At 48.5% G+C, this 71,530-nt stretch overlaps 1 protein-coding gene, 2 non-coding genes and 1 pseudogene across 4 annotated transcripts; 3 read left to right on the top strand and 1 right to left on the bottom strand.

The window, feature by feature from the left end:
* Nucleotides 1-15,115: 15,115 nt before the first annotated feature.
* Nucleotides 15,116-54,070, bottom strand: LOC123354935 (zinc finger protein 501-like). Of its 2 annotated transcripts, none has more exons than XM_044997343.1 (3): nucleotides 53,836-54,070; nucleotides 44,967-45,101; nucleotides 15,116-17,849 (listed from the first exon to the last, which is right to left on the bottom strand). In XM_044997343.1, the coding sequence occupies exon 3, from the start codon at nucleotides 17,839-17,841 to the stop codon at nucleotides 16,741-16,743; it is 1,101 nt and encodes a 366-aa protein (XP_044853278.1). In that variant the 5' UTR covers nucleotides 17,842-17,849; nucleotides 44,967-45,101; nucleotides 53,836-54,070; the 3' UTR covers nucleotides 15,116-16,740. The 2 variants fall into 2 exon arrangements, 1 of the variants encoding a protein (XP_044853278.1); XR_006574969.1 differs by lacking the exon at nucleotides 15,116-17,849 and adding an exon at nucleotides 25,224-25,670.
* On the top strand, nucleotides 28,981-29,183 carry LOC123354997 (annotated as a pseudogene).
* Nucleotides 29,608-29,806, top strand: LOC123354982. The gene has a single exon (XR_006574986.1). It is a non-coding gene; the product is annotated as a U2 spliceosomal RNA (small nuclear RNA).
* Nucleotides 30,594-30,779, top strand: LOC123354994. Its single transcript, XR_006574997.1, has one exon. It is a non-coding gene; the product is annotated as a U2 spliceosomal RNA (small nuclear RNA).
* Nucleotides 54,071-71,530: the final 17,460 nt, after the last annotated feature.

The raw sequence follows: 71,530 nt of genomic DNA, 5'->3' as shown, positions 1-71,530 counted from the left end.
TCAATCCCAGCCCTGGCCCTCCTTTCTTCAAGCACCATGTGGGCCAGAGGAAAAGTGTGGTGGGAAGCACAAGGGCCAAACTTGTGGGCATCAGGTGAAGCAGCAAGAATCCCAACCATCAAGTGAAACTGCAGACAGCAGTAGCCAAGGTGGCAAGTTCTAGAGCCCCAACCCATTACAGCCATCCTGACCAAACACCTGGCTCCAGTGGGTGTGAGTCACCCAGCAGCAGGGAACAGACTCACTCTTGCACAAATGGAGACAGGAAAGAGGAGCACTTTGAGCTCTAGGGCTTTACTGCAAACCAACACAAGGTCTCACTGAGATTTGAACTCAGATTGCAGGATTCAGAGTCCTGACTGTTACATCATGGGACCAGCTTATGTGGCCTTCTCTGGCCATCAGTGACCCTCACAGGGCTGGCTTGTGTAAGGGGGCTGCTCTTGGCCCTTTACTAAAACTTGGTGGGGGGCGGGTTGGTTGGCTAGTTCCCAGCACCAATAGAAGGGGGAAGGGCCAATGGAAAATCAGGACCCTGAGACTGACAGTCCCCAGGGGCAATGGGGAGAGGCCAAAGCTCCAAGTTAGCCGGACTGACAGGCCAGGCAATCAAATGAGGGAGTCCCATCCTCTGTGTGAGCTGCAACTGTCTGGGCCAGAGTGGGGCGGAGCTAAGGAGAGAGCAGGAGCCCAAGAAGAGTCAGGGAGCAGAGCTGCACAGGTGTAGTGCCAGAAACTGCTACATGTAGAATTTGCAACCTGTAGCAGTTACTGATACCTGCGGTTGTTTTTATTTGCTGACTTGTCCTAATTGGCTAAAACTTGACAGTGGTTTCTCTAGCAAAGACCATTCCCTGGCCCCTTGGTCCAGACATTCTCATTCACATCAGGCTTCAAGCTGAGAATCATTTTCCATTCTCACTCTGTGGGAGGGGAGACTTTTAAAAGCTCTCTCTATGCTACTGCACATGGCTAAGCAAAGAGAACAAACCCCAAATCCCCCCCTGTGCTTTGGGAGCCAGGTTTGCTGTGGGAAATCTTCAAGCCTGGGCATCGTGATTATTTACCAGTTCATTGTGATTATTTATTCTGTGGTATTGAAGCCTTATTATGCTCACAGCTGTGATGGCTGAGTGGTTAAGGTGTTAGAATTGAAAATCCAATAATATTCCCCTCTGTAGGTTTGAATCCTGCTCACAGCTTCTCACCCAGGCAATACCTTTATACAAACTGATGCTCTCAATTCTCTCCCCACCCCAAGTAAATCCTGCTCTGCTCCTTTCATAGAGATGCCTGGGACACCACCTCACACTGTGTCCCTGAGGTGTCAGGCAAACTCTCAGCACCTGAAGTCTCTGCCACTCAGCTGGTGCCCCATAGATCAGCCATAGCCTTGGTTCTGCTCCTCTCTTTAGAGTGTGAAAGGAGCCGAGTCAGTGAATGCATGGGTGCTATGGGGCTGCAGAACCAACAGGGGAAAAAAAAAGGTGCTCAGCACCCACTGGCAGCCAGCTCTGCCCCTGCTATGGGCTTTGTGGACAAGCTCCTGCTCTTCCCCTTCAGCACCTCCCCCTGCCAGTGATCAGCTGTTCAGTGGTGTGGAGAGAGAGGAATAGGGCAGGAAGGGGTGGGACTTGGGGGAAGGGCAGAAAGGGGGGGGATTTGTCCCAGGTCCTGCACCCCTCTAGGGCCAGCCCTGAAGGGAAGCACTGACTATTACAGTGGCAATAAAACTGACCAGCATTGTGGGGGAGACTGAAGATTAGCTCTCATCAGGTCTCTTCTCTCCACCAAGGTGAGCCAGACACTGCTCTCCCCTGGCTCTCATTCTAGCAGCTGGATGCCAAGGAGCCATTTCCCCACAGGAAGTGCATTGAGTGTCCCTGTGGTGCTGGGGTGGGGGGCTGGCGCTGCTGCTGTCTGTGGGGGCTGGCAGGGGGGGTTGATGTCTGCACAGACTCTCAGCTGCCAAGCCGGAGGAAACACTTGGAACCTTACCAGACTGGCTTAGTGAAGATGGGGGGTTGACAGACCAATACAGACTTTCTCCAGAGCCCAGAGCAGCATTCACCCACGCAAGCAGCATTCGCCCACGCAGTCAGGCAATGAGCATTTACCACAGCGTGGAGCCAAGGGGGAGGTGGCAGCTGCTGTTCCAGCCCGAGGACAGGCCCTGTCAGCCAACAGACACTTCTTGCTCACCACAGCTAAGGGCGTCTGGTTCCTCGGGTGGGAGGAGTATGGAGCAGCCCTTTGTTTTCCTGTTTGTGCTCCTCTGTGATGTGAAAATTGGAGAGGGGAGGCAGAAGCCCCACTTCCCTTCCTAAATGACGTCCAGTGGGGGAAGCCAGGACAACAGGGTGGGGCAGCAAGTGGTGGCCAGACTCTTACTGCCAGGGTCTAGTCTAGCTCAACTTCCTCCCTGCGCCACTGGCCCCCAGTCCCCTTCTGCCATCAGGTCAACCTGGGAACTAAGGCAGGAAAGGGGTGAGGAAGCAAGTCAAGCTGAGCAAGGCAGGCAAAAGCGAGTCTTGTCTTCATGGGCCACTCACAATGACATACTTTTTGTGTGCCATGGCCATGGCTGACAAAAACATCCCAGACAGAGAAGCAGCAGGCCAAAATAGCATCATGCAGGTGCCAAAGTAGCTCAGCTGGGCAAGCAGTAGAGTGAAAATCTAAAGGTACCTGGTTCAATCCTTGGCTTTAACAGCCCTTTTGTCTTTCTTGTGCGGTGGTGGCTTGTTTTCTTGGAGCGCAGCAGCACCTTTACCTGAGGTAAATCCCTGATTTTGAGATCCCCAGCAGGACAACGGAGCATGGACTTCTGCCCCAGTTGTCTCACCTGACCTTTTAAAATCAGAGACGGGACCTGTATTTCCCATGCGACTTATCACTGGTCTACAATTTTTGAGAAGTCGTCTGCTTCAGAGATAAAATGTGCTATTTATTATGTATTTTGATGTGCTGAATTCAAATATGACAATTAAAACAACTGATTGGCCTCTGTTTCTAAGGTATTTACGTTTTTACATTTTATGTCTATGTATATTGTGTAGATAGTAGAGTTTTAATCATAAATTGTAAACCTAGGTCTTTTCATGTGTTTATGGTTGCTTTACATGATAATAGTTCACCTGTCCTGTTTATGTAACACTTTAAAAATCAGCAAAAGGGTTATATACCTAACATTTATTATGAAACAAAAGGCAAAAAACTATTATGTACATAGTTTAGTCCTATTCAGTGTCTACTCGGCGCTTCTTGGCTTGTCTCTTGTATTCATTAAATGGAGCATCTCTTGTCACTGTCCAGCAATATTCTGCAAGCATTGATGGACTCCATTTGCCCTGATAGTGTTTCTCCATTGTTGCAATGTCCTGGTGAAATCACTCGCCGTGCTCGTCGCTCACTGCTCCGCAGTTCGGTGGGAAAAAAATCTAGATAAGAGTGCAAAAAATGTATCTTTAGTGACATGTTGCAACCAAGGCTTTTGTATGCCTTGAGGAGGTTTTCCACCAACAACCTGTAGTTGTCTGCCTTGTTGTTTGAGAAAATTTATTGCCACTAACTGGAAGACTTTCCATGCCTTCTTTTCCTTGCCATGCAGTGCATGGTCAAATGCATCATCTCAAAGAAGTTCACGAATCTGAGGACCAACACAGACACCTTCCTTTATCTTAGCTTCACTTAACCTTGGAAATTTTCCATGGAGGTACTTGAAAGCTGCTTGTGTTTTGTCAATGGCCTTGACAAAGTTCTTCATCAGACCCAGCTTGATGTGTAAGGGTGGTAACAAAATCTTCCTTGATTCAACAAGTGGTGGATGCTGAACACTTTTCCTCCCAGGCTCCAATGACTGTTGGAGTGGCCAATCTTTCTTGATGTAGTGGGAATCTCTTGCACGACTATCCCATTCGCAGAGAAAACAGCTGTACTTTGTGTATCCAGCTCTTGTGCAGACCAAGCAAGAGAGCAACAACCTTCAAATCGCCACAAAGCTGCCACTGATGTTGGTCATAGTTTATGCACCTCAAAAGTTGTTTCATGTTGTCACAGGTTTCCTTCATATGGACTGCATGACCAACTGGAATTGATGGCAAAACATTGCCATTATGCAGTAAAACAGCTTTAAGACTCGTCTTCGATGAATCAATGAACAGTCTCCATTCATCTGGATCGTGAACGATGTTGAGGGCTGCCATCACACCATCGATGTTGTTGCAGGCTACAAGATCACCTTCCATGAAGAAGAATGGGACAAGATCCTTTTGACGGTCACGGAACATGGAAACCCTAACATCACCTGCCAGGAGATTCCACTGCTGTAGTCTGGAGCCCAACAGCTCTGCCTTACTCTTGGGTAGTTCCAAATCCCTGACAAGGTCATTCAGTTCACCTTGTGTTATGAGGTGTGGTTCAGAGGAGGAGGATGGGAGAAAATGTGGGTCCTATGACTTGATGGTTCAGGACCAGAAGTTTCATCCTCTTCCTCATCTGACTCAAGTGAGAATGATTCTGATGCATCAGGAACCGGCAGTCCTTCTCCGTGGGGTACTGGGCGTATAGCTGATGGAATGTCTGGATAATGCACAGTCCACTTTTTCTTCTTTGACACACCTTTCCCAACTGGAGGCACCATGCAGAAGTAACAATTGCTGGTATGATCTGTTGGCTCTCTCCAAATCATTGGCACTGCAAAAAGCATAGATTTCCTTTTCCTGTTCAACCACTGGCGAAGATTTGTTGCACAAGTGTTGCAGCATATGTGTTGGGCCTACCTCTTGTCCTGATCTCCAATTTTGCAGCCAAAATAAAGGTGATAGGCTTTCTTAATCATAGTGGTTATACTGCGCTTTTGTGATGCAAAAGTCACTTCACCACAAACATAGCAGAAGTTATCTGCACTGTTCACACAAGTACGAGGCATCTCTGCTCACTTTGGCTAAACAGAAATGTGTCCCTTTGCAAAATCAAACACTGACAAATAAAAGAGCACGACACTGTATGATTTCTAGAGCTGATATAGGGCAATTTGTTCAGCAGAGTGAGGTAAGCTTCGTTATGATTGCATCATCCATGACTTCAGATTGCATCATTCATTGTTTTGCCTAAAAAGCCAGTACTGTCCAAACCCAATCATAGATTTATTCATAGATCCAGTCAAAGATGTATTTTAGTCATTTCTGGTTTAAATTGAGATCCCTTCCCTTTATAACTCACTTATCCTCTGCTATTCCCAAGTCAAGGGTCATACATACTGACCCAATAGCATATCTTGAAAACTAGAGCCAATCAACAATTTTAAGCATCATTTTCGTTCTCAGTGACCCAGAATTAGTAAAGTTAGACTACATTTATTTCAGAAGCATTTTGGCTGTAGAGCAGTGTTATTGGTTGACCCAATATGGTGGGAAGAGAGTGAGGCAGGGTGGCCCTCGGAGATGGTGCCAGAGGGGGCAGGGACTGGGGACAAAAGCTCCTCTCCACAGCTGAGCGAGGGCAGTACTGGGGAAGGGGCATCTGTAAAAGTGTCCACGTGGAACGTGGCAGGGATTCGAGGGCCCAGGAAGAGATTGTAGGATGTTCAGTGACTTGGAGAAGCTGGACTTGGACATGGTGTGCATTCAGGAAATGCACATTAACAGCTTTAGGGTGGCTTGATGGGCAGAGGATGATTGGAGGAAGGGCCTGTCTTTCTGGCCCTCCTGGCCAGGGAAGAATGATGGGGTTGGAGTCTTGTTCTTCACATTTGCAGTGCTCCATGGCACTTGTTACCGCTATATTAATGTTTATGGTCCCCAGTTTAGGTGTGAAAGGAACTGGCTCCCTTTCTCTGGACTACACAGTGTTTGGTGTAGGGGGTGGATTTTAATTGTGTCAGACAGCCTGAGGACCACTGGTCCCATTTTCCCAACTGTCAGAGGAAACTCTTCTATGATGACCACTACCTGGTGCAGGGTTGTAGCGAGGTCGGTTTAGAGGACATGTCTCTCCATAGTGGAACCAGTGGAGGGCAGGAGGTAGCCTCCAATTCCTCTGATCTGAGCTCACACCAGACGCAGATGCGGTACACCTTTCTGCAGGGATAGGCCAGGAGTGACATTGATTTACGTGAAAGAGAGCACGTTGACAGCCCAGTTGCCACCCTCTTCCTCTTGCCCAGGTTTAATAGTCATGGATAGGCAGGAGGGAGGAAGAGTCCCAGGCTGGACCCCAGCACCCCTCTCCTCCTCTGGGCATCTGGAGCAGAGGCAGCAAGTACTGACAGCTCCAAGGGAAGGCTTAAAAGCCACAGATCAACTGAGGGTGGGGCAAGAGGAGGGGAGGATTTCCCTCAAGGGGCTTTTCCCTAGCTGCTGAGAAGCACACAGGGCTTGCTCTTGCTGGTTGTTTAGCAGGCTTCCTGCTTCTGATGTACTTAAAAACATTTTGTGATTACCTTTTGAGTTTTTGGCTAGCTGTTCTTCAAGCTCCTTTTTGGCTTTTCTTATTACATGTTTACACTTAATTTGGCAGTGTTTATGCTCCTTTCTATTTACATCACTAGGATTTACGGTTCTGAGACAAAAGTCTGTCTGGGGATTGGTCCTGCTCTGAGCAGGGGGTGGGACTAGATGACCTCCTGAGGTCCCTTCCAACCCTGATATTCTATGACTATTTCCCTTTCATGGTATGCCTTCATTCTGTTAATATGCACTGTCTGCACACTTCCTTTACCATGGGGTTTCCTCACATCATAGGTAACCTCATTAACCTTATCACCTCAAAGGGTCCATTAAAAATGCCTTGCAGTTTATTCTTCCTCACAGGATCTAGCATCAACACCATGCCCCCTAATTCAAACGCTCTTGCCTCAGCATCTCTATCATGCCACGCCTCCTGAGCTTCCTGGCTTTCCTTCAGATTCTGCTGAAACAAGTCCATCATCTCCTGCAAATTTTCCCTGAACTGGGTCACATACTCAGCCACTGGCTGTGCTGTCTCCTCAACATTTTCTTCCCAAGAATCACAAACCAGATCCAGGGGTCCCCTGACCTGCCTTCCCTAGAGCAGTTTAAAGGGAGAAAACCCAGTAGATTCTCGGGGCACACTCCTGTAAGCATACAATAGATATGGCAGCATAACTTTGAAGTCATTCTGGTGCCTCTCTGCATACATTTTCAGCATAGACTTCAAAGTTCCATTGAACCATTCCACCAGACCATTTGTTTGTGGGTGGTAGGGAGCAGCTTTTAGGTGCTTTATTCCCACACCATTCCCATAATGGCTTAGAAACAACAGCCATAATATTGGACCCACAGTCAGACAACATTTCCTTGGGGAAACCCATGCTCCTAAAAATAGTGAACAAGTCTATTGCCACCATCTCTGCCTCAATATTAGATAATGCTACTGCCTCAGGACATCCGATGGTACATGCTACCAACCCAAGGATATACTTCCTCCCATTCCTGGAAGATTTTGGAAGTAGTCCCACAATATCTACAGAAACTCTGGCAAATGACTCCCCAATAATAGACCTTGCTAGGCCCCCTTAACCCTTTATGCTTCTGGCACAGCTCCAGCAATAGTCTCTCACTATCTGAAAGATGAGGCCAGTAGAAATTTTGCTTCAGCCTGTCACATGTTTTGTCTACACCAAGATGTCTTGCAAATGGACCATCATGCGCTAATTTAAACAAGTTACTTAGATATCCCTCAGGTACCATGAGCTGTTTGCAAACCCCTGCCTGGGGATGCTTTCTCCCCGCAGGAGGTTCTCTATACAACCACCCATTCTGCATGAAAAACTTGCCTCTCCCTTTCCCAGCTAGGACTTGACCCTGAGCATCATTCCGGGCCCTCTCTAGGGACACATCATTCTGCTGCACCGTAATGAATTCCTTCTGTGTTTCATTCAAGTTCAGAACCACCTCTGACAAATTCTCAATTGGCCTAGCCTGAGAGACAATCTCTGTCTGTTCGCAGTCTCCCTCACTGCCATCAGTCAGAGTTACTGCCTCAGAACCATACTTCCCTTATGACCTGGTTATGACAGTAACCTGGTCAGGCATATCTACTATGTTATTCCCTACCAAAACATCAGCCGGAATTAAGTTTCAGACACCAACCAATACCTCACCTTTAAATCCTTCCCACTCAAGGTGGATTTTATCCATCAGCAGTTTTACACAGTACTCAGCGAGAGCTACTATAGATACACATTTCCTGGAAGCCTATATTCTGACCAAAGTAATATCAGAGCTCGTATTTCACCATCTCCTACATTCTACCTGTAACGGGTTGGGACTCACCCCAGCAGCGCCTCCTACTGGTTCCTCTGGGAATTAGCTCATTCCAGTGGAGTGCCTCCTCCTGGTGGTGTCCCGTCCGTCATTCTGTCCTCTGTTATCTCTGGACCCGTGTTGCTGCGTGCTCGGCGGTGTCCTCTTCGAGGCCACTGCCCTCCGGCAGTGCCCCTTAGTCCATCTGCGCCCCCTTCCGGGGGTCAGTGCTCAGCAGTCCCACACCTCAGTCACTCTGTCCAACCGCCCTCTGAGTCTAATCCCTCTTGTCAGGGATCTGGCGTAGCAATATGGCCGCTCCCTACGGCCAATGGCTGGGTGCACTGCAAGGGGTGAAGGGGGGGACCCAGGCCCGCCCTCTACTCTGGGTCCCGGCCCAGGGACCCTCTGGCATCTGCCTCGCTGTCCTTCTCTCCCCTTCCACTGTCTGTTTCCCCTGGGCCGCTTCCCCTACAGCCCCTTGCACCCGCTAGGCCCTTCCCTTCAGGGCCTGCAGCCTGGCAGGCTATGGGTTCAAGCTCCCTAGCCTCCCCGAGCCTGGCCAGCACTGCGCTGTCCGCGGTGCTAGTCTCCTCCCTTGGAGACTGACCTTCCCCTGTCAAAGGCCTGGGACAGACTGACTGCTCCGGCTCTGGGCAGCCTTTATATATGCCTGAGCCTGGCCCTGATTGGCTGTCTCCAAACTGGGCCCTGATTGGCTCACAATAAGCACCTCTCTGATTGGCTCACTGTCTGCGCAGGCGCCCTGGCCTGCCACAGCTCACTCTCACAGGGAGTGGGGCAATCCACCCCACTACACTACCCCTTTGACCTTTGCACCCTTTATACATTTCTTACTTTCTTTCCATGCCTCAGTCCTAAAATAATTTGAAGGCTCAATTCCTTCTCTTACACCACTGGAGATTATTGAGTTAGCATAATTGCAGTGCTTGCACCAGGACATAAGGTGGCCTTCTTGGGGTTCATTTGGCCAGCCCTGGTGTTCAGAATAAATGGGTTGGCATTTACTGAGGAAGTTGGGATTGTTGGCTTTGGGGTGCTCTTCAGGTTTGGGCAATCTAGCCTTATGTTGCCGGACATACCACAGAGGTGGCATCTAACCTGTTTATCTTTGGGGTAAGAGTTCCTTCTTCCTGGGCTCCCCTGAGCGCTATTAGACTTGGGGTTGGGTTTATTTCTAAATCCCTCCCTTCTTAAACTGGGGAGAATAGTGATTACTCTTCTCATGGGGTTTACATCCTTCTCAAACCCTATTTTGGATATATGCATCCACAATTTCTGCAGCATGTAGGACTGATTCAGGTTCTCTATCACAAACAGCTGCTCTAATATTTTCAGGAACAATGTCTAAAAATGGTTACAAAGGGATTAAATCCAACAGTTTTTCAAAAAACTTTCATGCGCCTTTGCTCCCAAAACCCACTTTTTAACAAAACCTATCAGCTTATGAGCACATTCTGCAAAAGTACAATCATTAGACATTTTAAACTTTCTAAACTTAATCCTGTAAGATTCAGGAGTGACCTTGAATTGCCTTAACACAGAATCTATAAACAGGACATAATCTAAGGCTTCTTGTTTCCTTTAATTCATTAAATATTGCCCTGGTTTTTCCAGTCAACCTGGTTAGCAGGACAGGCATTCACTGTTCATCCGGGACCTCGTGCAAAACACATAGGCATTCAAAGGTGGACAAAAATTCCTCTATGTCTTCAGCATCTTTCATCAGAGGAGTAGCCGTGTTAGTCTGGTTCTGCAAAACGTCTGTTAGTCTATAAGGTGCCACAGGATTCTTTGCTGCTTCAGCATCTTTGTAAATGGGGCAAATCTTTTCCCAGTTTTTACTGTTGTGGCGGTGAAGTTGAGTTCCAGGCTGCAGCAACTTCCTTTGCTCTTCCAAGACTTGAAGCTGAAATCTGGCAGATTCCTGTTGCATCTGGTGAGCCCTCTTCTCATCAGCCAACCGCCATGTGCCTTGCATGGGCTTCTTTCTCTCTTTCAGCAGCTTCCTTCTTTAATTCAGCCATTTTCTGTTCATGTTCAAGTTGCTGCTCATTTGCTGCTTTTCTGCATTTTAATTGCTTCTGCAGTATCAGGTGAGGGTAGTGCCCCTGCCTTCTGATCACTGGCCACTAGCAGGGATTTCAGTTCTTGTTCCCAGGCTTTCTTTTTTTTTTTAAAGGATAGCCCCTTTTGTAAACACAAATCTTCCAGGGTTTTTCTGTCTAGGCTCTCATATAATTGTTGCTCACTCATTTTAACTGCTTTTAACCATCAAAACTCTCAATATCAAAATGAAAATTTTGAATAGCGTGGGGTTCTGATCCAAAACTTAATTGACCTGGTTCTGTGGATCCTAGCCAGACTACGGTACTGTAACCGTGCCTTTGTGAGTCACAACCGAGAATACCAAATTCAGGACAAACTGCTGAGAAATAGGGCAGACACATCTCAAAACTGGGGGTTATTCTCGCATAAAATATGCCAAACCAGCAACAAAAGTAAACTTCTGTTTCACTACATTCGCTAACAAGAAGGTCAGGAATGCAGTTTCCTTAGGCATTCCAGTTGTTTTATCATCACCAAAAACACTAGACTTAAAGATCAGTGTGGTTCTTTAAAACCAATTTAATCAAATGAAAGGTTCTTCTGATCCCAAAGGACTAGCCACACACCCAGGTAAGTATATAACTCAGATCTTACCCAATAATCATGTGGTTGCCAACCCTTTAGTATCTAAAATCTAAAGGCTTATTCATAAGAAAGAAAGAAAGAAAGAAAAACTTAAAATTGGTTAAAGAATTGAATAAAAACAATAAATGCAAAGTTCTTGGATCAGGCTTGTAGCAGTAATGGAAGAAGCTGTTGGTTTAAGTCAAGTCTCTATTGCTTCCAAATCATTGGAAGGTCTTCAGTCTCTTGGTTAGAATGCTCCCATTATAAGGTCCATAGTCCAGAGGTTTGAACAGGAAAGAGGCAAAATGGAGATGTTTCCAGGGCCTTTTATAGCTTCTGCCATGTGCAGGGAACCCATTGTTTAAAACAAAGCCCTCAGCACAGCTAGTGGGAAATTACAGGTAAAAGATGGAGTTTGGAGTCACATGGGCAAGTCACATGTCCATTCATGATTTCGCTCAGTCAGAGCAGAGGCCATTACCTATACTTCAGATGAAATGTCCACAGGAAAGTCCATTCAGTTCAGATGGGTGTCTCCCATGGTCCATTGTGAGTTAAGTGTTCCTTGATGAGCCACTTAATTTGAATAGTCCCTTTAAAATGCACAGGCCGAATAGCTTGTGGGCATTACCACAGAAACAAACATTTGAAATACAGCTATAGAGCCAATACTCATAACTTCAAATATAAAAATAATACATGCATACCAATAGCATAATCATATGCAGCAAATCATAACCTTTCCACAGACACTTTACTTGGTACACTTTGTACAAGATGTGTTGCACTTATATAACAGTGGTACCAACAATGATCTATACGGTAATATTTTAAACAGATTAATGTCACGGCAACAAAGGACTCAAAATATTCCCCCTTTTCTCTCTGCTCATGGTAACAACACCTGGAAGGATAAGGAACCACTGAATTGGGGGAGGGGTCCTGGCTAGAATCTTTCAGCCAGAAAGGCTGCTAAAGCATATGGTGAGATAAACCTTTTGCTTTGAATTCACTTTGCTTATTATGTTAGGCATTATTTTTTACCTTTTATTTCTTTTTAAAGAATTCTGACTTGCATGCCTCATTACTTGTAATCACTTAAAATCTACCTTTCTGTGGTTAATAAACTTGTTTTATTGTTTTATCTAGATGAGTGTGTTTGAAGTGTTTGGGAAAATCCCTTGGAGATATTCAGATTTGTGCACATCATTTTCCATTAATGAAACGATGGACTTTATAGGAACCTGAATTGTCCAAGAGTGTGCTGGGGAGTACAAGACTGTGACAGGGTCCCTGGGGTGTACCATGGAGTGTGGGATCACTGAGTCCTCCAAATGCACCAAACTGGGCTGCTTCTCACACTGTAATAGCCCGTACATCAGGTTCCAATCAAACTGTCCCATCACCACAGACCTGTTTAGTAGTGAATGTGAAAGCACCCAGCGAACTTTATTATTAATGAAGCACAGTCCTAGTATCCTGTAGACTCTACAGGATCACTACCACATGTATGCTCATCACAATGTACCAACTCAGTCAGTGGTGGGACTTTCCACTTCACCTAGGCTGGCCAAAGACACTTCCTCTGAGACTCTGTTTTGTACATTGATACAAACAAGTTTCATATTGTCCATCTGATGAGCCAGTTACTGCCCCTCTGACATGGTCAGTAACCACTCTTTACCTTGTACATGTTGGCTCAATCAAAACATCTCTATCCATCACACTGTCATCCTGACCGTATCTTTAAGAGAGGTCAGAGGGTCCTGGTACCATCCTTCTGGAATGTGTTTGTGTAAATGTCCTGTGCCTAACACTTCTCAGGAATGTGTATGTTTTTGCAATATGATCCCTGTTCTTGACAGATTCTGTGAGCCTGCATGCCGGCACAGCTTGACTTCTGCTCACAGTCTGTCTCTTGCAAGGCTTTACCACTGTGACACTGCACCCCATATTCATCATAGTGGTATCATTATGATATGATTAAGACATAGTTATAATGCATCTTGTACAAAATATTTCATGTAAGGTGCCTATGGAAAAGTTATGATTTGCTCAATACAATTATCCTATTTGTATACATGTATCATTTTTGTATCTGGAGTTATGAATATTGACTAGGTATCTGTATTTCAAATGTGCTTACTCTGGGTAACATCCAGAGCCTTTCAGGTATAACAATGTAGAACCTAGACAAGTAGTGATGGCTCATTAACAAAGACAATGGAGCATGGAAGGGCTTAGCCTTCCTGAGAAGACACCAGTCTATGAGTAATGTCTGCTATGACTCAGCAAGGCAGGCAAGGGCATGTGACCAGACCACATGACATAGAGCTCCATTTTGATACCTATATTTTTCCACAAACTGGGCTGTGAACTTAGCTTGAAACAAAGGATTCCCATCATATGGAAAAACTACATAAAATGAGAAGTGACATCATCTCTGGGCCTCACTCCCCACATAAGAGAACTCCTGGAAACATCTGAGGAACAAAGACTGAACTGGGAGAAGTGCTGGTCCCAGGCTAAAGGGATACAAACCTGTGTATGGAAATTTGGTGGACTGCTTTATCATCAGTCAGGGTGAGAAATTGCTAATTCAAATCCTATCTATCTAGTATATTAGGCTTAGTTTGCAGTTTCTTGTTTATTTGTTAGGTAATCTCCTTTGATCTGTTTGCTTTCACTTATAGTCACTTCATTAACTACAGAAAGTTTTTGAGTATAAGAGATAAACTGATCAAAGCAGATTACTAAGGAAATAAAACAAAACATGCATACTAAGCTTGATTCACTAAAGAAACAGGATACAGAATGTAATTTCTTACCCTAAATGTTGAATTAGGCAGGATGAAGAGTTTCTGTAGCTCAGAGTCCCAATTATTTCTTCTTACAGACCAGAATCCTGCCTCAGTCTGGACTATCCCCTGTCTTTCCCTTCGGGTTAGTCCCTTTGTTTCTCCAGGTACTTTCAGCAGTCCTTCTTCTTGGGAAGGCAATGGAGGAGAGTCTCCTTTGCCCTCCTCCCCACTTTTCCCTAAGATTTACATAAACCAGGAATCTTTTGTTTCCCAAACTTGACACTTCTTCTCCTTGTAGTGGAAAGTTACAAGAAGTCCAAGATAATGTTTAGTATCAGGAGACAAGACCACCTGATCTACCAGTGTCACAGCTACATCCCAGGAAGGAGAGGGATTAGTATCTTTATAGTCTTGTTGTATCTTCCTAATGGCCCATCAAATCTGATGGCCTATCATCTGGTGAGTGTCTTCCCAATACACTCCCAGTTGTAATAGTTACATAGTTGATATTCCTAACTTTAGATACAGAAATGATACATGCATACAACTTTGGTAATCACATTCAGTAAATCATAACCTATCAAATGATATCTTCCATGAGCCATCGTGCAGAAAGTACATCTCAGTTATGTCATATCCATATCATATGCATATTTTCATAAAGGATATGGAGTGTAATGTCTCAATGCCTTGTGCCCAAATTACTGCAAGGTGTGAACACTGGGATATAGTCTGTCACAAGAGGGGTCAGAATTGCCTTGTGAAACAAATACCTGCACCTTTTGCCTAGTTCCTAGTCACTTACTGTGGAATTCTCTCCCCGAATCATGTGAGACAATATTGACCTAAACAACTGAACAACCCTCTGATTGTATCCAGTTATTTCAGTTAGTTGCACAATTTTGGGTATGCTGTTGTTCACCATTTCAGACTGGAGATGTAAAAACAGTTGGCAGCATGTCCAAAAACTTGGAGTATTCTCTTCTGTTTCATAGAATGTCAGGGTTGGAAGGGACCTCAGGAGATCATCTAGTCCAACCCCCTGCTCAAAGCAGGACCAATCCCCAGACAGATTTTTGCCCCAGGTCCCTAAATGGCCCCCTCAAGGACTGAAGTCACAATACTGGGTTTAGCAGGCCAATGCTCAAACCACTGAGCTATCCCCCGCCTCCCAATTGCACTTGATTGAACTGCACTTGAACTTTCTCCATCTCATCATGGAGGGGGCAGGGAAAAGCAAAAATAAAATAAGAAAAGACTATTTGAATAAACTGTCATTTTGTCAAAGTCTCCAATCAATCTGAGCTATAGTCTGGCAAGTCAAACTAATATCTTGTTATGGGACCAAATGACCCTCAAAAAAGAGGAAAAACCCACAACACAGAGAGGTATACGATACATCCAGTTTCATATAAATAGAAATTCCAGAGCAAGTTAAAGGTGATGACTCAGAATCAAGACAAGAGATTCTCCCATTACATTCTCTTCTGATCCACTGAAACGTGCTTCACTCATTACTATTGAGTTGCATCTTTTACAAACTTCTAGCATCATCATAATGGGGAAAAAACGCAACCTCTCCATCTGCAAACAATCCCATCTGAATATGAAAAATCTGAGAAGAGACTTTGCTAATAGTTGGAAACTGAGATTTGAACTCCAAAGGATTTTACTGCATTTGAGATCCATTCAAATTCCCCTTCCAGGTCTGTGACACTTTCATCTCAGGCCTTAAATTACTATGTTTTAGGATCAAATCTAAGTGCCATTCCCAAGCAGAGGGCTGAGAACACTGAATCATAAGAAACACTGAGAGATGGAGGTGTAGAAAGTGGAAAACATAAATCCTACATAAATTCTGAAAAACACTGCTGGAGTAATTTGGAATCCCACCACTTCTTCTTCAGGTGTCACAGAGGTTGAAAAAAACTTATTTTCCTATCCCTAATGCTGCTCCTTCTCTTTGTTATATTTATATATATTTAAAAGGAGAAAAAGGGTACAAAAACGTTCAGCAGAACCTAGTGCAATGTGAAAACAACTGGGAATGAGACAATCTGTCCATAGTGGGGGAATGTGGTGACCAACAATTGCTTTGCAGTCGGAGGAAAAGTATATATGTGATGCTCCAAATTTGTTTACACTAGGAAAAGTGATGGATATTATGTCAGGTCTTCACAAATTTTGATAAATTACCATAGCCACTACAAAAAACTATCTTTTTAATGGGAAAAAAACCCTTTGTTTTTACATCAAGATTGCTAATTGAAGCCAGCTAATTCCTAGTGGAATCAAGGCCCAAATACATTAAACCTCCATGTCCCTAGTTGAGGTCACTCCTGGTTCCCCTACCTGGAGTTGACAGACATTCTTGTTTGAGGGAGACACACTTCCACAACATAGAACAAAGCAGCTGATCATAAAGACTCTGGGATTCTCCCCAAGGGAGGATGTGCTACAGAAGGGAAAAGCAGACAACTCATCTCGGGGAACTGAAAGATCACAGGGACACAAATGGTGCCTTAAATTTCACAAAGTGGGAATTAGTGAAAGGAAAACAATCTTTTCTCAGCTCTAGACAGGATTTGTATGGTCTCTATCTCCCTTGCACCATCTCTGGGTACATCCAGACTACCCGCCTTATCGGCGGGTAGCGATCGATTTCTCGGGGATCGATATATCATGTCTCATCTAGACGCAATATATTGATCCCCAAACGCACTCCCTGTTGACTCTGGAACTCCACCAGCACGAACCGCGGTAGCGGAGTCGACGGGGGAGCTGCAGATGTCGATCCCACGCTGTGAGAACCCCAGGTAAAATCGATCTGAGATACTTTGACTTCAGCTATGCTATTCACGTAGCTGAAGCTGCGTATCTTAGATCGATCCCCCCCAGTATAGACCAGCCCTATAATAATAAATAAAGGCTGAGTTCAGATATAAGAACTTGCAATATTCATAAAATTCATGAGGTCACTCTCTTGTGTGGATCCTCTGATGTCTAATAAGTTTTGAGCTCTGAGCAAAGGTTTTCCTGCACTCACAACATGTGTAGGGTTTCTCCCCTGTGTGGATTCTCTGATGTTGAATAAGAGCTGAGTTCTGAGAAAAAGTTTTCCTGCACTCACAGCATTCATAGGGTTTCTCCCCTGTGTGGATTCTCTGATGCTGAATAAGAGCTGAGCTCCAAGAGAAGGTTTTCCCACACTCAGAACATCTATAGGGTTTCTGCCCTGTGTGGATTCTCTGGTGGCTAATAAGGGTTGAGCTATCAGTGAAGGTTTTCCCACACTCACAGCATTCATACGGTTTTTCCCCTGTGTGGATTCTCTGATGGCTAATAAGGTTTGAACTACCAGTAAAGGTTTTCCCGCATTCACAGCATTCATAGGGTTTCTCCCCTGTGTGGATCCTCTGATGTCTAATAAGCTGTGAGCTCTGAGCGAAGGTTTGCCCACACTCACAGCATTCATAGGGTTTCTCCCCTGTGTGGATTCTCTGATGTTGAATAAGATGTAAGCTCCGAGAGAAGGATTTTCCACACTCACAGCATTCATAGGGTTTCTCCCCTGTGTGGATTCTCCGATGAGTAATAAGGGTTGAGTGATCAGTGAAGGATTTCCCACACTCACAGCATTCATAGGGTTTCACTCCTGTGTGAATTCGCTTATGTGTAGTAAGGTTTGAGCTCTGAGCGAAGGTTTTCCCACACTCACAGCATTCATAGGGTTTCTCCCCTGTGTGACTTCTTTGATGGATAATAAGGTGTGCTCGCTTACTGAACTTTTTCCCACACTCAGTGCATGTGTTATTTCTCTCTCCCATGAGGATTATCTGCTGGGTCATGGTATTCTTCTTGTGTTTCTGAGTTCCCTGATAATTAACAGATTGACCAGCTTTCTGCGTTGGCTGTTTTCCCTGCTGCTTCTCTGGCCTGTACTGACTCTCACAGGCTTTTTCCTGCTCACAACTTCTGGACACACTCCCTTTGCATCTTTGCAGTAACACCCCATGTGGTTCCACTTCCTCATCATCTTCCTGCTGAGGATTCTGATCCATGGTCTCATTCACCATCCCATCACCTGGTGGGACAGAGAAAGAAAAACCTCAGAAACCAGAATGGAAAAGGAGAGAACAAACCAAAAGAACAGCTGGAGATGGGAAAAAAAAACAGGGACTGAATTTCTCCAAACTCTTCTCTCAAGGGGAGAGAGTAGAGGATCAGTTCTGCATCCAGCTCCAATCCAAACACTCAGGGAGAAGGAAGTTCAGGGAGGGAGCTACTGCCATGAGTTAGTCAGGATGGGTAGGAAGCCATGAGCAATATCTGCCCTGAGCATATGACACCTGCTGGGGACAATCCTGAATTCAGACAGCTCACAAGTCTTCGTTGGGAATCCCAGCTGTTTCCTTTAGGAACTGATAGTATTTGAGTTGGTTTAATGATCACTCACCTGTACAGCTGCCTCTCAGGATCTCGCTTTCCTCTGAGCTCTGGAGATCTGGGGAAAATGGCTCTTCCCCACACAGCATTCTCTAACTAATCTTGCCCTTTGCTGCCTCCTGGGACCCAAGGAACAGGCACTCCTTGTGTTCTTTCCTTCCCTCCCATTGCCCACAGCCCTCCTTGTTATCAGTGCTCCCAAATTCTCTGCTCCCCAACCATTTTCACCCCATAATCCCACTGTCTCAACTGTTCTGTGGTCCTGATTCCCAAGAGCTCCTGCCAAAAATGTGTCCCATTTCTCCCTCCTATTGCTAGCACCCCTTTTTCCTGGAGCACCCACTACCCAGCACCCATGCTCCCATTACTCTAACCAGCAGCAATCCTTCCAGATCCTTGAGTTCCATTTCTTCCACCCTCCACAGCATCCTAACTCCCTATAGCATCCCCACCACTACTGCCTCCAGCACTCCTGGCTCACAGGAGCTCTCTGCCCAAAACCTTCCTCTCCCCACTTTCTGACACCCTCCCCCCTACTGCCCACAACCTCCCCATTATTATCATTTTTTATTTCTATTACCATAATACCTAGTAGTGCAAATCATGGACAAGGATCCCATTCTGCTGGACATTCTACAAGCACAGAACAAAAAACTCTTTGTCCTAAAATATGAGACTCTAAGAATAAGACAAGAGAAGGATGGATACAAACAGACATGGGTTTGACAGAGATGACAATTTTCTGCAATATCCTGGACCATCCTTACTGAATTAAGTTTTCAGTATCCTAGGAATTTATTGTATTAAAATTAGGAGTGTGTACGTATTACTGTAGGATGGTCTGTAACATCTCTGGGGAGGGGACCTGGCTAACAAAAGTCCTAGAAAGTGTTATGAGTGCCAGAGGACTCTTTGAAACAATGTGCTAGACAAAGTTAAGTGGGATAGATTCCTAGGAAATACATGGGGGGAGGAGAAGGCAATTTCTCACCTCCACACCAAAGCTATGGAAGCTGCACTCTGAGAAGGATCCATTGCTCGCTGATCACCTATTACATGAATGTAAGTTCTACTCCTGGGAGCATGCTGTGCCAAAAATTTAAAAATTCTGCTCATCGTATTTTAGAATTCTTTATATTTTGTCAGAATAACACAATATAATCACACCAGTTTCAATTATTTTGGTAATTTATTTCAAAATACCTGTCAGCAAGTATTTCTCTATCAATACAGAGCACAAAAAGGTCAAATAAATGGTTTTTGACAAAAAGATTAATTACTAGGGATATTAATACAAAACTGAGTAATAATTCATTTAAACTAGAATAAACAAATGTATTTCCAGCACGCCCAGAAGCAGTGCAAAGTCTTGTGGGAGTCGGGGTAATGGAGGAGAGGATGGAGCGGAAAGTAATTGCTGGGAAGGGGGCTGGAGGTTAATCTGGAGGGTTTGCGGGGGTGGGTGGGAGAAGTATACAACAGTTGTTGATGGGGAGGATTGTTAGGGAGCCTCCCCAATACAGACCCTGGCTGACCTCTAGCCAGGGTCTCTCTCATTCAGTCAGGCACATCTGCCTCTGTCCCCATGTGGCTTTGCACCCACTCAGCCACCCCACTCCTCCCTGTGTCCCTGCACCTATTCCCCCATCCCCATGTAGCCCTGCGATCTCACTCAGCCACCTTCTCCTCTACCCTAGGTGTCCCTGCACTCCCTCCCCGTTCCCCATATGGCCCTGTATCCCCACTCAGCCACCCCCTGCCATCCCCATGTGTCCCTACACCCTCACTCAGCTACCCCTCCTCCTCCATTCCTGTGTGTCCCTGCAACCCCTCTGTCCTGTCCCCATGTGTCCCTAAACCCCCCTCCCATTGAGGCCCCACACCAGTCTGTCCCTCCCCACTAGCTCTTCTGAATTGCAGTCTGATCACTCAGCAGCACCATGTGCCCATGCTGTCCATTCCCTCATAGCCAGTGCTTCCTGACCTGGCCCCACAGTTAGGGCACTATGAAGAACCCAGCCTCTTCTCCTCTTTATCTGCAGCAGGAGCTGGTTGTGCCAAGAGCGGCTGCTCTCTGTTCTGGTACCACAGCAGACCCAGGTAGGAAAAAGGTACAACTGCAGCACATATCTGGCAGAATGTATTTTCTGCAGAGGAAAAAAAATTCTGCACAGCACATGAATTCTGCGCGTCCACAGAATTCACCCAAGAGTAAAGTTTAGAGGCTCAAACTGGATAAAAGAGTGACTCTCAGATGCATGGGTATGCTTGTTCTGAGCTAACAATTATTAGCTTGCAACCACAGAAAAAAACAACTTCTTGATGAGGTTTGAAGGTCTGTTCACCTGCCTCAGCCCTTGGTGGGGCAGGGGTGATCTCTGGTAAGCTTATTAGCATGCATATATGTTTTATTATTATTTTTTAAATGTTCGCTCTGTAATCTTTCAACTTGAGAATCATTGTTTGCTGGCAAATTGCTGTGTGGTAAGTTAAGCAGGGGGCAGTTACACTGTTCATAGCCTCTGAGGAAAGAAGGCAAAGCAGGCCTGCTGAGGGGATCTGCCTTGCTGGGGAATTCACAGGGTAGGCAGGGAGCTATGCAGCCTGGATAATCTCTCTCCCTCCTGATAGTTGTGGGTTTCTACCCAAGAGAGGTGCCGGCTGGGCAGCCTGAGAGTGGGTGCCCTTCTGGACCACAGAGGGGGAATACAGGTCCAATGAATACAGGACCTGAATAGTGACGGGGGGAGCACAAGGAAACAATAAGACAAAATTTGTCACCCTGATAAACAGTGGTCTCAGCACACCAGCAGCCTAACTGTTGTCATATGTTTGAAGGCTTCATGGAACAGGGGAATTGTATGGAGGGATGGGAAGGATGACAACGAGGTAGGTCTGGGGATGCTTACATTGGCACCAACTTTCTTCAGCGCCGGTGGGTGCCTGCGCTCCCCCACCCCGTCCCTGCCCCTGCCCCGACTCCACCCCATCCCTGTCCCTGGTCCTGCCCCCATTCCAACACCATCTCCAAAGTCCCTGCCCTAACTCAGTCCACTCCCTGCCCCATTAGATCCCTTCCCCAAATCACTGCCCCGGCCCCGACTCTTCCCCCAGTGCGCCACATTCCCCCTCCTCCCTCCTTGCCAGGCGAATCAGCTGTTTTGTGGCACAAGCGCTGGGAGGGAGGGGGGAGAAGCAGGATGTGGCAGCGCGCTCACAGAGGCGGCGGAGGTGAGCTGGAGCAGAGGGGCAGGGGGCAAGGGGTCGAGCACCCACCGGGAACAGTGGACATTAGCGCCTATGGCATGCCCTATAGTTGTAGCTGGGTCCAGTCCCAGGTGGTGTTGGCATTTTAAGTGCATGAAGAAAATAAGGTGAGACACATCTGTCAACATATATTTGTCAAGGGTAAATCATATCAAACCAACCTAGTCTTCTTTGAAAGGGTAACAAGCTTTGTGGATGGGGAGAGCAGTAAATATGATATATTTTGACTTTTAGAGCTGTTTCACATGACCTTGTCATATGCAAATTAGGGAAGTATACCCTAGACAAACCTACAATAAGGTGGATGCACAACTGATTGGAAAACCATTATCAGAACATAATTGTGCATGGTACACAGTCAAGGTGGAAGGACATATCAAGTGGGGTCCCCCAGGGATCTGTCCTGGCTCCAGTTTATAAATGGTTTCAATAATGGCAGAGAGAGTACACATATGAAGTTTGCAGACAACACCAAGCTGGGAGGGGCTGCAAGAGTTTTGGAGGACAACATTAGAATTCAAAATGATCCTCACAAACTTGAAAAATGGCCTGAAATAAACAGCATGAAAGGCAATGAGGCTATATGTAGAGTACTACACGTGGAAAGGAATAATCAACTGCACAAATACAAAATGGGAAAGGAGTGCCTAAGGATGAGTACCACAGAAAAGGATTTGGGGATTATAGTGGATTACCAACTAAATGGGAGTCAACAATTTAATACCATTGCAAAAAACTAAAACATCATTATGGCAGCTATAAGCAAGAGTGCTATAAGCAAGACATGAAAAGTCATTCTCTCACTGTACTCAGAATTGGTAAGAGCTCAGCTAGAATATTGTATCCAGTTCTGGGCAAAACACACTTTGGAAAAGATGTGGGCATACCAGATAAAGTCCAGAGGAGAGCAAATTCAAAAATGATTAATGGTCCAGAAAACATGACTTACAAGGAAAGACTGGGAAAACTGTGTTTGTATATTCTGGAGAAGAGAAAAAGGGGGAAATGATAATAGTCTGCAAGTACATAAAGGTTTTTTATAAAGAGGAGGGTGCTTAACTGTTCTCCATATCCACTCAGGACCGAACAAGTAGTAATGGGCTTGAATTTGACAAAGGGAGATTTAGGTTAGACAGTAATAAGAATTTCCTAACTGTAAGGGTAGTTAAGCTTATATAAAATTATCTAGGGTGGTTGTGGAATCTCCATAAAATCATAGAATATTAGGGTTCAAAGAAACCTCAGGAGGTCATCTAGTCCAATTGCCTTCTCAAAGTAGGACCAACACCAACTACACCACCATCATTGGAGGTTTTTAAGAACAGGTTGGAAAAATACCTGTAGGGGATGATTTACAGAATACTTAGTCCTTCCTCAGCACAGGGGAATGGACTAGATGACCTATGAGGTCTCTTTCAGTCCTATATTTCTATGATTACTTGTTCTCCATATTCACTAAAGATAGGAGAATAATTCTTCACTGTACTTTTAAGAACAGCCCTTAACATATATGAAGACTATTTTCAGGTTCCCCCTTAGTCTTCTGTTCTCAAGACTAAACAAGCCAGGTGCAGCTACATCACATTGTTGACTCATATCCCATTTGTGATCAACTATAACCTCCAGATCCTTTTCAGCAGTACTGAAGTAGTTGTGCGTTTGATTTTTCCTTCCCAAGTGAAGTACTTTGCACTTGCATTTAATGAATTTAATCTTGTTCATTCAGACCAGTTATCTAATTTGTAAAGGTCATTTTGAATTCTTATCCTGGCCCCCAGAAGGCTTGCAACCCTTGCCAGCTTGGTGTCATCTGCAAATTTTAGAAGCATACTCTTAACTTGATTATACATGTCATTAATAAAAACATTGAATAGTACTGGACCCAGAACATATCATTGTGGGACCTCACAAGATACATCATCTAACCTTCCAAACTTGAAAGTGAACACTAGTAACTATTCTTTCAGGACAGTCTTTCAAAGTGTTGTGACTCTATCTAGAGCATGGTTCTCTATTTATTTTAAGCACATAGAATATTGGGGGGGAAGGGACCTCAGGGGGTCATCTAGTCCAACCGCTGCTCAAAGCAGGATGAATCCCCAGGCAGATTATTACCCCCAGATCCCTAAATAGCCCCCTCAAGGATTGAACTCACAACCCTAGGTTTTAGCAGGCCAATGCTCAAACCACTAAGCTATCCCTCCTCCCACAGCACATAAAACTATGTCAAAAGCCTTACTAAAAACAAGATGTCACACCTATTGCTTCCCCCCATCCACCAGGCCAGTAACCCATTAAAGTTAGGTTGGCTTGGCATGATTTCTTCTTTACAAATCCATGTTGGCTATAACTTATGACACTATTATTCTCTAAATGCTAACCAATTGATTTTTTAAAAATAATTTGTTTCAGAATCCTTCCAGGTGTTGAAGTAAGGGTGGATTAGTCAAAGTCCTTTTTGTTCCTGTTTTTAAAGAAGAAGTTTCCTTTCTTCAGTTTTCTGGGACCGCATCCCTCCTCCAGGAGTACTTAGAGATAATTGCTAACGATTCCCAAATTGCTTCAGCAAGTTTCTTAAGTATCCTAAGATTAATTTAATCAGGCATGACAAGTTGAATGTATTCAAGTCATCTAAATATTTCTTTAACCTGTTCTTTCCCTATTTTGGCTTGTCTTCCTTCCTCTTCATTGTGTTAAGTATCTGCTCACCATTTACCTTTTTACTAAAGATAGAAGCAAAACAGGCATTAAATACCTGAGCTTTCTTGATATCAGTTATTAGTTTTTCTTCCCTGATAAGTAGAGGAGCTACACTTTCCTTTCTCTAGCTCAGTGGTTCTCAAACTTTTGTGCTGGTGACCCCTTTCACATAGGAAGCCTCTGAGTGTGACCTCCACTTATAAATTAAAAAACACTTTAAAATACATTTAACACCATTAACACCATTGGAGGCAAAGCGGGATTTGGGGTGAAGGTGGACAGTTTGTGACCCCGCCACATAATAACCTCACAAGCCCCTGAGGGGTCCCAACCCCTCAGTTTGAGAATCCCTGCTTTAGCTCCTAATGTATTTACAGAACTTTTTCTTATCGCCTTTTCTATCCTTTGCTAGTTCCTTGCCCTTACTGATTTGTCCCTACATGTTTGTGCTCTCCTCCTACACTCCTCCCCACAATTTGTCCATGTTTCTATTTTTTGTAGGGTTCCATTTTGATTTTCAGGTCATTAAAGCACTCCTGTGGTGCTATCTTGGCCTCTTGCTATTCTTCCTTTCTTTCCTTCACGTCAGGTTAGTTTGCAGTTATGCCTTGTCTCCTTGACAAACTGTCAGCTTTCCTTAACTCATTTTTTCCCTTAGATTTTCTTCCTATATGATTGTAGTTACCAGTTCTCTTAGTTTGTTGAAGTCTGCTTTTTAGAAGTCCTTATTCTGCTGCTCTCATTCCTTTCTTTCCTCAGAATCACAAAACCTACCATTTCATGTTTACTTTCACCCAAATTGCCTTCCACCTTCAGATTTGCTGCCAATTCTTTCATCTTGGCCATAAACAAGTCTGAAATGGCTATCCTCCTAGTTACTTCTGCCATTCTTTGGAATAAAAAGGTTGTCCCCAAATCACTCCAATAATTTATTGGACATTTTGTGTTTTGCTATATTACTTGTCCAACAGATATCCAGGTAGTTAAAAATGAGGCATGACTACCAGGTCTTATCTTTTGGATATTTCTTTTATTTGCTCTAGAAATGCTTTGTCCACATTCTCTTCCTGATATCATGATCTATAGTAGACCCCAATCAGGAGGTCACCCCTATTTTTTACTCCTGTTATCTTTACCTAATGAACCTCATCTGGTCTGTCTCCCACTTTGTTCTGGACCTGAGAACAAGAATATATATATTTGATCAATAATGCAACATCTCCTCCCTTTTTACCCTGCTTGTCCTGCCTGAACAAGCTAGACTCCTCTATACCAATATTCCAGTTATTAGACTTGTTCCACCAAGTCTCTGTATGTTAATTAAGTCATAATTTATCTTATGTACTAATACTTCCAGTTCTTCCTTCTCCTTCCGCATACTCCTTGCATTTGTGTACAGATAACCAAGATGTTGAGCAGATTTCTCCATTGATTTCCCTCTTGTTGCTCCTTTGACTTTACTTTAAATTTTCCTGTCCATGAAAGGGCTTGTCTGAAAATTTAACATAATGCACTGATCAAAAGTGGGATGAAAATGAGAGGTGACTGATGTTATCTGATTAAAATATGACCAAAATCATTGTTGCCTCCACTGTTATATAATTGCAACAAATTATAAAAAGTATAGTCAAGTAAGATGTCAATACAAAAATTATGATTTGCTGAATACGATCCTGCTATTTGTGTACATGTATCATTTTTACATCTGAAGCTATGAATATTAACTGTGCATTTGTATTTCAAATGTTTGCTCACGTGGTAAAACCCACAAGGTATTTAGCCTGCACATCCTGAAGGGACTATTCATGTTAAATGGCCCATCAAGGAACTCGAAATGGTCCATGGGATGTGTCTAGCTACATTAATGGACTTTCCTGTGACCATTCTAACTAGAGTATGGGTGATGGCCTCTACTATGACCAAGCAAAGAATGTACAGATATGTGACTTGCCCATGTGACTCCAAACTCAGTCTTGTTACCTGTAATTTTCCTCAGTGAGAACAATGAGTTTCACTTCACTTGGCAGAAGCTATAAAAGGCCCTGGAAATACAGTCGAACCCATTTATCTCGACCTCGGTTAACTTGCCAATCCTATTAAGTCGACGTTTTAGTAGTGGAACCGCCAAACTCCCTCTTTGTCTTATCGGTTTCTCATCGGTTATGTCGATTCTTTAATCTCGCCGAACCCTAATATCTCGAGCACAGAAGAGCTTTTGCCACTAACCGAGGTCGAGATAAATGGGTTCGACTGTAACTCCGGCGGCGGCCCTGCCCGGCTCCTGCCGCATCCCTCCCCGGCCACGCGACTCCTGCCCTAGCCCCGGCTCCCCAGCCGCGCGGTTCCCCGCGTACCCGCCTGCCCGGCCCCGGTCCCCGCTTCCCCGCCCGCCCGCCCGGCCCCGCTTCCCCGCCCGCCCGCCCGCCCGGCCCCGCTTCCCCGGTCCCCGCCCGCCCGGCCCCGCATACCCGGTCCCCGCTTCGCCGCCCGCCCGTCCGCCCGGCCCCGCTTCGCCGGTCCCCGCTTCGCCGGTCCCGCCCGGCCCCGCTTCCCCAGTCCCCGCCCGCCCGCCCGGCCCCGCATACCCGGTCCCCGCTTCGCCTGCCGCCCGCCCGCCCGGCCCCGCTTCCCCGGTCCCCGCCCGCCCGGGCCCGCTTACCCGGTCCCCCCTTCGCCGCCCGCCCGTCCGCCCGGCCCCGCTTCGCCGGTCCCCGCTTCGCCGGTCCCCGCCCGGCCCCGCTTCCCCAGTCCCCGCCCGCCCGCCCGGCCCCGCATACCCGGTCCCCGCTTCGCCTGCCGCCCGCCCGCCCGGCCCCGCTTCCCCGGTCCCCGCTTCGCCGCCCGCCCGGCCCCGCTTCGCTGGTCCCCGCTTCACCGCCCGCCCGGCCCCGCTTACCCGGTCCCCGCCCGCCCGCCCGGCCCCGGATACCCGGTCCCCGCTTCGCCTGCCGGCCGCCCGCCCAACCCCGCTTACCCGGTCCCCGCTTCGCCTGCCGCCCGCCCGTCCGGCCCCGCTTACCCGGTCCCCGCTTCGCCTGCCGCCCGCCCGCCCGGCCCCGCTTACCCGGTCCCCGCTTCGCCTGCCGCCCGGCCCCGCTTACCCAGTCCCGCTTCGCCTGCCGCCCAGCCCGCTTACCAGGTCCCGCTTCTTTGGCTGCCCGGCTCCGGGTCCCCGTCCACGGCCGCCCGGCCCCGCTTCCCCGTCCCGCTTCGCCGGATCCAGCCACGTGCAGGCACCGTGGTAAGGGGGCAGGGAGGGGGTGTTGGAGAGAGGGCAGGGGTGTTCAGGGGTGGGGGGGGTGGATAGGGGTTTATCTCGATCATCGGTTATCTCGACTATTTTTGGCAAACCCCTAGGCCAGCGACATAACAGGGTTCAACTGTATTTCCATTTGGCCTCTTTCCTGCTCAAACCTCTGGCCTATGGACTTATACTAATGGGAGCAATCTAACCAAGGATCCCAATGATTTGGAAGCAACCAGAGACTTAACAAGCCAGCAGTTTATTCCATCACTGCTACAAGCCTGATCCAAGAACTTGCATTTATTGTACGTATTTGATTCCTTTAACCAATTTTAACTCTCACTTTTCTTTCTTTTTATAAATAAACCTTTAGATATTGGATACTCAAGGACTGGGAACAGCGTGATTATTGGGTAAGATCCGAGTTATATATTGAGCTGGGTATATGACTGGTCCATTGGGATCAGAAGAACCCTTCCGTTTGATTAAGCTGGTTTTAAATAACCACTCCTCATTACGTCTAATGTCTGGGTGTTGAATCCAGGACTGGAATACCGAAGGAGGCGGCATTTCTGACTTCGTGTTAGCCAGTGTGGTGAGACAGAAGTTTACTTTTGTTGCTGGATTGGTATATCTCATGGAAGAATAACCACCAGTTTTGGGGTATGTCTGCACTTTCCCCCAGCAGCTTGTCCTGAATTTGGTATTCAGTGACATGTAAGGTAGGGATAGGCTAGGCCTGCACAACATGCGGCCCGCGCATGTTGTGCAGGCCCGCGGGGGGATTCTAAATCCCCCGCACACGGCGCTCTGGGGACAGCCCAGAGCCCTTTAAATCCCCGCCGCGGCCAGGAGTAAGAGAGCTCTGGGCAGCTCGCTGCAGCGGGGAGCCCAGAGCCCTTTAAATCCCACCCGCCACCGGGAATCAGAGATTCCCAGCCGCAGCTGGGATTTAAAGGGCTCAGGGCTCCCCGTGGCTGCCGGCAGCCCAAAGCCCTTTGAATCAGCTCTCTCTTGTGTTCTGCAGTGATGCTGCAATTTTTTGTTGTGCCCCTCCCCTGCTGCAAACCAGGCAGGCAGGCTTGGTGGCCCGCGGAGGTGGGTCGAGCCCAGGTTTCCTTTGGCAGACGCCTGGTTGAGAACCGGTGTTGTATCCTATAGGGATCTTAGTCATCTCTTGTCTAAGCTGACAAGCCCTAATGTCTGTAGTCTCGTCTCATACTTTGGAAGCCTGCTATTTACCCCTTTCAGTTGTAAAAACTGACTCTTGATTCCTACCCTTTCTTTCCTATCTGCTAACCAGTTACTGATCCATGAGAGGGAGGGGCTTGAGCCGTCTGGAGTAGCTCGTGACTGTGAGTGGCAACCTCAGGGCAGACTGTTGAGAAGCAGGGCACAACCCCCAAAATGGTTGTACGTTCTAGACTGAGATTTCACCAAGTGTCAGATACTGGATGATGTGCCTTTTATGACTTTTTAAACCCAAACTTGCGATTTGGGGATAATTTAAGCGTTCTGTGCAGAGGACTAGAAATACTTTTATTAACCTGTAGTTTAGATCATTTTAACATTCGCTGGAATCAAAGTTTTAAATCTGTTCTTATCACTTTAATAACTGATACTTCCTCTATCTCAGGACTAGCTATTACAATGATTTTTTGGAATAGGGAGACGGAATTAATGGCATGGTTTGGCTCGTTCTTTCCCTCGTCTCCCCACAGAAGAGAAAATTTCCATCCCTTTTCCCATTGGGAAAATGCCACCCTCTTAACCTAGGAAACAGTCTCTGTAAATGTTTTGCCCAGACGAGGGCTAGTTCATAGGAGCAGAAGAGGAGGAAGGTTGTGGCCCTTTGAGTCACATTCCTAGCGTGACTCAAGGAAAATAATTAAAGAAAAAAAAAAGTGTCGGGGGGGGGGTGCGCGAGCGGCTCGGGGGCAGCAGGTCAGTGGGTGGGTTTTTGTGGAAAGGAGGAGCGTACAGGGAACTGTCTCTTTTTTTCTTTCTTTTTTTTTTTTAACAGAATTGTCTTGCTTTGAATTCTTCCACTGGAGTCATTTTAGGGAAGTGAGAGCCTCACTTAGAGTTACCTCGCTACGGTGTTCGTTGCGTGGCTGAGCGCTCGCCCCGGCGAGGTAGAAAGCGATGGGGGCAGGGGGTGTGCGCTGTGCCGCAAAGCACCAGCATCGCTTCTCGGCCTTCTGGCTGGGAAAGCATTATCTAAAGTTGTATCTGTTCTTATCAGTTTAATATCTGATATGTCCTTTATTTGAGGACTGTATATTAAATTGATTTTTGGAACAGGGAGTTGGAATAGGAGCTTGCTCCATCCGCTCCACGCATCAGCCTGGTATTGCAGTACTTCCGGGCACGGTGCACCTCCCCCAGGGAGAACACGGTGGTTCAAAAAAATAGATCAAAACTTTGTGCCTTGTAGATAGAGCTTTGCTTCTTGGTCTTCTAGGTATTTGAGAGCTGTATAGTAAATTGATTTTTTTTTTGGAACTGGAGCTTGCTCCATCTGTTCCATGCATCCGCCTGGTATGCAGTACTTCCGGCACGGTGCACCTTCCCCCAGGGAGAACAGATCAAAGTTCTTTGTGCTCTGTAGGCTCTGTCTTTTTTTTTTTGGTTAAGATCACAAGTGTGCTTCTCGGCCTTTTGGCTAAGATCGAGTGTCTTCTCGGCCTTTTGGCTAAGATCGAGTGTAGTATGAGTGATGTACTTGATCTGGGCTCAGAGAGCCGAGAGGCACAGAGCTTTGCAGGGCGGGGGGAGTTTTGATCTGTTTTTTTGCTGGCTGTACCTTGAACTCACCCACCGTATATCCTGCATTGGGGATGTTGCAGACTGTATATGTTATGTAAAGCTCTGTGCTTCTCGGCCTTTTGGCTAAGATCACAAGTGTGCTTCTCGGCCTTTTGGCTAAGATCAAGTGTAGCATGAGTGATGTACCCTCACTGTTTGCTGGCTGTACCTTGAACTCACCCACCGTTATGTAAAGCTCTGTGCTTCTTGGTCTTTTGGGTAAGATCGAGTGCGACAGACCTTAACTTAAGGGTCATTCTATCCCTGGTATATGCTGTCCAATACCAAAACGCTAATATCCCCCTACAACCTGTATGTTACCCCCAATGACACGATAACTGACGCTTCAAACACTTTGTATCGTTCATTTTCAAATATTCTCTAATAAACTTTAAATCTGTTCTTATCAGTTGAATATCTGATATGTCCTTTATTTGAGGACTGTATAGTAAACTGATTTTTGAAACAGGGGGCTGGAATAGGAGCTTGCTCTGTCCACCCCATGCATTGACCTGGTATTGCAGTGCCTCCAGGACCGGTGGTGCCTCTCCTTCTGGGGAGAATCTTCTGGTTAGAAAAGCAGAAAGAATTTTACTGTAATGATGCCCCTTTAGAGCAGATTTGTTCGAGTTGTTGAAAACCGATTGGAAACCCTTGTCTTCTTTACAATAAAATATTGTTATGTTTTCTTGGGGTCTAATGTTTTGTGAGGCTGTCGATAGATATGTGAGGTTCTTTGTCTTGCTAGAGGATTGTTTAAGGAGCTGGGATCCTTTTTTTCTGCAGCGAGTCTTTTCAACCGTTAGTATGAGGGATGAAGGCTTTCCGGGCTGTTGGGGAGATGGTTGGTTGGTTGGTTGTTTTGTTTGCACGCACAGGCAGAGACGGCGCTGTTTAAAAGCTGCTCCCGTGCATCAGGTCAGGTTAGCTGCAGCTCACCGAACCCCGAGGATCTCAGGTGAGCTACTTTGTAGCAGAGGCAGACCAAGCAGCAGGTACAATGCCGGGTCGCACCCCGGCTGGCAGATACAATCTCAATGACCGAGAGACGTTTTCCGTTGGACCGTATGAACTCGAACCGTAAACTCACTGAACGTTAAATCTCACCAAATGAGGGTCAACCCAGCCCCATCATCGTATCCACTCGTTATACTCCACACCTGAACATAGCCGTCATATGAACAACCTACCCTCCTATCTCAGTGTCTGTACGTTGACCCGTTAACCTTTTACTCCCAATCAGGGCTATGGCAGATGATGTATTCCTTACGCCACCTGATCTTAAAAACTGAATTTTGCACCCCCTCGACAATCTGTACGTTATTCCCTGACCACCAGAAACTTCTACGCCTAAACTCTGTGGCCTACACTTTTAAAAACAAACAAACAAACAAATGAAAAAAAAACCCCATCATCTTAGTAAAATCAGAGGCTGCCAGGAGGTTCAACCCGCTGCTCACTGCAGGACCGATCCCCCACTAAAGGGCCCCCCTCCGGGGTTGAGCTTGCAACCCTGGATTTAGCGGGCTAATGCTCAAGCCACTGAGCTACCCCTCCCCCCTACGTTGACACTTGCTCGTGATCCCGGCTCCTGCTCCTTTGCAAGGTGTGTGCGTCTGCTCCTGGGTTTTAAGCCTGCTAACCCAGCGGGGGCCCGATTGCCCTCTGGCTTCCCGCCCGGCTCCCTCCGCCATGCGCCTGGGCGTCAGCGGGACTGTCTCAGGAGAGCAGCTTTCCCCCTCCCCCGCATCCCAATCTCCGCCCAGCTGGGGAACGCAGCCCTGAGAAAACACTCCTTTGAGCGCTGGAGGCCGGCGGGGAACTCTCATTTCCATACCCACGGTGCATTGCGTGCAGCGAAGCGAGTCGCTGCTCAAGGGGCTGGTTTTGCTCCCAATGTCCCCGGTTCCCATGAGCCAATTTGGCATTTAAATCGGTTCAATTAAATTTCCTCTAAAAGGGAGAGGTTTAGTGGGGCTGTCGGTGTAGTTACTCCGAGTTGAGCGGAAGGCGCCTTTCCCCTGGCAGTGCCTCTGCAGGTTGTTCTAGTTTCTCTTCAGATGGTATAAATCTTTTGTCTCCCTCTGCTTCCCCGCTCCCGAAAAGCAAAAGCAAAAGCAAAAGCACAGCTTTTCCTGGAGAGTAACCGTTATGCGTTTCCGCCCCAGTTTTGTGAGATTGTTATCTCATGTCGTGGGAAGAAAGCAGAATGGGGGTCGGACTTTTGCGCCTTGAACCTAGAGCCGGCCCTGCCGGTTTCCCCCAGCCGCCGGAGCCCCGGGCCCTTTAATTTGACCCTGAGGGCTCCCAGCCACCTCTTTAGCTGGGAGCCCCTGGTTGATTTAAAATAAAAGTATCAGCTCCCCACCCCCAACCTTCCTTTTTGGCCCACAGCTGTTTTGGTGGGGCGGCGCTGGGGAAGGAGCGTTTGTTTCCGCAGGGCTGGGTGGCCTTGGGGTGGGGTGTTTCCGCGGGGCCGGGAGGTTTCTGCGCTCAGCTGTTTTCTTTGGAGGAATGTGGCCCTCGCCGCTTTACGAGTTGTGCGGGCCTGGGATAGGCCCTGAAAGACCATGACAGTGAAGATTAGCGGCTTACGCTTGATATGATGGAGATGGGGGAGACAGGATCTCCTGGCTCCACTACTGTTAGGGTATGTCTGCACAACACCAGGGAGCGGGGCTTTCGGCCTGGGTCCATAGACGTGTGTTAATGATGCTCAGGCTAGCACATTAAAAATAGCTGTGTAGACACTGCAGCTCAGGTTCCCAAGCCTACCCCTGGTTTGAGAGACCAAGTTCCAGGCCAACTCCAACATCTACACAGTTACTTATAGCCCACCAGCGCAAGTGTGCGGACCCAGGCTGGCAGGATCACTCTCAGAGCCAGTGTAGACATACCCATCATGTGCTACTGCCTAGGCTTTGCTTTTAGCAAGGCTGATCCCCACAGCTCCACTACTCTGAGACAGGCCCTTCTGCAGATAGATGTGTCAAGATGGCACTTCAGTGAGTCCAAATGATTTGAGACTCCTCCTAAACACCATCTCTTTTGGGGCGCTGCAGCCATAAAAAAATGGTTACCAAGCTTTCCTAACTATTGTTCTTCAAGATGGATTGCTCATGTCCATTCCATTCTAGGTGTGCATGGTCAGAGATTTTTGCCTTAGTGCTATCCGCAGGGTCGACTGTGTTGCCCTCTGGAGTGCCGCGCTCCTGCAGCAGAACATCAGGTGCCACAGGCACTATGCCCTCTCAGTTCCTTCTTGCCAACAACTCCAACAGAGGGGCAGGAGGGCGGATAATGGAATGGACATGAGCTACACATCTTGAAGAACAGTTACAAACGGTAGGTAACTATTTTTCTTTGAGTGCTTACTCAGGTCGATTCCATTCTAGGTGACTCACGAGAAGTATCTTCGGAGGTGGGCTCGGAGTTCACAGTCTTGCAGCTTGGAGTATTGCCCTGCCAAAGGCAGTGTCATCTCACGCTTGCTGGATAAGAGTGTAATGAGATGCGAACGTGTGGATGTATGACCAGGTTGCAGCCAGACAGATTTCCTGGTTTGGCACCTACTGCTGATGCCTGCACCCTAGTGGAGTGAGCCATCATGATAGTCGGCAGGGGCACCTTCGCCAGTTCATAAGAGTAGTGGATGCAGGCCATGATCCAAGATGAGATTCTCTGGGCAGACACTGGGCAACCCTTCATCCTGTCTGTGACAGGAACCAACAACTGTGTTGACTTTCAGAACACCTTTGTTCTATCTATGTAAAAAGGCCAGCGCCCATCTGACATCCACGGTATGCAGCCTGCATTCTTCATCCATTGCATGTGGCTTTGGACAAAAGACCGGTAAGTATTTGTCTTGACCAGTATGAAACTGGGAGATGACTGTGGGCAGAAAAGCCGGGTGCGGACACAGCTGGCCCTTGTCCTTATAGAAGACTGTATAAGCCAGCTCCGACATGAGCACCCTGACCTTGGCAACCCTACGGAGAGAAGCAAAAGCGAGCAAGAAGCAAAGGGTTCAAAGTGGGGACCCATGAGCCTTGACAGCACAAGATTCAGGTCCCAAGGGGAGACTGGATTCCAGACATGAGGGTAGAGGTGCTCCAAACCTTTCAAGAACTGTGCCATCATGGTACGGGTGAAGATCGTCCTGCTTTGAAACGAAGGATGGAACGACAAAATGGCCACCAGGTGTACCCTGAACAAAGATAGCAACAGGCCCTGGAGCTTAAGGTGCAGGATCAGAGGCCCACCACGTGAACCGCTTCCACTTTGCCACATAGGTAGCCATGGTAGAGGGTTTCCTGCTGCACAGCAGGACCTGCTGGACACCAGCAGAGCACTCCCATTCATCCATACTTAGCCATGCAGAAGCCAAGCTGTCAGATGCAGAGTCACCAGGTACAGATGCAGCAGATTGCCATGGTTTTGGGACAGCAGATCCGGCCGAAGAGGCAGTTGCAGCGGGGTGGCTGCTGAAAGACTTGACAGCAATCCAAACCAGTGTTGGTGAGGCCATGCGGGGGCTACGAGGATGACATTCACTTTGTTTTGCCTCATCTTTAGCAGGACTGTAGAGGAGTGGACTCACCCCTGCGGCGTCTCCTGCTGGTGACTTCTGGGAATTAGCTCAATTCAGCTCCGGAGTGCCCTTTGCAGGCCAGTGATCCGCCTGTCCTCTGGCCCGTGTCCCTCCCTAGACCCGGTGCCCTTTTAAATGGGGTGCTGTGCCCTGGCAGTACCCCACCTATCTGGGTATCCCCTCCGTGAGGAACCCCCAACCCACTATCCCCACCATCTCAGTTTTGGCTACTGCCCCGTCTCCATCTAGCCCCCTGGCCTGGGGCAGACTGCAGTATCAGCCTACTCATCACTGGCAAGGGTGGGTTTGGACCTGCTGCCTTGGCCTACCCCTGGGCTGCCCTCTGCAACCCCCAGTACCTCTTGGCCTTCTGCTAGGCCACAGCCTGGGGCTTTCCAGGCTAGAGCTCCCCAGCTCCTCAGCCTGTCCCCAGCCCTGCTTCACTCAGGTACTCTGTCTTTAGCTCCCTGCAGACAGGCCCTTCTCCCTCTACAGCTAGAGAGAGACTGCTCGGGCTTCTGGCTCCCAGCCTCTTATAGGGGTCAGCTGGGCATGACTGGGGCATGGCCACAGCTGAGCCTACTTTCCCCAATCAGCCCAGGCTTCTTGCCCCAGCCACAGCCCTCCTCCTGGACTGTTTTATGCCTGTCATGGCAGGAGCAGGGGACCACCCTGCTACAAGGACTTTGTGGATTAAAGGCACTGGTGCGAAGGCATACATCAGCACTCCCAACCACTGAATCAAGAAGGCGTTTCACAGGGAGATTTTGTCCCTTCTCTGCAGAGAACAGAATACGTGACACTTTCTGTTCTGCCTGGATGCAAACAGGTCCACCTGGGGCATCCCCCACCTGTGGGGGATTAGATGTCCACCTCTGGATGGAGTGACCATTCGTGGTGACACGAGAAGGTCCTGTTGAGGTGATCTGCCAGGACTTTCTTGGTTCTAGGCAGGTGGGCAGCTACCAGAGGAATGGCATGCCACACACAAAAGTCCCAGAGGCTGAGCACCTCCCAACAAAAGGCTGAAGACCTGGCACCGCCCTGCCTGTTGATGTAATCGATTGCATCGGTATTGTCCATCAGGACCTGCACATCCAAGACCAGGGTGAGCGATGGAGGCGTCGTCGTGAAGGGAACTCCTTGCAGCACCGACTTGGGATCCAGCCCCCAGTCCAAGGCTGAGAGGATGTGGCTCAGCACCATGACCACTCAGTCCAGGGCGTGCCTGCTGGGGATATAGACCAAGGCCAGCCACGCTTGCAGAGGCCACAGATGAAGTTAAGTATGGCTGCCCACATAAGTGCACGTGGCCATGTGGCCCATCAGTTGCAGACACGTGCTGGTTGTGGTGAGCAGGTGGCTCTTTATGTAGAAAATCAGGTCTGACATGGCCCCAAAATAGGCAGGTCCTGGCCTGCAAGGAGTCGAGAACTGCTTGTAGTAAGGCGGTGTGGCTCCCCTCTGCCCCGGAGGAGGAAGAGCCCAATCGGAGGCCAGAGTGGGCGGAGCTAGCGAGCTCTGAGCCTGCCCCTCAAAGGGTCAGGCGGCAACCCGGAACTATAAAGGCCGCCCCCCCCAGGGCTCAGTAGGAGCCCAGCCGCCGGAGAGAGCAGATGTCCCTAGGGGAGCCCGAGACTGGGAAGCTCCAGTGGCCCAAGGCAGCCGCCCAGACTGGCTGGAGCTACCCCGTGCCCGCTACTCGGAGGAGCTGCCAGAGCTACCCCGTGCCAGCTACCCGGAGGAGCTGCCGGATCTGCCAGCCAACCCCAGCCGCGATGAACCCATGCTCCTGGACCCTGTAGAGGCCGACGCCAGGACCCAGGTAGGGCTTGAGGGGGAGTGTGGAAGTGGCCCGGGGGCAGCTGACCCCTGTCTGGCTGCAGCATTACCAGAACCTATGTCAGTGTGTTGCGGCCAGGATCCCCACTGACTAGGCAGCGGATCTTCAGCCGCTGCTAGGGCCCCGGGCTGGGACACAGTGGAGCGGGAGGGCCTGCGTCCCCCCTGCCACCCAACTCCTGGGTGGCAGACTCCCCCTCTCCCTGGCCTGGGGAGGCCAAAGCCTATTATCCCTGATTCAGCGTTTGTTGCCCCGCCCTGACCTAGGGCTGGGCTTTAAAATTGTTACTGTTGCTCAGCCCTGCCTGAGCCTCCTGACTCAGTGATTGTTGCCCCGCCCGGACCTAGGGCCGGGGCTCATAACCGTATACAGCTCAGCCCTGCCTGAGGGCCTGAGCCTCCTGACTCAGTGGTGGTTGCCTCGCCGGAGCCAAGGCCAGACGTAAGCACACTCCGGCTGAATACCACAGGGCCACCAAGGGAGACCCCAGGCCAGACTATCCCCCCCCGGGTCCCTCGGTGTGTAGTGAGCCGGCGTGGCTCCCCTCCGCCCTGAGAGGGTTGAGCCCCGGTGAACCCTTGTACACTGCTCCAATAAATTCTATGCATTGGACTGGCATCAACATGAACTTTTCTGTTTTTATTAGCAGGTCCAGGTCATTGCAGGTGAAGTGCACCAGATCGAGGCTCCTTTGCACTTGTCCCAGAGACCTGCTCTTAATGAGCCAGTCATCAAGACACGTGAAGATCTGGACTCCTCAATGTGTCAGGTAAGCTGCCACTGGCGTCATGCATTTTGTGAACACTCTGGGAGCCTAGGACAGGCCAAAGGGCAGCACTGTGAACTGGAAGTGGCACCTGCCCACCATAAAATGTAGGGAATGCCTGTGTCCCAGGAATATGTAGATAGGAAAATAAGCAGCCTTTAAGTTGAGAGTGGCATACCAGTCTCCCGGATTCAGGGAAGGAATGGTGGAGGCCAGAGAGACCATGTAAAACTTCAACTTCTTGAGAGATTGTTGAGCCAATGCAGGTCCAGGATCCTTTGGCCTTCAGGATTAGGAAGTAGCCGGAGTAGAATCCTTTTTCTTACATGTCCCGAGGAACCTTCTCCACAGCCCCCAACTCCAGGAGCTTTTCAACCTCCTGAATGAGGAGTTGCTTGTGAGAAGGGTCCCTGAAGAGGAACGGGGAAGTGGGAGGTGGGTGGGATGGAGGGGCAGCCAAAAACTGCAGGGTATAGCCCCAAGCTATTATATCCTGGACTCAGCAGTCCAGTGTAACCTGCGACCAGGCTGAATGGTAGGGAGAGAGATGGTTGAGGAAAATGCAGGAAGGAGCTGCATGTCTGACTGGGGTGTCACTCTCTGGCAGACCCTCAAAATGAGTGTTTTTGGCCCCCTAGATGTTTGGTGGGTCCAGGCTGCACAGGCAAGCAGGAGGAAGAAGGGCGTTGATGACTAAAACTAGTTCCAATAAGGCCACTGCGCTGGCCACTGGCTGTGCTGCCACTGCATTGCCGCAGATGACGGTGTGGGTTTCAGTGCCCAATCTCACCAATGGGACCTGGGCGACAGGCTGAACTGGACCTCTATGCTGGAGAAACCACCTTCCAGTGACAAGGGAGGAGCCACTGACACCTGTGGCTGTTTGCTGGTCGTGGCTACTGGCGACTGCTGACCAGACGTGGGACACTGGTGTCAGCACTGGGGAGAATGGTACCAGTGCCAGGGAGAATGGTGCAGAGACAGGGAATGCTCCCACTGTGCCGGCAATCATGACCAACATCTGGAGGACAACCGATGAGAGGATGAGCGGTGCTGGAAGAAATATAGGGAGTGTCGACCCTGTACCAGTGAGTAATGCCGAGGGGATCTCGCCTTGCTCTGAGTGACTGATGACGACGTGACTCGGACATGCCCCAGGATCCTCGACGTGGTGGAGAGGATCGTCACCTTCTGTCCGGCGACCAGCAGTATTCCCCTGGCCTTTGAGGGGGTCTTATCGGCTGGCTTGCTCTCTTGGGGAGTCTTAGCCAAGTCCTGTGGCACTGGAGTTGTCAACAGGGCACATGGTGACCTGTGCTCTCCCTGCGCCTGGGGAGCGTGGGAGGACGACAGTGCAGGCAAGAGTATGGGTCCCATACCACTCCCAGAGGCCAGTGGCCCCAAATGGGGAGGCACGATAACATGGCTCTGGAGAAGCCTGGCGGCCAGGCCCGGGTTTCTTGGACGATGACCCTTGGGCCTTCTTGCTTGGTGCCAGGGAGCGCTTTTTAGCTTTCTTCTTTGGCACTGGAAGGAGCTGGGTGCCGATTGCGCATGGAGGCCAAAGGCACTCAGTGTGACCTGCCTGGATGGCTTGGAAGCCGGGCGGAAGGTGGACTCCATCAAGGAGGGGATATCCCGCTCCTTTTGAGTACAGGACCAAAAGTTTTTACAGATCTGGCATTGATCCTGATGTGTGACTCCCCCAAGCAATTAAGGCAGCTGCCATGGGGATCACTCACGGGCATAGGCCTGTTGCAATCCGAGTAGAGCTTAAACCCAGGAGACTGGAGCATGCCCCACCTGGGACGAAGTCCCTGCTGGGACCCTAACGACTAACTAACAAACACTTTACTACTTAACTACTTAACCACTATTGTGTACAAACTATGTACAAAAGCCTTAAGGCATGAAGTTCGTAAGAGAAAAAAACCCTAGCTCCTGCTAAGCAAGGAAGGCACACCAACTAACCACCACAGGCGGTAAGAAAGAACTGAGAGGGCATACTGCCGGCGGTGCCTGATATACTGCTGCATGAGTGCAGCACTCCAGAAGCACCACAGCCAAACCTACAGGTACCGCTAAGGCAAAAATCTCCAACAACCACGCACGTGGGCATGCACACACCTAGAAAGGAATGGACATGGGTAAGCACTCGAAGAACACAGGATTTACAGATCCTGTGGTTAGTTTGGTAAAGCAAAACTGAACTCTGAATTCATTTTGGCAGTCATCTGCCCAGCTTTTCCAAAGCCTCCTTGACTTCATCTCCTTCTCTCTCTGTCTCCTTGTCTAAGTCTTTTTCCCCTTGATGACAGCAAACTTACGGCTGACAGATATCTGTCTAACCGGTTTTTAAAAACCTGCAGTGACTGGGATTCCACAACCTCTCTTGGTGACCTATTCCAGTACTTCTCAATCCTCAAGGTTGGAAAGTTTTTCCTAATATCCAACCTAAGCATCCCTTGCTGTAAATCAAGCCAATTACTTCTCCTATCCCAGTGCACAATTGATCACCATCCTCTGTATAGCAGCTTTTAACATAGCTGAAGACTTATCAGGTGCTCTCCCACCTACAAGTCATCTTTTCTCAAGACTAAACATGATCAATTCTTTTAACCTTTCCTCACGGGTCACATTTTAGAATAGTGAGCTAGCTTTGTGGATGTGAATTCTCAATGAATATGAGCAGGGCATGATTGCATTTGTCAAGGGAGAGAAAAGAACGGTGCAATAATTGAGACAGAAGACGATGAGAGTTTGGATAAGGGTTTTAGTTGTGTGGATGGATAGGAAAGCCTGTATCTTAGGGATGTGATTGCAGAAAGAAAATGCAAGATATAGGCTGCATGAGAGGACCTAGAAAGGGGCCTGTGTTGCAGCGTATGTGCAGCGTACAGATGTAAGTTACAGAAAGGAGGTTGGGGGTGGCTTGGGGGAATATCAAGAGCTGTGTTCTGGCCATTTTAGCTTTTGAACTTGAGCTGAGAGCCAGACATCTATGAGGAAGTGTCAGAGAGACAGGCTGAGATTTCAGTTTGGGGAAATAGACAGGTCAGGAGCAGAGAATTACATTTGTGAGTTGCCAGCACAGACAGTAGCCGAATTTGTGTTTGTGGATGAGATTACCAGAGATAAGGTACAGAGGAAAAAGAGAAGTGGACCAAGGACAGTGCTTGTGTAAGGCCTGTAGAAAACTGGAGTGGGGATGAGGAGGATTGTCCAAGGACACACTGAAGGAGAGATCAGAGAAGTAGGAGAAGCAAGAGAGGATAAGGGAAGATCAGATTTCAAGACGACGACCATGGTCAGTGGTATCAGACAACTGACAGGTCAAGGAGGAGGGTGGAGTACTGGCTCTGAGCTTTGCCTAAGAATAGGTCATTAGAGACTTGGCAAAAGCCACCTCAGTGAAGTGCTACAATCGCTGGCTCCCTAAAACCTTCCCTTCCTACCCCCACCAGACCCTCCTACTTCCTAGACCAATCACTCTCCCACCCCGTCACTCCCCCAGTCCCTCTAACCAGTGTTCCCCACTCCCAGTTAACCCACATCACCTACCCAACCCTCCTTCAACAACAGCACCACTGCTGGGCCCTCCACCCCCTTTTCCCCATTCCCAGTCCCCCATTCGCCCAGCTCACACCATTACCAGCTCACAGGAGCTCCTCTCCCTGATGCCCTCCATCCTCCTCCTTCCATTGTGTTGGGATATTTTAGGGTTAAATATAACAATAAGCTGCTAATGAGCTAACATGGCATTAGGGGACAAAGGCATATGTAGGCAGTATTTCTTTGTCTAATACATAAGTTGCAGATTCTTCCCTTCTCTGTTGCTTGTAAGGATTGATAAGGATGTGGCTGCAGGAGAAATGCCTTTTGTGTAAAAGAAGGTAAAAGGAATGTTATCTTCCCCTCCCTCCCTTTCCCAGCTACATAAACAAGCCCTGGCTCATGGCCCCTTCCTCCATTACTCCTCTAAGAACTGTTAATTAAGGGAATTTGTAGCAATAATCACTGCAAAGAAATGTATTTTCAAGATAAAAAGGTGTGTATAATATGTGTAATGCTGTAATCAGTCAATAGGGGTGGGTATAATTATAGTATGGGTGTTTATTACTTAAGAAGGGTTTTTGGGGTGTTGTAAGAGATGTAGGCATGTACATACTAACAAACAAAAAGAGTGTGCTGTAACTAATTCAATACTTACTGGACAATTGGGTCCAGGGAAACAAGTATCGCAATAAAGGATTTCATCTACTCCATCCACCTCTGAGTCAACCTGCTCTTTTTCTTTTAACACATTGTACCCAAACATCCTTGATTTTCTCTGTTAGTCCTCCACACCCCACTCCCCTTCATCCACTCTGATCTCATCTCTCCTGCCTATGTGTCACCCCACAAACACCAGCTCCCCATCATCTTTCTCCCCTCCTCCTCATCTCCCTGTCTCCTGTCCACAGATAGGTGCACCTGATTGCCACATTCTCCATGCATTTAGAAAGTTATCATAGCAGACCACCAGCTGCACTAGATTTAAGATTCAGCATTACTTTCTGGTTAAAGGCCAACTATTCTAATTTATCTAAAATTTACATGCTTACTCACATTGTCCTGAAATACATTGCTCATTATGTGGATGCAGGACAGGATTAATATTCCAAAGATGGGGTTAATTGCTCCAGAGGTTCCTGAGCTACAGCCTCCGAAAACAAACTTTTGACCAAAAATCACCTTGACCAAAAATCTGATAACATTCTCTTGCACACAACTGTGGCTCTGATTATCCCCTGACTGCTAGTCACTTGGCATCTATCTCAGCCGGTGTACGGTGCACACTGCCTGTTTGGGGGAGCAGTACCAAACAAGTTAATAACCATAGTGCTTGGAACTTCAGATCAGCAAAAGCCAAACTGATAAGAACATAAGAATGGCCACATTGAGTCAGAACAACAGTCCATCAAGTGCAGTATCCTATCTTCTGGTAGTAGCCAATGCCAGAATCATCAGAGGGAAAGAACAGGAGGAGCTATTTGAGTGATTCATCTCCTGTCATCCACTCACAGCATGTGGCAGTTAGAGGCTTAGGGTCACCCAGAGCATGGGATTGCATCTCTGACAATCTTGACTAGTAGCAGTTGGACCTATCCTCCCTGAATTTATCTAACTCTTTTTTAACCCAGTTAAAATTACAGCCTTCACAACATCCCCGGCAATGAGAATTGCACAGGCATGTGGGGACAAAAATCGGAAAGATTAACTCACAAAATGAGTTGCACCTTGGAAGTGACACAAAAAAGGCAGTAAGATAAGGGTTCTATAAATATGACGAGCAAGAGACCAGGGAAGGAAAGTGTAGGTCTTCTACTTACCAAAGAAGAAGAGGAGCTAATAATAGCTGACATCAAGAAGACAAAGGTGTTTAATACATTTTTTTAGTGAATGTAAAAAGGTAATTGTGACCAGACAATTATTTTTAACCAAGAGGGGGAAGGAACAGAAACCACAATGGGGAAATAAGAGGTTGAAAATATATTTACATACGTTAAATGTATTAAAGTCAGCAGGGTCTAATGCAATTCATCCTGAGGAATTAGATGAAGCAATCTTGGAACAGTTAACAATTATCTTTGACAACTCCAGGAGGATGGTGAGGTCCCACAAGACTGGAGAAGGGCCAACATAAAACCTGTCTTAAAAAAGGGGAACAACAAAGACCTGGGGAATAAAGCCCAATAAAGCCTAATTTAGATACCCAGAAAGAAAAATGTCTTAAACAATCAATGTATAAGCACCTAGAGGATAGTAAACTGATAAATTATAGCCAGCATAGATCATCAAATACAAACAATGCCAAACCAATCACATTTCCTGCTTTAACAGGGATACTGGCCTTATGGATCCGGGGGACACTGTAGACATAACATATCTTGATATTAGTAAGGCTTTTGACAGAAGACCCCATGACATTCTCATCAGCAAACTAGGGAAATGTGGTGTACTTGAAAGTCTATACTCAAAGAGTAATTATTAATGGATCACTGACAAACAGGGAGGATGTACCTAATGCGGTCCCACAGGAGCCAATCCTCAATCTGGTACTACTCAATATTTTCATTAATGACTTGAATAATGGAGTGGAAAGTGTGCTTATTAAACTGCAGATGACACCAAGCTGGGAAGAGTTGCAAACACGTTGGAGAACAGGATTAGAATTCAAAAAGACCTTTATAAATTAGAAAATTGATCTGAATGAACAAGATGAAATTCAATAAAGACAAGTGCAAAGTACTACATTTTAGGGAGGGAAAATCCAATTCACGACTACAAACTGGGACTAACTGGCTAGGAGGCAGTACTACTCAAAAGGATCTGGGGGTTATAGTGGATCACAAATTGAATCTGAGCCAGCCATGTGACTCAGTTGTGATGAAGGCTAGTTCAGTACTGGAATGGGTTACCAAGGGCGGTTGTGGAATCGCCATCATTGGAGGTTTTTAAGGACAGGTTGGTCAAACACCCCAGTGTTGGGGGCTGGACTAGATGATCTCTCATGGTTCATTCCAGCCCTACAGTTCTCTGATTCTATTCTGAGGAAATGTTTGGTCATTTTATTACACCACTAATCCACCTCACCTCACTAGCACTAACGGGCTGAGACATTTTGAAACCCTCTCAGTAACAAAGTCTGGGAACTAAATATAAGACGAGAGCAGAACAAAAGGAGTGATTTTGAGGGATTTCCCCTGACATTGTCCCCAGGGCAGCACACTCCCAAAGCCGGGGGCACAGGCTGAGTCAGGAATTGGCTTTTCCTCTCCCTGCCCTTCACCTTGTTCACTGGAAAGTAAATCTGCCCAGGGATGCTGCAGTAAGTGTGTGTGGGCAAGTCTGAGATCTGGGAATCTCTCTCCCCAATTATTTCTCCCACTGCCCCTATCAATCTCTCTCTCCCTTTTCTCCTTGTGTTTCCCATCTCCTGTCCCGCCCCCTCTAGTGGACAGACAGCCATTCCGGGGTGTTCACTCTCTTATGGCTGGATCGGCTCCTGCAATTGCTAAGGGGAGGAGAGCTGTGGGGTGAGGAGGAGCTGTTTGTGCAGAGTTACTTTCATGCCCTTCCCCAGCACATTCCCTGAGGTCTCTATCAATCACCTAGGCCTGGTCTACACTAAGAAGGGGGGTCGAACTATGGTACGCAAATTCAGCTACGTGAATAGCGTAGCTGAATTCGAACTACCCTAGTTCGAACTACTCACCCGTCCAGATGCCGCGGGATTGAAATCCGCAGCTCCAAGGTCAACTCTGCCACCGCCGTTTGCAGTGGTGCAGTTCCGGAGTCGACCGGAGCGCGCGGGGAGTTCGAACTATCGCGTCTAGATTAGACGCGATAGTTCGAACTCCGAGAAGTCGAACTCTCCGCGTCGACCCGCGCGGTAAGCGTAGACCTAACCCTAGAGTATCTGGCTCAGATGTTGGTGTGGGCAGAGCCTAGGGCTGGCCCATGGAGCTAATTACAGCCGGAGAAAGTCCTCACCTTGCCTGGGCACAGAGGAAGCTTCACTCCAAGTCACTCCCAAGCCCAGAGCCCACCGGGGGAGCAGCAGCTGCTCAGTCTGGGCTCCCAGATGACAACGCAGGCAGCAGCATCTGACCCAGGAAGCTCAATATCCTGAGAAGAGAGAGAGACACACACAGTCAGACAGAGACTTAGGGTATGTCTACACTACGGGATTACTCCGATTTTACAGAAATCGATTTTTGGAAACATTGTATAAAGTGAAGTGCATTTGGCTACACTAAGCACATTAATTCGGTGGTGTGCGTCCACAGTACTGAGGCTAGCGTCGACTTCCAGAGCGTTGCACTGTGGGTAGCTATCTCATAGTTCCCGCAGTCTCCCCTGCCCATTGGAATTCTGGGTTGAAATCCCAATGCCTGATGGGGCAAAAAACATTGTCGCGGGTGGCTATGGGTACATGCCGTCAGGCCCCCTCCCACTTCCTCTGTGAAAGCAACAGCAGACAACTGTTTCGCGCCTTTTTTCCTGGGTTACCTGTGCAGACGCCATACCACGGCAAGCATGGAGCCCACTCAGCTCAACACAGCAGCCATGAACATTGTAAACACCTCGCGCATGATAGTGCAGTTTATGCTGAACCAAAACCAGGTGAGGAGGAGGCGGCGGCAGTGCGGCAATGAGTGAGATGAGGACATGGACACAGAATTCTCTCAAACTGCGGGCCCCAGCGCTTTGGAGATCATGGTGTTAATGAGGCAGGTTCATGCCGTGGAACGCTGATTCTGGACCTGGGAAACAACCACAGACTGGTGGGATCGCATAGTGTTGTGGGTGTGGGATGATTCCCAGCGGCTGTGAAACTTTCGTATGGGTAGGGCCACTTTCATGGAACTTTGTGATTTGCTTTCCCCTGCCCTGAAGTAAGCAGCCCTCACAGTTGAGAAGCGAGTGGTGGAAGCTTGCAATGCCAAACAGCTACCAGTCAGTCGGGAATCAATTTGGACTGGGAAAATCTACTGTGGGGGCTGCTGTGATGCAAGTAGCCAAACCAATCACTGAGCTGCTGCTACCAAAGGTAGTGACTCTGGGACATGTGCAGGTCATATTGGATGGCTTTGCTGCAATGGGGTTCCCTAACTGTGGTGGGGCAATAGATGGAATCCATATCCCTATCTTGGCACTGGAGCACCAGGGCAGCCAGTACATAAACCGCAAGGGGTACTTTTCAATGGTGCTGGAAGCACAGACCAGAAAATAACCATTGGGGATGTTCAAATGGCTATAGTTATCCTTGGGGACCTAGCCTACCCCTTAATGCCATGGCTCATGAAGACATACACAGGCAGCCTGGACAGTAGTCAGGAGCTGTTCAACTACAGGCTGAGAATGGTGCAGAATGGTGGTAGAATGTGCATTTGGATGTTTAAAGGGACACTGGCACACTTTACTGACTCGCTCAGACCTCAGCCAAACCAAAATTCCCATTGTTATTCCTGCTTGCTGTGTGCTCCACAATCTCTGTGACAGTAAGGGGGAAGACATTTATCGCGGGGTGGGAGGTTGAGGCAAATCACCTGGCCGCTGATTATGTGCAGCCAGACACCAGGGCAGTTAGAAGAGCACACCAGGAAGTGCTGCGCATCAGAGAAGCTTTGAAAACCAGTTTCATGACTGGCCAGGCTACGATGTGAAAGTTCTGTTTGTTTCTCCTTGATGAAAACCTGCCCCCTTAATTGACTCATTCCCTGTAAGCCACCCACCCTCCCCCTTCGATTATAGCTTGCTTTCAAAGGAAATAGAGTCACTATCATTTAAAAACCATGTATTCTTTATTAATTGATTATAAAAATAGGGAGAGAACTGACAAGGTAGCCTGGGTAGGGTAGCCTGGAAGGAAGGAAAAGGCCACTTCAAAACTTGTTGAACGATAGCCTTTTGCTTGGGCTGTCCACTGGGGTGGAGTGGCAGGGTGCACAGAACCTCCCCCCACCCCATGTTCTTGGGCATCTGGGTGAGGCGGCTATGGAACATTGGGAGGGCAGTTATACAGGAGCTGCAGAGGCACTCTGTGATCCTGCTGCCACTCCTGAAGCTCCACCAGATGCCAGAGCCTGTCAGTTTGATCACGCAGTAGCTGCAGTGTTGCATCCTGCCTCCTCTGATCTTCCTGCCACCACCTCATCTCAAGCATCCCTCCTGTCCTTGTGTTCGTCCTTTCTGTCCTTGCGTTTGTTGGACACTTTCCTGTACTGTGATACTGTGTCCTTCCACTCATTCTAATGAGCTCTTTCACTGCGGGTCAATTGCATGATTTCAGAGAACATTTCATCTTATGTGCGTTTTTTCGCCGCCTTATCTGAGATAGCCTTTGGGACGGAGGAGGGAGACTTGAAAAATTAGCAGCTGCAGGAGGGAGGTGTCATGATTAGTTAGTAAAGGGTTAAAAATAGTACCTGGTAGGCACCTGACCTGAGGACCAATCAGGGAAGAGAATTTGAAATTCCTGGGAGGGAATTTTTTCCCTCTGTGTGTGTGTGTATTGTCTTTTAGCCGTCTGGAGTTACAAGAGTCCAGATGTTTTAATCAAGTCTACAAGTTTCTACCTTTCTGAACTAATTTCTTCTAGTCAAGATAGTGAGTATTAGAAAGATACTTTGTGTCATTATCTAATAATCCTATGTTTGCAATTCTGTGTGTTTGTTATTGATTATTCTTAATTCTGCCTGTACTGGTTGTACTGGGAAGAGAGAGGATTCTCTCCAGAACTTAGCAAGGTTATACCCTATGAGTGTCCAGCTTGGACTCATAGAGATTCTGTATTTTCTTGTTTTTCTTTTAATAAATTCTTTCTATAAAGATTTGATTAAATCCCTTCTACTGTGGATATAGGGGAAGGGGCTAAGACATTCTCTCTCGGTGGTGAGACAGCTTATCTCTGGGCAGAGAAGGGAGGGGGAAGAGAGAGTTCCTCCTGGGTTTGATTCAAGCAGTTTGAATCAGGTATCTCTTTCCAGTGGCTAGGAGAGAGGGAGGGGGGAGGTTTCCCTCCGATGAGTGGATCTGTATTTCCCCCAGGGAACGTCTCTGGAAAGAAGGGAGACAGGGGGAAAACAGGGGTGTCCCGGCCCACGTAATTGACCGAGGTGGTGGCAGCAAATGGGGAGATCTACCCTAGGATTTTGGGGTGGGGGAAGGCATGCGGGTCCCCACATTGGAGCCCAACAGCTCTAAGTGGGGGTGAGACTCTGACAGGAGGGAAAAAAGGGAGAGAAGTATTTAAAAAGATACATTTTACAGAACAATGCTTATACTCTTTCACAGTGAACAACACCATTCACATTACATAGCCCATGTGATTTCGGTACAAGGTCACATTTTGCATCTTAATATTGAGTGCCTGCGGCTTTGGTGTTCGAGATCACAGATGCAGGGCCGGGCAACAGAATTCAGCTTGCATGCGGCCATGGTAAGCCATTGTCTTTCGGCTTCTGCAACCTTCATAAAAGCAGCACCCTCCTTTCCCATACCAAGCAAAGCCCGTTGAGTGCTGTGGTTTTTATGTTAACGTGCAGCAGCAGAAACCAAACTAACCCACCCTCATCCAATTCTCTGGAATGATCACTTTACCCCTCCCCCCACTGTGAGGCTGGTATCAGGAAAGATCCCTGCTAGCCAAACGCAAACAGCTCAGCGCTAATGCCCTCCACCCACCTGGCTAACCACAAGGAAGGATTTCTTTTCAGCCGCAGGCAAACAGCCCAGTAGGAACGGCCACCTCTGTCCCCTTAATTAAAATTCCCGTATTTCAACCAGGTTACCATGAGTGATATCACTCTCCTGAGGATAACACAGCGACATAAAGAACAGATGCTGCTTGAATGCCAGCAAACACCAGGACCATACGCTGCCAGACTTTGTCATGCAATGATACCAGATTACTTGCTACTAGCAGGGCATGTTAAAGTGTCCTGACATGGAGGACAGAATAAGGCTGCCCTGCCTAGAAACCTTCTGCAAAGGCTTTTGGAATACCTCCAGGAGAGCTTCATGGAGATGTCCCTGGAGGATTTCCGCTCCATCCTCAGACATGTTAACAGACTTTTCCAATAGCTGTACTGGCCGCGAATGCATCTCAAGTCCTCAGGCAAATTAATCATTAAAAAAAGTTTGCTTTTAAACCATGTGTAATATTTATAAAGGTACACTGACCAGAGGTCCCTTCCATGGCTTCATGGTCCAGGATACCGCCTTGGGAGGCTACAATTCAGTCAGGCTGAGAAAAAGATCCTGGCTGTTGGGGAGAACGGTGTGCTGTGTGCCCTCCGCAAGCTCATCGTCGTCCTCCTCCTCATCTTCCCCGTCCACAAAATCCTCAGGCATGGCTGAGAGTACCCCCTCCTCGGAATCCACGGTCAGGGTGGGGTAGTGGTGTTGCATAGAATTGCATGCAGCTCAGCGTAGAAGTGGCATGTCTGCAGCTCTGCACTGGACTGTCCGTTTGCTTCTTTGGTTTTCTGGTACGCTTGCCTGAGCTCCTTAACTTTCACGCAGCACTGTAGTGAGTCCCTATTATGTCCTCTCTCCATCATGCCCTTGGAGACTTTTTCAAACTTTTTGGCATTCCATTTTTTGGAACGTAGTTCTGCTAGCACGGAATCATCTCCCCATACAGCAATCAGATCAAGGATCTCCTGTATAGTCTATGCTGAAGCTCTTTTTCGATTCTCAGACTGCATGGTTACGAGTGATGATGAGCTCTGCATGGTCACCTGTGCTGATGAGCTCTCCATGCTGGGCAAACAGGAAATGAAATTCAAAAGTTCCCGGGGCTTTTCCTGTCTACCTGGCCAGTACATCCAAGTTCAGATTGCTGTCCAGAGCAGTCACAATGGTGCACTGTTGAATAGCTCCCAAAGGCCAATACCATCAAATTGCATCCACACCAACCCTAATTCAAACCGGCAATGTTGATTTCAGCACTACTCCCCTCATCGGCGAGGAGTACAGAAATCTATTTTAAGAGCCCTTTATGTCGAAGTAAATGGCTTTGTTGTGTGGACAGGTGCAGGCTTAATTCGATTTAGTGCTGCTAAATTCGACCTAAATGCGTAGTGTAGACCAGGCATAAGGGCTTCCTGCCACCCTTTAGCAACAACCAACACTCCATCCCCACAGGGACATATCCTGATTTTATTTGCTCCCATGTTAATCTGGAGTCACTCCATATTCTTCCTTGAAGTGTCTCGTGATTAACACTGGTCTCAGTGAGACCAAAAACATGGCTCAGGAAGGAGGAGGCCAGACTCCTTTCTTCTTCCCTTATTCCCTCCCCTTCTTCTGAGAAGGATTCACAGCAACAGTTTTCCCTCCAAAACCTGAAGTTCCTCCAATTTTGAAAATGTGGAGAGAAGCAAAGTCTGTCGTGATTTCATATCAGTAATTGATAAATGGATAGAAAGTTCTCAGCAGCCCCTGCCAGCCATTCACACAGGGGGAGCCCTGGGTAATGCTTCTTTAACAGGAGAATGGATGGCATGGAGGAGCCAGATTTTGTAAGAAATTTCCATGCTCAGTGACTGACAGATAATGACCAATAAGGACCTACTCCAAGACAACTACATCTCAGCACTGGGCGACGCAACCCCTCATGGAGACCATTTGTCATGGGGGTTTGGGATACCGCTGGTAAACATGGTGAGGGGAAAGTGAGGGGCTAATACAGCAGCCACTCTGGGGACAGCCTGGGCAGCAAGGAGCCAGTCCCAGACTGAGTCCTCATCATGTGCACCCTGAGGAAAAGAAAAGGTTCCAATCAACTGTCCTGTGAGCTGCTGGGAGACACTGTTCCCCCAAACAGGGGGAGGCTTCTGGCTTTGGTGTATATTAAATATGGGGCAAGTCACTTTCATCAGCAAACATTTTAATGAAAATAAAGGGGGAACGAAATGAGTCTCAAATGAGAGGAGAAAGTTGACCATTTAACTCCCTGCAACGCCAGGATGGAGAATGATTAAGGCAACAAATTCTCTCCAAAACAGGAGGATTTGCTGCAACTAAACATGGGAACGTCTCCAAACATAAGATGCTTTTAAACAGACATTTGATAATTACATGGAAAAAGATAAAATCTGACAGCTGATGTCTATGTTAAGTAATTAAAGAGAAAAGGGTGGAAATCTGGAGAATTCTGGATCAATTTTCACAAAGTAGAGCAGAAAGTGAACAGATGTGAAGAATTTTGTATCGATAGTCAATAGTAGGTAAAGAGGTAAAATGAGAGTGAATTTCATAGTTATTTGACAAATTGAGAGAAAATGGGGAACATCTGTAAAACTTTTCTAAATATATTCAAAAATTTGAGAAAAGGTCAAAATGTGAGGATATTTTATGTTAATATTGTATTATTAGTGAGACATGGAAAAAATCTCAGGGAATACTGAATTAGAAATAGATAACTAGAGAGAAAGAAGGGTAAATTTTTAGGATATTCTCCTGAAGAAGAGATCTGTGTAAAATTCAGAAATGTATCTCTCTCACCAACTGAAGTGGGTCTAATAAAAGATATTACCTCACCCACCTTATTTTTCTAAATGCAAAGCAATGCACATTGGAGAGAACAACTAGAGCTACTTATAAAGTCTACTGGGTGGTAAATTAACTGTCAACTGTAGCCCATATAGCTAGCTTTAGCTTTTATGCAGCAGTAATGCAAGGAACCCACAGGCCTGTCTCCTGTATGACACTGGCATCGGCAGTTAGCATAAGGCTTGAGGTCTATCAACTCTGGCAAAGATAAATGGCTTAAGAGTCACCCCTAAGGTTTGGGGAACCGGAAATAGAATGTCTAAGGGGGAATTTCGTCCATAAAAACACCAGCTGACCAGAGAAATGTGAGTTAACGCTGGCTTTCGGATAGAACTTCCACAAATGTCTGACCACAGGAGTGCCATGCCACATATGACACCAAGATGAGATCATTAATACACTAACCTACAGAAGCACACCCCAACATTAGTAGGGAGAGGAAATACAAATAAGGAAGAGGGGAGAAACCCCTACTGAACATGCATTACAACTACCAACGTCAGCAGAACAGATTATAGGCTACACAACCCAAGAACGATCTGCATGTTGCGTTAGACAAATCAATGAAAAGCTCCACTCAATGCACAGCTACCAGCAAAAAAGCTAACACCATGTTAGGATTCATAAGGAATGGGATGGAGAATAACACCAAACATTTGTATATAAATCAAGGGTGCAGCCTTCCATATCCTTGGACCACCATGGCTACAGCACTTCACACAGGATATTTTATATCTATCTTTGAGAACTGGGGAAGAAATAGGTCTAAAAAGAAACATTTGATGAGAGAAAACCACACAGATCTGAAGAGAGTTTATATTAAGTGTGAGAGAGTAACTGGACAGTTTGATGAGATTATTGAACTTCCATGTACAAACAGACAGTAATAATTTCCCCCAAACACCCACACCATTCACATGGCAGCAGAGAGCCCTTTGGAGAGGTACTTTAAGAGAGTAGGTGAGGGAAGTATGGAGCAGGAAAACTCCCTGGGGAGTGGGGAGGAGGCAGCAGCAGGGAGGAGGCAGGTGACTAGCAGCTATGGGGAGCTACATTGGGCAGTTGGGGGTAGCAGTAGCCAGGACTGTGTAACCTTGGGATGGACAGTCTCCAGTGGGGACTTTTTCCTCCTGTCCCCTTCTTTCCCTTGTTGCTGGCAGAGAATGGCCACCCCATTCCACCTCAGAGGCAGCTGTGTCTCAGGGCTCTGCAAGCTGTACTCATTAAGCCCCTTCTCATTTGGGGAATGATTCAGGACAATTTCCCAAAGAAAGAAAGAAAATTTGCTGCAGGTCAAATGGGTGGGAAAATAGCCTAAAACTGAGATTGTTAAATTAACATTGGAGAATTAAAGAGAAAATGGGGCAAAATCTGAAAAGGAGAATGGAAAAAGTGTCAATTATTGCTCCATCGGCACTGACCCTTCATGAAGCAGTTGCTGCTTTTACACCTGAAAGGAGACTTCCTCTCTCAGACTCCTGCCCATGGTGACCCAGTGAAGCTGACTTGAGGCTGATGTAAGGTAAGCAAAACTGAACCAGCTGCCAAGTACAGAAGCCGATGGGGGGGGGGGTGCGCCTCGGTTCCCCTACATCAGTGGTTCTCAACCGGGGTACATGTACACCTGGGGGTACACAGAAATCTTCTGGGGGTCCATCAACTCATCTAGATAATTGCCTAGTTTTACCAGAGGCTACAGAAAAAGCACCAATGAAGTTGGTACAAACTACATCCCCACACAGACAGTGACTTGTGCACACTGCTCCATACCCTAAACGCTGAAAGGGACGTGCAGTGTTTACACTCCCCATTGATGTCTTTGATTATCTGGCACAAGGAGACAGTCCCCCGTCAGGCTCAGCCACACGGCGCTGGGACACGCTGGTGTTTCGAGATCAGACACTCGGGAAACGCAAGTGATCTGCTGCCCGACACCAGTCCCTGGACTCGCCCCTTGGGCAGGAGACACCCCCACCCCCAACACCCGATTGCCCGAGGAGGGGCGGGAACCTGGGTCTCCCTGGCTGCCGGGGGGGCGGGGGCGGTCAGACCCGTTTCTAGGGGCGCTGCCCAGACCCCAGGGAGCAGCAGGGCCAGGCCCAGAGCCCCCGGGGCCGAGGGACCAAGCCGCGCCCCCGGGACACGAGAGTTCGCGTTAGGAGCCTGAGAGGCCGGCGCCGGCCCAGGCGGGGGGAGGGGTGGGGGCGCAGGATCGGGGGGGTCGTTGCGGGGCGGGGAGGGCATGAGAAGTTGTGTGCGTGGGGGGGGGGGTCAGGCTGACCCCGGGGCCCTGCCTTACCTGAGCTGGAGAGGGCGGAGCAGCTCCTGACTCGTCTCACAGTGGCAGTAAGAAGCCGGTTGCTCAGTCAACGCGCGCTCCCATAAAGCGGAAGTGGGCCATCTGCCCACGCGCTCCCTCGCGGTGCACCCTGGGAAGTGTAGTTCTTTCAAGCTCGGCCGTCTACTGGGGGAGGGGCCGTATTTATGTCATTCGCCGCGCCCCTCCCCGCTTGCTGATTGGCGGAGAGACCGCGGGGCAGTGCGGGGCGGTTCCGGGCGAGATCGAGAGCCGCAGGTCTCGCACCCTGGGTGGGGGGCACGCGCCTGGCTAGGCTGGAGCCGCTGCGCTCGCGCTAGTAGCGCCCATGGGGTCGGGCCTCCGTTCGTTCGCCACGAGGCTTTGTTACCCCTCGGTCTGTGCCGGGCGCACGGTGCGGCCGTGGGGCTGAAGAGCCGCTGAGATTCACCGGCGCAGTTTTGAATCCTGGTCGCAGCCAGAGGCGGCTTCAGCCCCGTGTAGCCAGTGGGGGGTTGTGCTGCTTAGTCCCCCTGGCCCTAGTGAGAATCCCGACCCCGCTGCTCGGGGGTGGCTGACCGATGATGAAGGGGATGGGGGTGGGGGGGAAAGGTCCCAGCTGCACAGACTAGGTGCCAAGGCTACAGAGAGGCAGCCAGTGCTGAGCTCACAAAGACTCTGGCAGTTGACCCGGCAGGGACACTGTCTCTGGGGTAGCAGAAGGCAAGTCTGTGCATGTGGCCCCTGGGAGAGATGGGGGAAGTGGGTCTCCGTGCGCTAACCACAAGTGCCACCCCCCGCAGCTCCCATTGGCCCCGAGAGTCTCTTCCTCCTCAGTAGATGACCTGAGAAACAATGTCCGCCTTTTCTAAAGAAGTGCTTGAACATAAGAATGGCCATACTGGGTCAGACCAAAGGTCCATCAAGCACAAAGATCCATATTTTAAAGAGACTGAATGTTTTAATACTAATTTAACTACTGTTTTTAATAATACAGAAAATTTATCAAATTTACCAAATAATAATTCATGGAAAGATGGAGGTTTTTATTTAGAATATCCCGTTGATTGTTTTAATTGTCCCATTTGCCCACAGATTTTAGCTATTGTGACAAAGTTCCTCCTCTACCTTGGTGGGTCCTGCACTTATTGGCGGATTTGCTCACCTCACAGATTTACCATGTGGGTCGGGAAACAGCCCAGAGACCTTCCCCTCTGGTAGAAGCCACAGTCCAAGTCAATTCCTCCTGTGTCTGATCAGGAGTTGGGAGGTTTGGGGGGAACCCGGGCCTGCCCTCTACTCCGGGTTCCAACCCGGGGCCCTGTGGACTACAGCTGTCTAGAGTGCCCCCTGGTACAGCTGCGCGACAGCTACAATTCCCTGGGCTACTTCCCCATGGCCTCCTCTCAACACCTTCTTTATCCTCACCACCAGATCTTTCTCTTGGTGCCTGATAATGCTTGTACTCAGTCTTCCAGCAATATGTCTTCTTACTCTCAGCTCCTCGTGCCTCTTGCTCCCAGCTTCTCGCATGCACGCCACAAACTGAATTGAGGTCCTTTTTAAACTCAGATGCCCTGATTAGCTAGCCTGTCCTAATTGATTCTAGCAGTTTCTTAATTGGCTCCAGGTGTCTTAATTATCCTGCCTGTCTTAATTGGTTCTAGCAGGTTCCTGATTACTTTGGTGCAGCCTCTGCTCTGGTCACTCAGGGAACAGAAAACTACTCATCCAGTGATCAGATTATTTACCCTCTACCAGACTCCTGTACCCCACTGGTCTGGGTCTGTCACACTACGTTCAGAAAATGGGCTAAGCATATTAATGTGGTAGACAAAAGTAAGGCCATCAGAGTGGTCTGTAAAAAGTGTGGTAAATCCTCTCAATTCCATAATATAGCTTGCCATTACCCCAAGCGTGTGCCCAGAGAAGAGGATACCCTGGAGTTGGGCTATACCTGTTCAATTTGTGGGTTGACTTTTCATACAAAATCAGGTCTCAGCCAACATTTTAGACACAGGCATCCCGCAGTTAGGAATGAACAAATAAAGGAAAACATGGCGACTAGGACAAATGTTAGGGAGTCAACTCGATCTCGAATTTGGACCGAAGAGGAGATTGAGTTGCTTATCCAATTAGAGACCAAATATGTAGATAAATGAAATATAAATAAAGGTATGAAAAGTGAACTAAGAACAAAGACTAATAAGCAAATTTCAGATAAAAGACGTGAATTGGCAAAGAAAATGATTAAGAGAGATAGTGCTATTGACGAAGTGAGTAAGGTAGGAATGAATGAGGAGAGTGTATTGGAGGTCTTGCCCTCAGAGAGAAAATTTTGCCACTAAGGGAGCCTCCATATGTGGACAAGGTGAGTAAGTTGTGTAGACAAGGAAGACAAAGTAGGAAGGCTGGACAAATTTTGAATAGCCTAGAGCAGGGGTCTCAAACATGCGGCCCGCGGGCCGCATGCGGCCCGCGGAGCTCTTCCCTGCGGCCCGCGGAGCTCCCCAGGGGAGCTCCGCAGGGGCCCCCAAGAGAAAAGCGGAGGCTCCCGCCTCTGCCCCTCTCCTGGAGCCTCGGCGCATAGAGCGCCGAGTCTCCGTCCGAGCGCCTGAGCCCCGCCCCGATCCGAGCCGCATGGGGAGGGGGCGGGGCTGGGAGCTCTGGGCTGAGCGCTGCGCTCGGCGTGGAGCTCCCAGCCCCGCCCCCTCACCACGCGGCTCTGAGCGGGACCGCCGGAGACGCGCTCGGGTAAGGGGGGGGGGAAAGCGGGACCCGCCGGGGCCGGGGGAAGGGAAGCGGGACCCACCGGGGCCGGGCTGGGGGGGGGGGAAGGGAAGCGCTCAGGGCTGGGGCAGAGGATTAGGGTGCGGGGGGATGAGGGGTTCATGATGTGGGGGCGCTCAGGGCTGGGGCAGAGGATTAGGGTGTGGGGGGATGAGGGCTGTCATGAATAGTTAGTAATGGGTTAAAGCATAGTACCTGGTGGGCACCTGACCTGAGGACCAATCAGGGAAGAGAATTTGAAACTCCTAGGAGGGAACTTTTCCCTTTGTTTGGGGGGGTCTTTGTCTTTGGCCGTTTGGAGTTACAAGAGTCCAGACGATTTAATCAAGTCCCTACGAGTCCTACCTTTCTGAACTAATTTCTTCTAGCCAAGATAGTGAGTATTAGATAGTGAGTAAGATACGTTGTGTCTTAAACTAATAATCCTATGTTTGCAATTCTGTGTGTTTGTTATTGATTATTCTTAATTCTGCTTATACTGGTTGTACTGAGGAAGAGAGGGGATTCTCTCCAGAACTTAGCAAGGTTATACCCTATGAGTGTCCAGCTTGGACTCATAGAGATTCTGTATTTTCTTTTTGTTCTCTTAATAAATTCTTTTCTTTTCTTTGGACTTGGTTAATTTCCTTCTCTTGTGGATTCAGGGGAGGGGGAAGAGACAGTCCTCCTGGGTTTGATTCAAGCAGTTGAATCAGATATCTCTCTAGAGTGGCTAGGGGAGAGGGAGGGGGGAAGTGGGCTGCTTCCCTGTGTATAGAGATTCAAGGAGTTTGAATCAAGGTATCTCTCTCCGGAGCAGGCTGGAGAGACGGAAGAGAGGGAGGGGGAAGGTTCCTCCTCTGTGAATTGATCTGTGTTCCCAGGGAGACAGGGGGGAAACAGGGGTGTCCCGGCCCACGAAATTGACCGGGTGGTGGCAGCCAAAGGGGAGACCTACCCTAGGATTTTAGGGTGGGGGAATACATGCGGGTCCTCACTTTGAAACCGCCCAGTTTCAAGTGAGGGTAGACTCTGACAAGGGCTCTGGCTGGGGCTGAGGATTAGGGTGCAGGGTCCTAGTGCCTGCCCTCCGCCAGTACTGGCAAGGCAGGCTTCCCTTACCCTGAGCCTCTCCAACCCCAAACCCTCAGCCCCAGCCAGAGCCCTCATTCCCCCCGCACCCTAATCCTCAGCCCCAGCCCTGAGCACCCCCACATCATGAACCCCTCATCCCCCTGCACCCTAATCCTCAGCCCCAGCCAGAGCCCTCATCCCCCCACACCCTAATCCTCTGCCCCAGCCCTGAGCGCCCCCACATCATGAACCCCTCATCCCCCCGCACCCTAATCCTCTGCCCCAGCCCTGAGCGCCCCCACATCATGAACCCCTCATCCACAGCCCTCACCCCACACTCCAAACCTCTTCCCTAGCCCTGAGCCCCCTCGCATCATGAACCCCTCATCCACAGCCCTCACCCCACAGCCCAACCCTCTTCCCTAGCCCTGAGCCCCCTCGCATCATGAACCCCTCATCCACAGCCCTCACCCCACAGCCCAACCCTCTTCCCTAGCCCTGAGCCCCCTCCTGCATCATGTACCCCTCGCCCTCAGCCCCACAGCCCTCACCCCTGCACTCCCTCCTATCCCCAAACTCCGTCCCAAAGCCTGCACCCCCACCCCCTGCCGCAGCCTGGAGCCTGCATCGAGCACAGAGCCTGCATCCAGACCCCCTCCCCCACCCAAACTCCCTCCCAGAGCCTTAGGCAGTAAATCTAAGTGTGTGTTTTGTCCTTTGAGTGAGGTGCATTACTGAGTGTATATATTTATTAAAACTGTGCGCGCTTAGGGGAGGAGGTGGAGAAGAGACAGGGCAGGGGCGGGGCCTCATGGAAGGGGTGGATTGGGGGTGGGGCCAGGGGCAGCAAGGGGGCGTGTCAGTGATGCGGCCCTCGGGCCAATGCACTAGTCCTCATGCGGCCCTCGGGGTCATTTGAGTTTGAGACCCCTGACTTAGATCCATCCCATCTTGGTAGATACTTTCCAAAGCCAGTAATAGGGGCTGGAGTAATTTTAAGACAACAGCCAAGGATCGCTCATGAGAAAGCCAGCAGGTTTTCCCAGGTTGGACTAATTTGAACTTCAGTCCCAGTGTATCTTCTATATTTTCCAAGATATTCAGTCTTTTTGAACTCTTCCTGAAAAAAGAATATAATGAAGACATTAAATTTATAGCTTTTTTTTAATGTCTTTTGAAGATTCTGCAGCTCGTACTAGTGCTAGTTGGAGTAGATGGCCTCGGCAGTGTGTAAAGGAGAGATTAGGGTTACACTTTTCTCTTAGCAAAGCTTGTACTCCACCATGTCTTCCAGAGAAGTTTACAGCTCCATCAAATGCACAAGCAGCCATCTGTTTGGGGTCCAATTGACAAGCATTTAACTCTTCTAAGATGTGAGTTGTCACAGATGCAGCCAATGTATCTCCTATAACTTGAACATCTAGATATGTATCTACTGGTGTACCCCTGACATCAAGATAACGCACACAATGACTTAATACTTGATGCCCATTTGCATCGGTGCATTCATCAGCCATGATGCAAATTTTTTGAATGTGGTGAGAGAGTTCTTCACTTTTTCAGCTGTTGAATCTTTCACTGTTGCACCACATGCTTCTAGCCAGTCAGCTGAGTTTCTTGCAGAAAGATAGTGAGCATTTGCTGGTCTTGTTTGGAACCAGTGTTCAACTTCAGGATGAACAAGGGACAACGCACTTAACATTGGCCTCCAGTTTATAGTGTGTGGTATCTCTTGCTTAAATAGAAAGTAGGATGCCATAGCCATGTTTGTTCACATGAACTGTGTTGTGTCTCCAGCATTCTTAACAGCCTCATTAAGTACTTCTAAAACTGGCTTTGAAAGTGGGCTTATAAGGCTTTCTGCATGTTGATGTACTCCAGAGGCCTGGTGTTTTGCAGCTTTGTCACGTAGTTTGTCAGCTTTGGCTTTGCTGATCGGTTTGACAAACCAATTTCCTCCACTTTTACCAATTATAGCACTGGGAAGTTTTCCTTCTTCGTAAGCTTTTTTGCAAGAGGTGCACCAGTAGCCATCTTTTGTAACTTCAATAAATGGGAACACTTTGACTGACAAACATCGGGACCTGCCTTTAGGTTTTGGAGACACTGTTTCTTCAGTAGGTAGCTGTATTTGTGCTTCGGACTGGACTGATGTAGATATACCACCTGAACCTTCAGCTTACATGTTGATATATTCTTGGTTCTTGATGTGTTCTTCACCTTGGTTAGTTTTTGAGGCCTTTGAGTGGAAAAATTGTTGTATTCTTTTTTGTCTTTTCATTTTCACTTTGACCTGCAACATATAAAAGAGATATGAATAAAGTAAATGTTTTGTTAGGATAATGCAAATTTAACATAAGGATAATGCAAGTTACACCAAAACACATAACAGATCTAGATTTCTAATATATATAGTGGCAAATTGCCGGCACTATTTTGATGGGTCTCGCGCTTTCTCTTCTTTGGCGGGGGCGGGGGGGGTTCAGGGCACCATTTCTTGCCCCTGCAGTGAAATGTTAACTGCCCCACTAGTGTCCTAGAGGAGGGGAGTGGAGAGGGAGGGACCTGGGCCTGCTCTCTACTCCAGGTCCCAGCCCAGGGGCCCTGAGGATAGTGGTAAACCACTTGAACTGACACTTCCTTCCCCTGGGCTACTTCCCTCTCCTGCCCTTCAGCTTGTGGGGGGCTTCCTGCCCTCCCTCTGTACAAGCCAGGTGCCCCTTTACCTAGGGTTTTGGACTTCTTAGCTCACCACAGCACTTCTCCAAACTGTTCTATGCTCCAACACCAATTCCTCTCTGCTCCAACTCCCACACTGTCTGATTGAAGCAGGGGTTTTTATCATGTGACTGGCTTCAGGTGCTCTAATTGGCTTCAGGTGCTCTAATTAATCTATAGCAAACTTTCTTCCCCTTACAGGGAATAAGGCTCCCTTCTAACCCTCTCCTGCTGCCCTCTGGCCATGCTGTATCACAATATATATATTTAATTTAAATTGACTTTTGAAAAGTAAGCCATCATGGGATAAGAGGGAAGTCCTCTCATGGATCAGCAGTTGGTTAAAAGATGGGAAACAAAGGGTAGGAATAATTTATCAGTTTTCAGAATGGTGAGAGATAAATAGTGGTATCCCTGAGGGGTCGGTACTGGGACCATTACTGTTCAACATATTCATAAATGATCTGGAAAAATGGGTAAACAGTGAGGTGGCAAAATTTGTGGATGATACAAAACTATTCAAGATAGTTAAGTCTCAGGCAGACTGCAAAGAGTTACAAAGGGATCTCACAAAACTGGGTGACAGGGCAACAAAATGGCAGATGAAATTCCATGTTGATAAATGCAAAGTAATGCACATTGGAAAACAATCTCAATTATACATACAAAATGATGGAGTCTGAATTAGCTGTTAACACTCAAGAAAGAAATCTTGGAGTCATTGTGGATAGTTCTCTGAAAATATCCACTCAATGTGTAGTGGCAGTCAAAAAAGCAAACAGAATGTTGGAAATCATTAAGAAAGGGATAGATAACAAGACAGAAAATATCATATTGCCTCTATATAAAATCCATGGTACGCGCACACCTTGAATACTGTGTGCAGATCTGGTCACTCCATCCCAAAAAAGATATATTGGAATTGGAAAAGGTACAGAGATGAGCAACTAAAATGATTAGGGGCAGTAGCGTAGCTAGTGGGGTGCAGGGGAAGCAGATGCTTCCCCTCAGCACATTTTCTCAAAAGTGGCGCCTTAGTTAGGGGTTACCATGGCACCAGCGGGCGGGGCCCATACTCTACTCTGAAGCTTGGCCTGCCAGGCTGGCAGAGAGAGCGCAGTGGCAACAGCGAAGTTTACTGGGCATGCTCAGTTTGGGTGAGCATGCTCAGTACACCCAAAGTAGGGAATTGGGAGTAGGAGCTGTTTGTGTCATTACACCGGCACTGGGCTCCTGCAGGCAAGGGGCCGGGGGCGGTGCAGCCAGAGGAGCCATGGGGGGGCGGCACAGCCGGAGGAGTGAGGGGGGGCGCAGGATGGCAGCCTGCAGCATGGCCGGAGGAGCCATGGGGGGAGGGCGGCACGGCCGGAGGAGTGAGGGGGGGTGCAGCATGACAGCCCACAGCGCATCTGGAGGAGCCATGGGGGGGCCGCGGGGGCGGCATGGCATGGCACGGCAAGAGGAGCCATGAGGGGGGTGGTGTGGAGCGGCCGGAGGAGCCAACCAAGGGGGGGGGCATGGAGCAGCCAGAGGAAGAGCCAAGAGGGCGTGGCCAGAGGAGGAGCCAAGGGGGGGCACCTTTTTGATGTTTGCTCCCCCTGCTCTTAGAACCTGGCTATGGCACTGATTGGGGTATGAAACAGGAGGAGAGATTAAAATGACTTGGAATTTTCAGCTTAGAAAAGAGACGACTAAGGAGGGATATGATAGAGGTCTATAAAATCTTGACTGGTGTGAAGAAAGTGAATAAGAAAATGTTATTTAATCCTTCACATAACACAAGAACTAGCAGTCACCCAATGAAATTAATTGGCAGCAGGTTTTAAAAAAACAAAAAGAAGTACTTCTTCACACAACATAAAGTCAACCCGTGGAACTCTTTGCCAGGGGATGCTGTGAAGACCAAAACTATAAAAGGATTAAAAAAAGAACTAGATAAATTCCTGGCGAATAGGTCCATCAGTGTCTATTAGCCAGGATGGGGAGGGATGCAACACCATGCTTTGAGTGTCCCTAGCCTGTTTGCCAGAAGCTGGGAATGGGCAACAGCGGATGGATCACTTGATGATTACCTGTTCTGTTCATTCCCTCTGAAGCACCTGACCTTGACCACTGTTGGAAGACAGGATACTGGGCTAAATGGACCATTGGTCTGACCCAGTATGACCATTCTTACATTACAATTAATTATAATAATAAAAATGTTTAGTACAGAAACTCCCCAACATAATGACCTCTCAAGATAGCAACTATGTGCGATAACAACCTTGGCAAATACTGCATTTTACAAATCTTAGCCTACTAGGAACACTATTTATACAAGTTTCCATTCCCAGTCACAAATCTAGCATTCTGGAGCAAAGTGACTAAAATATAGCCCAACAAACAAATGTTTATTTAACATGTCCGTCACTTTTCCCTCCACCGCACTCCACTCACCGGTGTTGTCCTTGGTCAGTGGAGACTCAGAGTTCAGAGGTGCTTTCACGTGAGTACACCTCCCAGGTGGGGGGCAAGAAGGCACATTGCTCGTTCCTCCAGCTGCTCACTGTTCGCTCTGGCCACTGCTGTTCGTTGTGCCACCGTTCACTCCACTGCTCTGTTGCCAATGGCCCTGCGCAGTCACCTTCTGCTGCCACCTCCCACTGTCACCTCTGCGAGTTGGTCTCTTGAGATTCCACCTAGCTCTCAGTGATTTCAGCTGAGCTCTCAGTGGGGGAACTTCGCTGCTAGTGCAGTCTGGGCCGTCTCTTCCACAGAAACACTGGTCCCACAGCAGGACTAAGCACTTAGACCTGATTATCAGTGATTTCAGCTGCAGTGGTCATTTAACAGAACAAAAGACTATCTATGGAGCCTAATCAGCTTTGTCTTTAAACAGTGGAGAAGGACAGGTCCCCACCCTCTCTCTTGATGCCCTCAATCAGCACAGCACAGTTCTATTGCCATTTACTCATACAATAAGAACAACCTTTCATTCACCCCCCAACCCCCCGCCATTCAAGTGATTGTAACCCAACCCCAGCCAAAATCTATCACTTGGGCAACACAGCTCTGTTTGCTGGATATCTAGGGAGATTGGGCGTGAATATAAATACAATCTGGTCCTGAAGCCTTTTGCCCCAGCCTCAGCTCTAGTTGTCAGGGAGAGCTCATTTAGACTTTGCTTACAAATCATCATTTGAAATTATTAGGCTGGCCAACATCACCACCACCATCAATGAATGCACTGACATTGTCATAAAAAACAACAGCTGTATAAGGAAGCTAGTCTATGTTCATACTTTTCAAATCTATTCTACTTTTTCAGATACATGTATTTTATCATACACTGTATATGCATTTAAAGTGTGTATTAATGTTTCAATTTCAATTCAAATTTCCAAACAGTCACTAAATTGGCACGTAACTAGTTCACAAAACTGGGTGGGGGGGAATTCAGGGCAGGTGTAGGGAAATCACTGCCTGGCTATATGCTTTGGCTTTCCTGGACTCTTAGCTCTCATTTGTATTGTGCATTTCTTCCTCCTTTGTTCCTAGATGCAGAATAACCAGAGCAACATCCCCAAATTCCTGTTCCAGGCCTTAGAGCAGGGGTGAGCAAACTTTTTGGCCTGAGGGCCGCATTGGGTTTCAGAAATTGTATGGAGGGCTGGTTAGAGGAGGCTGTGCCTCTCCAAACAGCCAGGCATGGCATGGCCCCTGCCCCCTATCCAAACCCCCTGCTTCTCGCTCCCTGATGGCCCCCCCAGGACTCCTGCCCCATTCAACTTCCCCTGTTCCCTGGTGGCCCCCACAGGACCCCTGCCCCATCCATCCACTCCGATCCCTGTCCCCTGACTGCCCCCACTGTCCCATCCACCCCCCTCTCATTCCTGAATGCCCCCTGGAATCCCTGCCCCATCCAACCCCCCTTCCTTTCTGACTGCCCCCCCGGACCCGTGCACCCATTCAACGCCCCGTGCCCCACCCTCTGACTGCCCCAACCCCCTATCCACACCCCGACCACCACCCCAAACTCCCCTGCCCTCTATCCAACCCTCCCTGCTCCCTGCCTCCTTACTGCGCTGCCTGGAGCACTGGTGGCTGGCGGCACAGTTGTGGCTGGAGCCAGCCACACCACCACGCAGCACAGAGCACTGGGTCAGCCCGCAGCTTTGCAGCTGCGCTGCCCAGCTGTCCAGAGTATTGCACTGGCGGCGCAGTGCACTAAGCCTGCAGGGGAGGAGGAACAGTGGGGGAGGGACCGGGGGTGAGTCTCCCGGGCAGGAGCTCAGGGGCCGGGCAGGAGGGTCCCGTGGGCTGTAGTTTGCCGACCTCTGCCTTAGAGTACCTGGAAAGCTCCTTTCATGAGTGCATCATTGCCCTACTTCTGCCCCAGTCCCACATGCTGTTACAGGGCAGGACACTCTAGCTGAGCTCTGAAATCTCTCTCCCTGTAATGAAGTGACTACAGAGTAACGACAACCCCACCTTAGGGCTCAATATCTGACATCCCACCCCCACTCCATAGAGCCCGACATTCACATAGCTTCTCGCATGAGATTCCCTCAGTCATCAGTGTCATGTGGAGAAAGGAGAAATTCTCCCAGACTCCCTTTAACCATTTCCAGCCCATTTGTGTTCCTGCCCTTTCTCCCTCTTACAGACTTCTAGAGGCTAACAGGAGCCAATTGAGCCCCCCACTAATCACATCTCTTTTGAGAAGGCAAAGCAGCTGTTGCATGGGAAGGAGGAGACAGAAGAGGCAGAGCAGAATGTGATGAGCTGTACTAGCCACACATTGGATCGGAGGGAGTTAAGCCCATAGTCTAGGCAGAGGAAGCCAAGTCCCCCACCCCGCCCTGCTGGAGCACTAGTGTAAAAGGGAGCAGCTCAGCTCAGTCTAGGCAGACCACCAAGAATGGAGGATGCACGTTGCAGGCTCCAGCCCAGAAGCTGCTGACACCTCTGACTGCAGAGCCCCAAGGCTCCGAGACCCAGGCGCATCTCCAGGTGCTTGGAGATGTGCAAGGGAAATTGGAGTCTTTGGGAGTTACCCTGGCCAGGAGACCAGAGACCCCCAGCCCATGGCCTCAAGACATCTCGTAGGAAGTAGCCTGGGGGGATTAGCCATTGTCCTGAGTGATGTCAGCATGTTTTGGTTGGATCCCTGCTAAGTCAGTGGCAAACACACTCACCATTGACAAGGCCCTGGGCTAGGACCCCTGCCCTGGCTGCCATCCATCCCTTGGTGCCAGTCCACCTCTTCAACGTGCCATTAGGCTGCACAGCCCCAAGAGGAAGGACAACCATATTGACTCTGAACACTGAGCCACAGAGCCCTGCAAGGAAGGGCAGCTGCACTGACTATGGCCATTGGGCCACAGTGCTGAGGGAGAGACCAGCCCATACTGACTCTGGCCACTGGGCCACGCAGCCCTGAGGGAGAGGGCAGCTGTATTGACTCTAGCCCTTGGGCCACACAGCCTGAGGCTAAGTGCCCGAAGGTTTAGGCCAGAAGCCACTGATCTCTGGAGATCAATGTTTGGCTGGCTGGCAGCATCGCCCTGGGAGTCCCAACACAACACTGCATGGAAGAGGCCATCTCGTTCCAAGGATGTGTTTTGCAGAAATCATGGCCTGGACCTTCGGGCTATACCTCTTCTGGTTGGTACACATTTCCCTTCTGAGATGGCCTAAGTGGGCGGGGGGTGGGGGGAAGTAAACCCTCACCAATTGGTAGAGGGCAGTGTGGGGAGTCTTGCCCGCATGCTCGGGGTTCAGCTGACCGCCATATTTGGGGTCGGGAAGGAATTTTCCTCCAGGGCAGATTGGCAGTGGCCCTGGAGGTTTTTCGCCTTCCTCCGAAGCATGGGGCAGGGGTTGCTTGCTAAAGGAGTGGGTGGATCGGCTTATGTGGCCTGCATCTTGCAGGAGGTCAGACTAGATGATCATAATGGTCCCTTCTGATCTTGAATTCTATGATTCTATGATTCTATGACTTCTTAGAGGGATCACAGGATCCTCTTGTGGGCAGCTCACCCCACAGTGGCATTTCCCTTATTTGGTCAAAGCCCTGCTCGGGGTGGTCCTACAGGGCTGACACCCCCTTTGATTGGTAGAGGACAGTGGGAGGAGTTCTCAGAGGGGACATACAACCCACTTCTGGATGGGTCACCCTGCCATGGAACTTCCCCCAATTGGTCAAATCTGCTCTCGGGGTGATCCTATGGGGCTGAAACCCACTGTGATTAGTAACCTGTCCTATTCACCACAATGTTTATAACCCTGTGTGTCACAGGGAAGTAGCCCGGGGTAATTATGAATCTTCTGATTTTAAAATGGGCACTTGTAGTTTACAGATAAAGGACAACTTTTCAAATCCACTCTATTACAATATGCATAGAGATTGTATGTGCACTTCACTTAGGGTATGTCTACACTACGGGATTATTCCGATTTTACCGAAACCGGTTTTTTAAAACAGATTGTATAAAGTCGAGTGCACGCGGCCACACTAAGCACATTCATTCGGCGGTGTGCGTCCATGTACCGAGGCTAGCGTCGATTTCCAGAGCATTGCATTGCGGGTAGCTATCCCATAGTTCCCGCAGTCTCCCCCGCCCATTGGCATTCTGGGTTGAGATCACAATGCATGATGGAGCAAAAACAGTGTAGTGGGTGATTCTGGGTAAATGTCGTCACTCAATCCTTCCTCCATGAAAGCAACAGCAGACAATCATTTAGCGCCCTTTTTCTCTGGATTGCCCTGGCAGATGCCATAGCATGGTAACCATGGAGCCCGTTTAGCTTTTTTTCACTGTCACCGTATGTCTACTGGTTGCTGCTGACAGACACGATACTGCAGTGCTACACATCAGCATTCATTTGCCTTTGCAAGGTAGCAGAGACAGTTACCAGCCCTATTGTACTGTCTGCTGCTTTGGAAATTGTCGATGACGGTTACCAGTCATATTGTACTGTCTGCTGCTGTCATGGGTGCTCCTGGCTGGCCTTGCTGAGGTTGGCCGGGGGCGCATGGACAAAAATGGGAAATGACTTCCCAGGTCATTCCCTTCTTTATGTTTTGTCTAAAAATAGAGTCAGTCCTGCCTAGAATATGGGGCAAGTCTACTAGAGAACCAGAGAGCACAGCCGCTCCGGGTCAGAGCCCCAGATATCCCACAGAAATGATGAGCTGCATGCCATTCTAGGGGGTACCCCTGCAACAACCCCACCCGTTGCTTCCCTCCTCTCACACCCCTCCTGGGCTACCGTGGCAGTTATCCCCCCATTTGTGTGATGAAGTAATAAAGAATGCAGGAATAAGAAACACTGACTTTTTAGTGAGATAAAATGAGGGGGAGGCAACCTCCAGCTGCTATGATATTCCAGGCAGGATATCTCCATTACTCATTAAAGGGTTGGGTGGGAGAGGAGCACAGCCTCCCGCTACTATGATGAGGATGGTTACCAGCCCTATTGCACCAGCTGCCAGGACTGAATCTTCAGGACACAAAGCTTAAAGAAGGGAATGACCAGGAATCATTCCCATTTTTGCCCAGGCACCCCCAGCTGACCTCACCAAGGTCAGCCAGGAGCACTCCCAGGATGATGACAAGGAGGGCTATCAGTTATTTTGTACCATACCATCTGTCACCAAGAAGAGGCAAGAACACTGCTGTTTAGCGTTGCAGCACCCTGTCTACCAGCAGCATCCAGTAGACATACGGTGACATTGAAAAGAGGCAAGAAACGATTTTTTCCCCTTTTCTTTGAGGGGGGGGGAGGGGGAGTAAATTGACGACATATTCCCTGAACCACTGGCGACAATGTTTTTGACCCTTCAGGCATTGGGAGCTCAGCCAAGAATGCAAATGCTTTTCAGAGACTGCAGGAACTGTGGGATAGCTCGAGTCCTCAGTCCCCCCTCCCTCCATGAGCGTCCATTTGATTCTTTGGCTTTCTATTATGGTTGTCACACAGCACTGTGTTGAGTCCTTGCTGTGGCCTCTGTCTATCATAGCCTGGAGATTTTTTCAAATGCTTTGGCATTTCGTCTTCTGGAACGGAGCTTTGCTAGAACAGATTTGTCTCCCCATACAGCGATCAGATCCAGTATCTCCCGTGTGGTCCATGCTGGAGCTCTTTTTGGATTTGGGACTGCATGGCCACCTGTGCTGATCAGCGCTCCACGCTGGCCAAGCAGGAAATGAAATTCAAAAGTTCGCGGGGCTTTTCCTGTCTACCTGGCCAGTGCATCCGAGTTCAGATTGCTTTCCAGAGCGGTCACAATGGTGCACTGTGGGATACTGCCCGGAGGCCAATACCGTCGAATTGTGGCCACACTAAACCTAATCCGACATGGCAATACCGATTTCAGCACTACCCCCCTCGTTGGGGAGGAGTACAGAAATCAGTTTTAAGAGCCCTTTATATCGATATAGAGGGCTTCGTTGTGTGGACGGGTGCAGGGTTAAATCGGTTTAATGCTGCTAAATTCGGTATAAACGCGTAGTGTAGACCAGGCCTTAGTGACTAGAATGCTTTTAGCTTTAGTCTGCTTATTAAACAGACATTCTGCCAATAACATTTTATGTAAAAATTGTCACTGTACATGAGTCATCTACCTGTCTTTAGCAATAAAACTAACAATATCACTGCTGTAGACCCTGCTTTGTTCTTGATGGGTTATTTATAAAAGTATGATTTAGGTTGAAAATGTGGTTTTGTGCATTCACATTTTCCATCTTGCATGGAATGAAATATGTGAATGTAGAAAAATGGTTTCTTTCTCCCCAGCTAGACAAACTCTAGCAAACAGGTTTGGTAGAGGTGTCTCTCAGCATACCTTATTTGTAATACTAAGCAGAGGTTACAGCACGAGGTTTTGGATGGTATTTTGTAGGAATTGTCTAGTCATTTTAACTCTTTCACTGCCTTTAACCGGACAGTAAATTCAGTCTTCCTCAGGACCTTGTATTAGGAAGGAGTGAGAGTAGAATCCTATTATAAACCCAGCATACTCTTTCTCTAACACATTACTCTGAAGGCATTTTTTCCTAAGATGAGCCAAGAATGTTTACATAAAGTGTAGAAATATAGCAAAAATGGTGACGTCTGATAGATATAGTCTGTAGAATTTTTACTTGTAACTTATTCCTCCTCTTAACAGTAATAATTTATAAACATGGTTTAGTGTCTCTTAATCAGCTAATTGAACTGAGAGCATTCAAGGATCCAGGGCTGGGACAAGGAGCTTGTGGGTGTGGCATTCTGTAGTTCATGAGTGACTAGTTAGAGTGCTCATATACTTAGTAGGGAGTGATTGCACATGCTAAAAGCTGTGTGAACAGGCCAGGAGTGAATGTCCTGACAGCAAAGCAGTGTCAAAGGTGCACCAGGCTAGAGAACTAAGGGGACATAGCAGTTAGACAGCCCCGACCAGATTGTACCCTGGGGAATGTCCTGGTGGTGCAGCCATTAGCAGGGTATACACACAACTTGTTCTTCTGAGTGAAGTTTGCACTTTAAGCACTGGTGTAGTGATCTGAAGTGAAGCTCAAGTGTGGTGGTTGAAAACAGTCCAAGAGCTTACAGTTTTATTCTTTTCTGTTTGCTTCATTTGGGAGAAGGAAATAGAAACATAAAAACATAAAAATGAGCGATGTTTTGCAGAAATCATGGGCTGAGAGCAGGAGGCTGGGCTGGCTGGGCCCAGGGGGATCTGGGGCAGGCCAAGAGGGCTGGGCCCTGGGGTATCTGGAGCAGGCCGGGCTCAAGGGTATCCCATTCACCCTGCAGTGTCCATCTGTGATCATGGGCTTGGGGCTTTTACACCCCCACAGTCCTGGGACAGTCCCAGATCTGGCCCTAACGGGGATGTTTATGACCTTGTCAGCCTGGACTTTCCCCACCCCATCCCAGGCAGGGCCTGAGGGCCCGTTCCGTGCTGCCCAGCCCCGCTGGCTCACCGGGTGTCGGTTGGTGGTTGGGCCATTGCTGGATCCCTTCCTGTGGTCTGGGGCAGGCTGCTCTCCCCGGGATGGGTGGGGGGACCCTGCACTCCCAGGGGCAGTTTTACAACCCTCGGACCCATGGGCTGAGACTGGAGAAACTGGTGGAGGGACGGGGATGAGGGTGTCTGACTGTAGGCGGGAAAATTTTCCATCTAAGGCGCTTTAGAGCTGAGAAAGGCGATGGGAAATGTCCCAGCAGAATGCGCCCAGGTGCAGAGCTGTGTGTCCTGGCAAGAAGAGGGCACCCATCAGGGGCTCCTCGCGTCCCCTCGTTCTCCCGGAAGCTCTGTGAGTGCTCCAGCCCCCTCTACTTCAGGGTCCCCTGCATCTCCCCCAATCTCTTCCCTGCCAGGGTCTCCATGTGCCTTCCTCTGCCCTCTCCCCAGACTAGGGTCCCCAACTCGCCCTCATGTCAGGGGCTGTGTGCACCTCTGTTCCCACTTTGCTCCATGCCAGGCGGTGATGCCTCCCCGGGGTGCCCAGGGCTGTGAGCCACCACCTGCCCTTAGCAGGAGGGTCTGCACCAGCCGGGGGCGGTTCCCTGTCTCCACCAGGCACAGGCGACACAAACCCTCATCTCTTGGCCACATGGAGGACGCTGTCCCTCTGCGGGTGGGCAGAAGCCAGAAGCCAGGCCTGGTCGGCAGAGGATAGATCACTCAATAATTGCCCTGGTCTGTCTGTTCCCCCAGGCCATCTGGCACCAGCTGCTGTCAGAGACAGGCCACTGGCCCTTGGGTCTGACCTGGCATGGCTGTTCTTCTGGAGCAACAGGCACAAGCCAATGCCCCCAAGTGTCCCCCTGCAGTGCCTGGCCCCAGCTCTACAGCACACGCTGCATTCACAGACCTGCTGCTGGCAGAGGGACGGGATCCCCAGCTGCCCCGGTCCCTCTCTGGTCATGCCCCCCGGACGCTCAGCACCAGCGTGGGTTACACTGAAATCCAGGGGAAGTTTATTTAACAGCAATTTGGGAAATCCCAAGGAAAAGTACTGGAAGCCAATGGCTCCATGGGAACTAAACCCAGAGCCCACCTGGGAGAGCTGAGACCAAGTGACAAGGACGTGTTCCTTTTTTGAGAGCATCAAAAAAGAGCTCTCCAACCTGGAGACTCTCATCAATAACCAAACTTCCA

Source organism: Mauremys mutica, chromosome 22 (assembly GCF_020497125.1).
Source record: "Mauremys mutica isolate MM-2020 ecotype Southern chromosome 22, ASM2049712v1, whole genome shotgun sequence".
NCBI classification, from domain to species: Eukaryota; Metazoa; Chordata; order Testudines; family Geoemydidae; genus Mauremys; species Mauremys mutica.
Note: the sequence above shows the minus strand (reverse complement) of the source record. Positions and strands in the feature narration are given on the sequence as shown.

Coding starts and splice junctions, on each gene's coding strand:
- LOC123354935 (XM_044997343.1), bottom strand. CDS start 17,841: ATGGTGAATGAGACCATGGATCAGAATCCTCAGCAGGAAGATGATGAG.